This window comes from Schistocerca americana, chromosome 7, assembly GCF_021461395.2.
Source record: "Schistocerca americana isolate TAMUIC-IGC-003095 chromosome 7, iqSchAmer2.1, whole genome shotgun sequence".
NCBI lineage: Eukaryota > Metazoa > Arthropoda > Insecta > Orthoptera > Acrididae > Schistocerca > Schistocerca americana.
The window spans coordinates 54,492,697-54,564,785 of NC_060125.1; the positions used below are offsets into that span (position 1 = coordinate 54,492,697).

The 72,089-nt window shown below is 39.4% G+C and overlaps 1 protein-coding gene and 1 non-coding gene across 3 annotated transcripts; both read left to right on the forward strand.

Moving 5' to 3' along the window:
• Positions 1–13,752: 13,752 nt before the first annotated feature.
• Positions 13,753–46,004, forward strand: LOC124622250 (nuclear transcription factor Y subunit alpha). Of its 2 annotated transcripts, none has more exons than XM_047147907.1 (8): positions 13,753–13,874; positions 14,379–14,493; positions 14,581–14,739; positions 15,635–15,767; positions 20,410–20,594; positions 32,859–33,035; positions 37,737–37,828; positions 40,600–46,004. In XM_047147907.1, exons 2-8 carry the CDS (start codon positions 14,416–14,418, stop codon positions 40,778–40,780), a joined length of 1,005 nt encoding a protein of 334 aa, XP_047003863.1. In that variant the 5' UTR covers positions 13,753–13,874; positions 14,379–14,415; the 3' UTR covers positions 40,781–46,004. The 2 variants fall into 2 exon arrangements, with proteins under 2 accessions (XP_047003863.1, XP_047003864.1); XM_047147908.1 differs by lacking the exon at positions 13,753–13,874 and adding an exon at positions 13,915–14,257.
• Positions 36,375–36,447, forward strand: Trnak-uuu. Its single transcript has one exon. It is a non-coding gene; the product is annotated as a tRNA-Lys (tRNA).
• Positions 46,005–72,089: the final 26,085 nt, after the last annotated feature.

A 72,089-nucleotide genomic window follows, 5' to 3' on the forward strand; every position in this document is an offset into this window, starting at 1 on the left:
TATTGGACAAAGAAATTTGATAGTGTAATACCGGCCTTAGTGATAACTGTTCAGCGTGACTTTCGTACTAGGTATGGTGTGGATCCTCCTACAACACAGAGCATTAGACGTTGGCATGAACAATTCCGAGAAAAAGGTTGTTTGTGTAAAGGCATATCGCCGGCCTGTCCCCGAGTGTGTGACACAGACGTCGAAAGCATTCGCCATAGTTTGACGAGTCCTCAGTAATCCGTTCGCTGTGCAGTTCGAAGCTCAACATGCCCTCGATGTCCGTCTGGCGTGTGTTGCATCGACGTTTGCATATGAAACCATATAAAATTCAGCTGCTGCAAGCTCTTCGTGAAAGTGACGAACAACAATGTGCGGAGTTACGTAATTTCGTTCTTAGCAAGATGGAGGATAACAGTTTTCTTCCACGCATAGTGTTTATTGACGAGGTAACATTCCATTTAAATGGAAAGATGAACCGTCATAATGTGAGAATATGTTGTATGGAACAACCACATGAAGTTGTACGAGATGAGAGGGACTCTCCAAAATTTAGTGTGTTGTGTGCAGTTTCAAGGGAAGAGGTGTACGGTCCATTTTTCTTTGCCAAGAACACTATTACAGGAAGCACATATCTCGATATGTTTGAGAACCTTCTTTCCCACCAGTTGGAGCTTACATTTGTCCTCTAGCCATCCTTGCTTAGCCATTTTGCACTTCTTGTCGATCTCATTTTTGAGACGTTTGTATTCCCTTACGCCTGCTTCATTTACTGCGTTTTTATATTTTCTCCTTTCATCAATTAAATTCAATATTTCTTCTGTTACCCAAGGATTTCTACTATCCCTTGTCTTTTTACCTACTTGGTCCTCTGCTGCCTTCACTATTTCATCTCTCAGAGCTACCCATTCTTCTTCAACTGTATTTCTTTCCCCCGTTCTTGTCAATCGCCCCTAATGCTCTCTCTGAAACTCTCTACAACCTCTGGTTCTTTCAGTTTATCCAGGTCCTATCTCCTTAAATTCCCACCTTTTTGCAGTTTCTTCAGTTTTCATCTACAGTTCATAACCAACAGATTGTGGTCAGAGCCCACATCTGGCCCTGGAAATGTCTTACGATTTAAAACCTGGTTCCTAAATCTCTGTCTTACCATTATATAATCTATCTGAAATCTTCCAGTGTTTCCAGGCCTCTTCCACATATACGACCTTCTTTCGTGATTCTTAAACCAAGTGTTAGCTATGATTAAGTTATGCTCTGCGCAAAATTTTATCAGGCGGCTTCCTCTTTCATTCCTTCCCCCAGTCCATATTCACCTACTACTTTTCCTGCTCTTTCTTACCCTACTATCAAATTCCAGTCCCACCATGACTATTAAATTTTCGTCTCCCTTAACGATCTGAATAATTTCTTGTATCGCATCACATATTTCTTCAGTCTCTTCTGTGGAACTAGTTGGCATATAAACTTGTACTTCTGTGGTAGGCGGGGGCTTCGTGTCTTGGCTACAATAATGCGTTCACTATACTGTTCGTAGTAGTTTATCCGCGCTCCTATTTTTATTCATTATTAAACTTACTCTTGCATTACCACTATCTGATTTTGTATGTATAACCCTGTATTCACCTAACCAAAAGTCTTGTTCCTCCTCCCACCGAACTTAACTAAGTCCCACTATGTCTAACTTTAACCTATCCATTTCCCTTTTTAAATTTTCTACCTTCCCGATTAAGGGATCTGACATTCCACGCTCCGATCCGTAGAACGACAGTTTTCTCTCTCCAGATAACGACGCCCTCCTGAGTAGTCCCCGCCCGGAGGCCCGTATGAGGGACTATTTTACCTCCGGAATATCTTTCCCAAGAGGACGGCATCATCATTTAACCATACAGTAAATTTGCATACTCTCGGCAAAAATCTCGGCTGCAGTTTCCCCTTGCTGTCAGGCGTTCGCAGTACTAGCACAGCAAGGCCGTTTTGGTTAATGTTACAGGGCCAGATCAATCACCCAGACTGTTGCCCCTGCAACAGCTCAAAAGGCTGCTGCCCCTCTTCCGGAACCACACGTTTGTCTGGCATCTCAACAGATACCCCTCCGTTGTGGTTTCACCTACGTACGGCTATCTGTATCGCTGAGGCACGCAAGCCTTCCCACCAATGGCAAGGTGTGAAATTTCACACTGACCACCGTGAACAACGACATGGGGGGAAAGGTGATTTAAACCAGCAAACCGCCCACAAGAGCGTTGTTTCACCATGTGTCAGCTTTATCCTTAATTTAAGAGCATGAGTGTGTAAGTAGGCTGTTTAGGTTTTTATGTTGATAACATAAAAAGGAACAGAAATAACAATAAAGTTTAAAATGTTTCATTTCCCCTAAGTGCGACTGTCAACATGTGCATAGGTTTGATACATTCTGTGAAGAAAGTGTGGCGGGGGGGGGGGGGGGGGGCGTAGTGTTAAAAGGTAAATAATATAACATGCCAGTTCATTTAAAATAACAAAGCTGACCACCATATCTCCTCTATCTGCCTTCAAGTTAAGCGGCTTTTGTTTGAAAGATTTCTTCTATCGCTAAAAGTGGCTGAGTTATTTAGGTAGCCTGTCTTGATACCTCACCCTGTGTACGAGCAGGATGCAGTACAGTTGCTCCACTAATGGTGAAATTTCACACTTACCACCGTGAACAACGACAAACTAAGGTGTTCGTTACGAAGCTAAGAAGTTATCATATCACTCGTAGGAAAAATCAGACATTTTAAGCAAATCGAGTGAGAAATGTTGCAGCGTGGCAATGGTGCGACCTGAAAAGGCGAAATTTATTTTTCTCCATACGAAATTTAATGCAGGTATAAAAAAAAGTAACTCTAATGACAGATTTAGCAGACAGCAATTTAAAAAAAATGTATTATGTAGAGGAAAGTTGCTACTCACCATATAGCAGAGATGCTGAATCGCAGATAGGCACAACAAAACGACTGTCACAAATATAGCTTTCGGCCGTTAAGGCCTTCGTCAAATTAGACGACAAACACACACATACGAACTCACGCATACGCAACTCACACACACGATTGCAGTCTCAGGCAACTGGGGCCTCGGGTGCCTGGGACTGCAGTCATGTATGAGTGAGTTGCGTTAGAGTGTTTTTGTATGTGTGTGTTTGTCATCTAATTCTGACGAAGGTCTTGCTGACCGAAAGCTATATTTGTGACAGTCTTTTTGTTGTACCTATCTGCGACTCAGCATTTCCGCTATATGGTGAGTAGCAACTTTCCGTTTCACATTTTTACATTCCATCCTGGATTTTTCATTGTTTAATTTAGAAAACAAATATTTTTACGGTAATGAAATCGGACAAGGGGCATAGGAGTTGTGGACGACCAACAGTAACCATCGCCCATGGCACAGAGCTGTTTGTGCTACGACAGAAATGGTAGAACGTGAAAAAGGCCTAGGCATATCGAAGAGAGAGTTTCGGGTTAGCGTGAATATTTAGCAGTGAAGACGACCTTTTCCCGACTGAAACAACACACTTTGACGAAGCTCGAAAACAGGCTTCTGTAAGGAAATTCTTAAAAAAGTAGACCAAGGATATGGAGACTCCGTGTACAAGATCGTAGCAGAAGATAAGTCTTTTGATACATTATGCACGGACCGGAAACTAAGTAATAGTTAACTGTTTGAGGGTTCCACGATAGGGTTGCCCCATCTAGCTGGGGCCTCGTCGGGACGCTCTGAGATGGGGGTGTAGAAATGAAGTAAAAAAAAAATGGTTCAAATGGCTTTGAGCACTATGGGACTTAACATCTATGGTCATCAGTCCCCTAGGACTTAGAACTACTTAAACCTAACTAACCTAAGGACATCACACACATCCATGCCCGAGGCAGGATTCGAACCTGCGACCGTAGCAGTCGCGCGGCTCCGGACTGAGCGCCTAGAACCGCTAGACCACCGCGGCCGGCCCAGTAAAAATGTAAATAATATAATTACATTTTATTTAGAATGCGATTACATGGAACTTGCTGCGTCAGAAGTAGTCGGTACACCATGTTTTTCAGAAGAGTTCACCTTTTTCCAAAAGTTTTTTCCCCTTTTATGTGTTACAAAAGTCCATGAAAGTCAGCTTCCAGTTAAACTGGCACCGTAAGATTGATTTCACAGTCCCTGACAGTAGTCGATTTCTTTCATCAGTCCACTGGGCTGACATCAGCGAAAATACTCTTTCCGCAGTGGCGTTGTGTGCGCGATTAGGAAAAAAAATCCGCGTAAGTTTAGCAGTTGGCATTTGCGTTCAAGATTTTCAGTTTCCTTAGGAAATTAAATCCACCAGTCTTCCATGGAATATTTAGACCTCCATTCCTCGAGTCACGATCAGGTTCTAAGAAGTTCTTCAGATACCTATATTCCTGAAAACAACTGTCGTCTGAAACCTGAGCACAATTTTTATCCAAGTATGTAATAATGTTTTCAATTATCACCCACTCTGGAGTTTCAGATAGCGTCATCCAACAAATACCTGATATTTATTAAAAGGAACAGTCCATTTCTGTAACTAGTCAAATGCTATGGTATGGAAAGCCATTGACTTTTCCTCAAATTTCGAAATCAAATTAATTATTTCTTGGTTAGGCTTCCCATCCTTTAGTTTGCTCAAATGCATCTTCCTTTCATTCAGACATCTTTTATTGTCGATTAATATATCTCTTATTTCAATTTCGAGACTTTATTCTTCCCCACGCTTTATATATGTAACAGAGCCAAGTTTTACTGCAGAAACATGAAATAAATTTCACTAATCAGACTACTGAAAAAATCCGAAATTATTTTAGGTGACCTACCTTCGGTATCGAAAAATTGTTTTAATGGAATCCAGAGCTTAAGAACTGTCTCAGTTACCGGCATTAACAACAGCCATCTTGTTTTTGAGTGAGATAGAAGAGTCTGATAATTGACATCAACGTATGAACAGAACTCTTTCAGATTCTTTGTCCTTAACCTAATGTAGAAATAGGCTTTGACGTCGGTGCTATCGCGAATCTACACTATGTGATCAAAATTATCCGGCCACCTGTCTGAAAATGACTTACAAGTTCGTGGCGCCCTCCATCGGTAATGCTGGAATTCAGTATGGTGTGGGCTCACCCTTAGACTTGATGACAGCTTCCACTCTCACAGGCATACGTTCAATCAGGTGCTGGATGGTTCCTAGGGGAATGGCAGCCAATTCGTCACGATGTGCTGCACTGAGGAGAGGTATCGATGTCGGTAGTTGAGGCCTGGCACGAAGTCGGCGTTCCAAAACGTCCCAAAGGTGTTCTGTAGGATTCAGGTCAGGACTCTGTGCAGGCCAGTCCATTACAGGGATGTTATTGTGTAACCACTCCGCCACAGGCCGTGCATTATGAACAGATGCTCGATCATGTTAAAAGATGCAATCGCAATCCCCGAATTGCTCTTCAACAGTGGAAAGCAAGAAGGTGCTTAAAACGTCAGTGTAGGCCTGTGCTGTGATAGTGCCACGCAAAACAACAAGGGATGCAAGCTCCCTCCATGAAAAACACGACCGCACCATAATATCACCGCCTCCGAATTCTACTGTTGGCACTACACACGCCGACAGATGACAGTCACCGGACATTCGCCATACCCACATCCTGCCATCGGATCGACACGTTGTGTACCGTGATTCATCACTCCACACAACGTTTTCCCACTGTTTAATCGGTCAATGTTTACGCTCCTTAAACAAAGCGAGGAGTCGTTTGGCATTTACCGGCGTGATGTGTGGCTTATGGGCAGCCACTCGACAATGAAATCCAAGTTTTCTCATCTCCCGCCTAACTGTCATAATACTTGCAGTGGATCCTGATGTAGTTTGGAATTCCTGTTTGATGGTCTTGATAGACTTCTGCCTATTACACATTACGACCCTCTTCAACTGTCGGCGCTCTCTGTCAGTCAACAGACGAGGTCTGCCTGTACGCTTTAGTACTGTAAGTGTCCCTTCACGTTTCCACTCCACTATCACATCGGAAACAGTGGACCTAGGGACGTTTAGGAGTGTGGAAAGCTCGCGTACGGACGTATGACATAAGTGACACCCAATCACCTGACCACGTTCGATGTCCGTGAGTTCCGCGGAGCGCCTCATTCTGCTCTCTCACGATGTCTAATGACTACTGAGGTCGCTGACATGGAGTACCTGGCAGTAGGTGGCAGCACAATGCACCTAACATGAAAACATATTTTTTGAGGCTGTCCGGATACTTTTGATCACATAGTGTGTTCGTGGAAATGTGATGCATCTCATCTGCCTTACTTCCGTGAGTTACTGAGATGAGATGAGACACCTACAAGTCTCACACTACGTTTCCTTATTCGTACGATCTTTCTTGACAAAATAACACTCTTTTGTGAAATCATACGAAAAGAGACATTTTCTCTTTCTATCCTCAGGTATTTTCACATGATACGTTTTTTAAACGAGAATAACACTTTAGTCATCGAAGTACACGTTACTATGCACTTCAAGCCGAGTACAGCCGCAGTAAACACTTTCTGGAGAAGTCGAGTATTTTCTCGAATGATGGCTCTATATGTAGGACGTGCTTTCATCGTCGATACAGGATACGCAGCATGCAACGCCATCTGTGAGATGACTTTTTCAACATAAACTTGTTGACATAAATTAAACAAACTAGGCTGCATTTACTTGTTGCGCTAACAGATGGCGTTATTTCAGTACTTGAGACAAGCTTGCAACAGTATTTTGCAAAATCGGGACAAAATTGGGGTGTTATCGGGATGTCGGGACATGAAGGTCCATAACGATGACAGTCCCGATATATCGAGGTGGTTTGAAATCCTATTCCAAGAAAACGAACGCTTGTTTCTTTGATTACCGGTACACTGAAAAGTTAGTGACCCTTGCTTTTGAGGATTGAAGAATATTTGATACTAAATATCACATAAATGATACACAACAGAGTATTTCGATCAAGGAAAAACAGTCGAAAACATCGCATCATTCTTCATCATTAGAATGCCAATTTATCATTTGAGGGACCTTACATGGAACTAATGTCTCATTTCTCATATTCTCCTGACTCGTCTACCGCCAAACGACTGCTTTTTATCCCCTTATTTTAAATAAACACACCGATTTTCATCAACCCACAAAGCTTTTGGATACTTTCAAACCTATGTTTTTGAGGTATCGACACTAGAATTGAAAATAAAATGTTATCAGTTTTGGTTCTAACGCAAATAAAAGGCATCAGTTTTAAAGGCGAATACTTTGAAAGCCAATAAAATAAGTTATATAACGGAAATGCTTTTAATTCGTTTTTTTTTTTTTTTTTTTTACTAAAACTCTAAAATGCATTCTGCAGAACAACTTTACATTCGGATCTGTTGTACTTCTGAACTGGTACCCTAGTGTTGCTGACAAATAGCCCAGAACACCAGCAAAGTACCCAACGAACATTGAAAGTCGTCTCAGGTACCACTCAGCGATCAAATTTGTGATTAAGTCCAACCATCATCCCCTTATGGATGCCGACAAAAGCCTCCTTTGCGGTTCGGAACATCTTCCGAAAGTCCCGCTGAATCTCGCTCTCGCAGTTAATCAAACATAAATTGTAGTCTCCGCATTGAAATCGGAATCGAATAATTACCCCTGCTACAACCCACCTTTCTTTCTTTCACTTACGCCATAGTCCCGCAGCGGTCGCAAGGTCGGCGTTGTTACAACGGATTTGGCAATGTTAGTGTTATGGATGGCCAGATGCCCTTCCTGCCGCCACCCCATACCCCCCAGGACGGAATCAGTGTACCCCAACTGTTTGCATCGAGTGTAAATCGTGAAATAGTGCGGACGTGTTTCAAATGTCTGCGACGCGTGTAACTGAGGCGGAACGTGGGGACCAGCCTGGTATTTACCTAGCGGGATGTGGAAAACCGCCTAAAAACCACATCTAGGCTGGCTGACACACCGGCCCACGTCGTTAATCCGCTGGGCGGATTCGATCCGGGGCCGGCTCGCCTACGCGAGTCCAAGAAGTAGCGCGTTAGCGCTTTTTTTTCTTTTTTTTTCGTTGAATTTGTTTGTGGCGGACGTCCGATGACACCTATTCAGATTGATCGTTGATTCGTTCACTCAGTTTTTTTGTTACAGAGGGTAACTAAACCCATTGACCGAACACGCTGAGCTACCGTGCCGGCAAACTTTTTACTCGAGGGAAGACTTGAACCAAGGACCTCTCGTTCCGCAGCTGCTCGCGGGACCACGGTGCTCTTGTCGGCTACCCTGGCGGGTCACAACCCACCTCTAGCAACTTAAGTAATTTAATGCGGAGAGTACCGCGCGCACTCGTGCTGCTACACTGCCACCCTCCCCTTGATAGTTGGCCAGAAATAGTCAACCTGTTTCGCACTTGTCCAGCTTCCGGGCAAAAACGGTTGTCAGGAGACGTTTCATACTTGCCCGGCAGCTGCAATGGGAAGCCGACAGTCCCCACTGCGTAATCGGCTGCCGGTGACGGCAGATCGAGGCGATTAATGGAATAGTAGCTGCGGGGCATTGTTGGGGTTCACATCTGACGGTATTAGATGTTTTTATCTGTAGTCTCCAATGCATCCGTGTTTTTCTTGTCAAATTATGCGTCTTGTTGTTACCTGTTTTGATCATGTTGGATGCTAAAACGTTTTTAATTCCAACATTATTTAAAACGAAACTAATCGAACCGGATCCAGTTGAACAAGAACTAATTGGTCCCTTGAAGCAAAAGCCAGATCGACATACCTAGCTTTGCAGAGGGATAATTCCGTCCTTACGGCACTTTTGATTACGATGAAGTAATGAAATTCCAGCTGACAGTTTTACAATTCGTTTATGAAATTAAAAAAAAGAAAAGCGCAGTAAATGCAAGAGTGGCTACTTGTCCTAGCACGTCCGATGGACACCATTCAGCACAGGGTAGCCACTACCACACATTACAGTCACCAAGATTTCATAGTGACATTTTGCACGTCTCCCGCTGTCTCAAACCACTCCAAAACCTCATTACTAAATTTATTCGATTTATAAACTAGATATTAAAAGCTTTTTTAACCATTGTTTTTCATTTAATATTTTTGTCTATTAAATTATAATACACTACTGGCCATTAAAACAGCTACACCAAGAAAAAATGCAGATAATCAACGGGTATTCATTGGACAAATATATTACACTAGAACTGACAAGTGATTACATTCTCACACAATTTGGGTGCATAGATCCTGAGAAATCAGTACCCAGAACAACCACCTCTGGCCGTGATAACGGCCTTGATACGCCTGGGCATTGAGTCAAACAGATGGCGTGTACAGGTACAGCTGCCCATGCAGCTTCAACACGATACCACAGTTCATCAAGAGTAGTGACTGTTGTATTGTGAGGAGCCCGTTGCTCGACCACCGTTGACCAGACGTTTTCAGTTGGTGAGAGACCTGGAGAATGTGCTGGCCAGGGCAGCAGTCGAACATTTTCTGTATCCAGAAAGGCCCGTACAGGACCTGCAACATGCGGTCGTGCATTATCCTGCTAAAATGTAGGGTTTCGCAGGGATCGAATGAAGAGTAGAGCCACGGGTCGTAACACACCTGAAATGTAACGTCCACTGTTCAAAGTGAGAACAAGAGGTGACCGACACGTGTAACCAGTGGCAACCCATACCATCACACCGGGTGATCGCCAGCCAGTATGGCGATGACGAATAGACGCTTACAATATGCGCTCACCGCGATGTCGCCAAACACGGATGCGACCATCATGATGCTATAAATAGAACCTGGATTCATCCGAAAAAGACATTTTGCCATTTGTGCACCCAGGTTCGTGGTTGAGTACACCATCGCAGGCGCTCCTGTCTGTGATGCAGCATCAAGGGTAACCACAGCCATGGTCTCCGAGCTGATAGTCCATTCTGCTGCAAACGTCATCGAACTGTTCGTGCAGATGGTTGTTGTCTTGCAAACATCCCCATCTGTTGTCTCAGGGATCGAGACTGGTTGCACAATCTGTTACAGCCATGCGGATATGATGCCTGTCATCTCGACTGCTAGTGATACGAGGCCATTGGGATCCAGCACGGCGTTCCATATTACCCTCCTGAACCCACCGATTCCATATTCTGCTAACAGTCATTGGATCTCAACCAACACGAGCAGCAATGTCGCCATACGATAAACCGCAATCGCGACCTTTATCAAAGTCGGAAACGTGATGGTACGCATTTCACCTCCTTACACGAGGCATCACAACAACGTTTCACCAGGTAACGCCGGTCAACTGCTGTTTGTGTATGAGAAATGGGTTGGAAACTTTCCTAATGTCAGCACGTTGTAGGTGTCGCCACCGGTGCCAACCTTGTGTAAATGCTCTGAAAAGCTAATCATTTGCATATCACAACATCTTCTTCCTGTCGGTTAAATTTCGTGTCTGTAGCACGTCATCTTCATGGTGTAGCAATTTTAATGGCCAGTAGTGTACATACGTCTTAGTTGTTAAGTAACTTTCAAAGACATAATACAACATAATATTAAAGTTACTTGAAAAAGGAACAGAAATAACAATAAAGTTTAAAATGTTTCATTTCCCCTGAGTGCGACTGTCAACATGTGCATAGGTTTGATACATTCTGTGAAGAAAGTGTGGCGGCTTTTGATTGAATATTCTTATTCGTACGCACAGTTCGTCAAACGTTTGTATATTCGTCCTGAAATAGTTGAAAAATTGATCACAATTATTTCTCAAGTGCTCAAAAAAGTGTAAAGAATGTCCCAAGATAGCATCTACTCATGTTGACTGGACGACGACACTGCATCCTATTCTTTCTTTTCTTCAGGCGACAATACAAGAACGCTCATGCATATAATTTACTACGAATCATTTGTACGGGCGGCATCCGTGTTGACGTGATAAGCGCACAAGTGTCAAACGACCCAAAGGCAGTGGCTAAGAGAACAGTGGGGTAACGCGTCACTCCTATTACTATTACGATTAACACAACTAATAGTAATCAGTATGCATAGACAAAAGTAGTTCTCCAGACATCACTTGTTGATGATAATTTTTCTCTGCTTATAGCATGATAACAGTTCCTTGGAAGAATTAACAGAGAGGGGAATTTCCCATATGTTGCCCTTCCATGGGAGGGCTCACTGTTTGTTAACCGAACAGTCCTTACGTTAGATATTAAGTTTTAGCTGTGGTCTTACTTGAGGTAAGGAAATATGACTCTTTGAGGTAACAAACATTGTTAGAGCTAAGTTGCGAGTTTTATGATTCTTCGTCCTTACCTCTTTCAACGGCAACGGCAGTAAATTGATGTAGGAACTCAGTTAAATGAAAATTATCAGCGTTTCTCTGTATCTTTCAAATTCAAAAGCAAATTGACATGTCGTTTATATAACACCCAGTATTCAATTTCTTATGGTTTTATTTCTAGGCGCTACAGTCTGGAACCGCGCGACCGCCACGGTCGCAGGTTCGAATCCTGCCTCGGGCATGGATGTGTGTGATGTCCTTAGGTTAGTTAGGTTTAATTAGTTCTAAGTTCTAGGGGACTGATGACCTCAGAAGTTAAGTCCCATAGTGCTCAGAGCCATTTGAACAATTTTTTTTATTTCTGAAATGATACTTCGGTGCTGTCAAACTCCACAGCGAGAGTCTTAGCGAAAACAGTTGCTAAAATGAGCTTCGAATGACGAGTATTGCTTGGAATCGGAGTTACACGACTGAAAATACAGAGGATTCTTATCGTTTGGTTCTTCAGCTGGGTTTAGTATGGCACCAGTGCAGATCTAGAGCATTGCTGTTATTGATGTCTCTTTCATTTCTTGGTCTAAAACGATTTTACCGCCCGGCGTCACCCAGCAAAATAATAGGAAGTCAGTTCTGTTCAGGAAAGCCACAAGAGTTACAAAAATTGTGGTTGAAACGTTACGAAACTACACAGTCATTACCGAGCGATGTGGCGCAGTGGTTAGCACACTGGACTCGCATTCCGGAAGACGACGGTTCACTCCCGTCTCCAGCCATCCTGATTTAGGTTTTCCGTTATTTATCTAAATCGTTTCAGGCAAATGCCGGGATGGTTCCTTTGAAAGGGCACGGCCGATTTCCTTCCCTAGCCCGAGCTTGCGCTCCGTCTCTAATGAGCTCGTTGTCAAAATGGTTCAAATGGCTCTGAGCACTATGGGACTTAACATCTGTGGTCATCAGTCCCCTAGAACTTAGAACTACCTAAACCTAACTAACCTAAGGACATCACACACATCCATGCCCGTGGCAGGATTCGAACCTGCGACCGTAGCAGTCACGCGGCTCCGGACGGAGCGCCTAGAACCGCGAGACCACCGCGGCCGGCACCTCGTTGTCGATGGGACGTTAAACACTAACCACCACCTACACAATCATTGTTCAAGAATGTTGTAGGCGCCGGCGATGACAGTTGTCTGAGACAGCCTGCAGTTTAATATAAGACATTCATGCTCAATGGTAGCAAATAGATGACGTGCGGTAGATGTGAACATCGGTCCTCTCTGTCGGCCTTCGCGGAAGCCATTGAGGAATCTGCCATTAGGACTGCCATTCATGGAATTCCTATTCAGTCACTGCCACTTAACATGTTTCATAACAAGATTACATGTTCATGCTCTTCTTAAGTCACTTCAATTGCGTTTTAGATCCCACACAAAACGCAAAGTACAACGCACCTTCATATAGTATAAGAAAAGTACAAATATTGGTTTTCTGGGGACTTCAAGTTTTAATACACACATTCACCTAATCTCTGCTACGGCCGCAGCTGCTCATTTCGATGTGTTTATTCGGTGTAAGAAAGGTTTTAATGTACCAGGTCAGGTGCGAAATGCTATCAAATTTTGTCCATGTCCCTCGAGTTTAATTCAAGAAAAGAATATTTTGATTGTTACAAAGGTTCAGGTACATGACTAATTTCATAAAGTACTAGAAAGATGCTTAGGTCGTCGCTTCATCACCATTAGCACGACGTATGTTTGAAAAAAAAAAAAATACGTGAAGCTAGACGTAGTTCTTTTACTACGAACACAAGCAATATATCAATTACTCAGAAAAAATATTGATAACGAAGCAACCAATCACAAAAGCTTAAATCTATGTACGCTGGCTAACAATTTTCAATACCCTACTTGTATGATCAGTCAATAGGACTACCGCTGAGAACACCTTCTTTACTTGTAAATGTGACAGTGGATCTGATCTTCGCCATCAAAGAATAAATTACAGGTAGATGCTCAATGTTTATCTCCTAATAGGCATGAAAATACTATAGATGACAGTGATAACATACGACGTGAGCGGAACATGATCAATCTTTCATTCATTCTTTTCATTTATTTTATTTTTCATTTATTGGTTTCAAACATCATTTGCTTAACACTATGCAAGATGAGAGGACAGATCACACTTTGCCTTTAGAAATACACAAGTGGTCTAAAACGAACAATGTACAGTGTACGTTTACGTGTGCTTTCTTATCAAATATCGATCGTCGCCATTTTTCATTACGCAACAACTTTTTCTAAAGTTTTGGTGCGTCATAAGCTTTATTACGGCAAATAAATCAGAAATTTCATTGCAAAAGGTATTCAATTTTGTCGCATCCTGTGAGCAGGGCATCGACCGCGTTGGCGCGTCGGTAGCTGGGCAGGGAGTGGTAGTTGGGTGGTCGACAGCACCAATACACAGCTTAGCTCGCTGTTGTGTGGCCGGGACTGGCTGGTGATTCGCCGTCTATTGGTGTACAATTTGCCGACCAATCATTGGGAAAGTGCTGTCGAAAATATCCAATGTAAGTTCACAAATTATCTGAGTTCTCTGGTGAAGCTGTGTACGTAGAGGTGTCGCCGAAATTTGATTTTTCTGTGGATTTTTGCGTGGAATTTGGTCATACATGGCCCCGTTTGCATGAAACAAGATGGGAGGCCATATTTGTTATGTGTAATTTTGCTCAGGATGCGCGTTTTAATTCATGTTCTACATTATGGAATATTTTTGTGTTGAGTGCAATTTTGGTATTTTTTTAAATTTTGCTGTGTGCAATATGATGGCGCGATCATTATACCAAAGTCGGAATTACGGCTGTGGTGAAATTCGTAGCGTAAGGCGCTTCTCGCCTTTATGCCCGAGTCCTGGAAAAGTAAAACGCTACTACGAACTTTCCGAATGTTTGAGGTAATTTAATCTATAACTGCTTAGTTGTCACCAGTGATGATTATTTTAATTACATAATCTATTTAAAAGAACTTTTATGAGAGATGACATAACCTCACTTTTTTACTGCATTTTGTTGCAGATAGCGACGTCGTTAATATTGCAGCTGAAAGCTTGCAATGGAACAACAGCTAGGAGATGGCCAAGTTACTGTTATGCAGGCCGTGCCTGCAGGTGCAGCGGGACAACAAGTTCAGGTATTAGTTTTGTGTTGAAGATTCTTTGTTTTGATGTATTTGTAGATTTCCGTCATATAGCTTACAAATCGTCTTATCTTTTTAAAGGTTGTACAGGTTAACCAAGCAGGACAAGTAATACAAGGTTCTAATGGGCAACAGATTATGGTTCATGCTGTTCCACAGAGCCCACAAACCATTCAAGTGGCAACACAGGGTGGACAGACATTGCAGCCAATTCAAGTTTTACCAGTTTCCAGCTTACAGGTAATATTCCCATTTTTAGTTCACAAATATGTTTCACATTCTGAAGAACTTTTATTAGTCTATGTTACCAGTAACATGTGGTAATGGATACATTTTGCTTTTGGGGTAGCTGTCAAAAATCATTAAGACATAAAAGTGGAACATTTCTTGAATATTTTGGTGTATAGTTGCTAGTCTTCAGTCTGATGTAGTAGTGAACATGGTATGTAAACAAATAAATGGAATTAATTAGAAAACTTTTTTTTATGATTGAGACTATTCCACACACCTGTATAAGCTTATAAATTATGCAGAGGAGTTTTGTAATTTAGTCTAGATGATCCAACTCATTGGATTTCCTTATTTTTTGCCACAGGATATGGCCCTCATGTGCATATTTTTTATAGTTGGCCTAATTTCCATTCATAGCTGCTGTTTTAAAAGGATATTGTTAAGGACATCCTCTTTCTGTTGATCATAATTCTATCCATTTCCTAAGTTTTTCTTACAGTGTGTCTTTTTGCCAAATAGCTTATACCTCTTGTTGATTAAAAGTTAGCATTTTGCACAGCAACACACAATCTGTAGTCTATTTTAAAGCTGAGGAATAGTGAGATAATGATAGTTCTTTAAATTGTTGAACAAGACACTGATCTGCTTTACAAATAGGTTTATCCTTTTTTACTAGTGGAACTGTGTAATGTTGCCTCCAGTCGTATAATTCAATTTTCGTTAAGTAGCACTTTTTAAATATTGTCTTAATAAATGCTGTTGACATGAAGAAAGTTATACTTTGATGTACAAATTGTGTACTTCATATATCTTAACTTTCCCAAGCACCTGAAATACTTTTACACCTTTACTTATTCCATTTTTTCAAATATTGTTTTTATGCATGTATGTTTGAAATTTGTAGGGTGGTGCAGGACAACAAATTGTCATTCAGCAGCCACAACAGGCACAAATCATTCAGACTTCAGATGGACAAACTTTTATTTATCAACCAGTGCAGATTGATGGTGGCGTTCAGCAAACAACTCAGCCAACTGGTGAGTTTAAGTTAAATGTCAATTGAAACGACACTTCAACCTGTCAGTAGTATACTATGGCAATTTTATCACTTTATCAATGTGTGAGTCTGTTGTAAATAAATTAGGTATTGCAATGGCTATTAAATACTACATGTCATCCAGTAGTATGATTTATTGAACATACTGTCATCACTTTGAGTCATGGGTATGAATTTATAGAAGTTGATAAAACTTTGGGGCAATAGAAATTGAGGTCTTAATTACTTCTGCGTGTCACTTCTACTTTTGTAGTTATTTGGTACAACCACATGTGGTATCAACACTGTGTGTAGAAGGCAGTTCACTCTGTGTACTGCACATCTGCCTATGGTGGCCCATGTGCAGGGAGAAGTTTGCTTTGTCAGCTCCGTGTACTCCTTTCTGATAGCAGAGTTCTTAAAAAAATTTAACACCTGTGCTCCCTCAGTGAATTCCGAAAGAGGTAGTGTGTGCTTGCATTGGATTTTTTTTATGTCCATTGACCAGTGAGAGAACATGTTAGATGTGAACTGATTCCTCCTGTTCGTGGCTAATGATAAGTAATGTCTTACGTCAATGAGCATGAGTACGTAGTAAAGAGGCTGTAGCCTTGAAACTAGTTGTGACTAAATAAATAGTTATACAAAAGTTTTGGAAGAGTTATTTCGTAAAATATTATCAGCTGTAGTCATGTAACAAGCTTCTTATGAAGAAAAAAAAAAAGCCTACTTAATGTTATTTAGTTTGTTTAGTGTCCATGAACTGCTTAAGGTAAATTCTGGGATAATACCTTTGAAAAGGAATGGATCACTTTCCATCCATATTACATCTGACAGCTTTGATATTTATAGGATGTTAAACCATAATCTTCTTTTCCGTAAGCAAATTGAAATTAGCAAGATTTTGTTCTCATAAGAACTGTTTCTTGTATTGGGATAGACTGATTTTATATCTCCATTCAGCCTTTGATATGTAGGTTGTTGTGCTTCACAAACATGCTCAAGACATATGCATTAATGGTTCCATTTGGAAAGGCTGAATTCTGAAGACGTACAGAAGTAATGTAACTTGCCCACAAGATATAAGTACTGTTGATCTTTCTGTTGCAATTCATCAAATACTAGTACTTTTGTGTATAGGTGCCCACCTATTAGCTGTCTTGTTTCATGTTTTGTGTATATGTAATACTTTGGGATCAGGAGGAATGCTCAACAAGAGTCAGCTTTGGCCAGTGATGTAATTTTAATGTCTGGTCCCACATCACCTTTCTGATAGCAATGGCAACAAGGGGGGAGGGGGAGGGGACTGGTTGTGGTGACAGATTAATGTGTAGCTTTGCCCAAGGTCAAGGTTAAGTTGGGAAGTGACAGTTTGGTTGTGAGTTGGAGAAGACAATAAATGTGATACTAAAATCATGGTTGAGGTGGCACTCATCTGTAGCTTATCCCGTTAGGAAAAAAAAAAATCGCCAATAACATCATATTATTTGCCATATTGTTTACGGTGTTAGTCAGTGGTCAAATCCGATGACTCATACCAAACTTTCCTCAGAATCTATGTACTGCACAACTAAACTGCAAGACGGGGTAATCACTAAGTTCATGGAAGGAACATCACCAACTTTATTTTAACCAGTCTGTTGCTCACAAGGGAATGTTCAAAGCCTCCATTTCTTTTCAGGCAAACACAATTCTGTGTAGTGAAATGTGTCTTCCATTTTATAGTCTGAGTCTGCTGTTTGTAGGAAACATGCTCCCAAACTGCCTATTGGCTTCTGTCTCGGGTTCTTCGGCCGACATTCATCTAATGATTTTTCTGACGTTTCGCCAGAACGAGTGGCTGGCATTGTCAAAGCTTCACCCTCCATTGCCGGCAATGGAGGGTGAAGCTTTGACAATGCCAGCCACTCGTTCTGGCGAAACATCAGAAAAATCATTAGATGAACATCGGCCGAAGAACCCAAGACAGAAGCCAATAGGCAGTTTGTCAACAATTGGCCACGAAAGCCTTAACAATTTTGTGAAACATGCTCCCGATTAAATTTTTTGTTTAACTCTTTGCTGAAAGATCTGTTAGATTTTGTTATAGAGTGATTCTTTATTTGTAAATCACTATGGATAGCAGCATTGTGCAGGTGAATACTTGCAGGTTGACTGCATTAGAGTAGGTGTCACACAAGTTTTCGTCGATAAATGTCTAAAATGTGTTCTCTCTCCACACATTTGATCAGCACACAAGTATTATGGAAATGCTTCTGATGCTCTTTCTGTAAGTCACTATTGTGGAAAATTACAGAAATTGTATTTGAGGCTGTCTGCAAATAGATTCTACTGCCACATTTAGTGTAAGAACCATGAAGGTAAGGTGAGAGAATGCAGAGTTTTTATCGATGTTTATAGGTGGTTGTTTTTCCTTCAGTAGGTCTGTTAGTGGAACAGAAAAGGAAATGCTACTGGTACCCCCCGCTATCCGCTCGTCATGCACTGTAAGGTTCTTGCGGAGTATGTACATAGATGCAGTGCGCTTAACTATGAATTGCAGTACCACCTTTACTCAGCATTATTCTAAAACATTGCACATATTGGTTGACACTTTTCGCTAGCGTCTCATTACAGTTGGGAAGGAAATTTAAAATTTCGGAAGTACACTAATTATCAATGACAAATATACCCGAAGAAAGGGTGATGTTTGCATTCTGGTTATTAGCATCTAGGAGCTAGTCACATTAATGATTGTTTCGCATTTAAATAGCTGCTACATGTTGGGTAGTTTCTGATGTCTGCAGTGACACATGAGGCATTTCAAGGATTTTGTTTAAGTACGTAGAAGATCGGTGGCACAAGTCTACGACGGGGCAGTTGACCAGGCTACGGGTAGTTCGTTGCCGTATTATAGGAGGCGGAGGGTAGTGGGCCGATAAGCCCTGCCACCTTTTTTGCCTGAGATAAATTCCTGGTACAAGGAACAATAATGGTTAATGAAATTACGTATTACCTGTCACATGGGCTAGTTGATAAAATCTGCAGGTCAACAGAAGTGTCAGATTCCATCCGTCTGCTTTGACCCATGGTGTAAGGGTGTTATGGTGTGTGATGTCATTAAGGTGTGGAGTTTGAGTTGGTTGTGTTTGTAGATGTCTTGTTGTGTTTGATGGCACTGTGTGTGTGGTGTTGTGGTTTTGGTTTTGTTTTTCATATTGTAGGTGTTGGTTCCTTCGTATCAATAGCTGTGGTTGAGCTGTATTGGTCAAGGGAAGTGTCAGATTCCAGTAGATTTTATTTTTTTGCTTTTTCTTTTTTTTTTCTTTGTGTGTTTTGGGTCATGATGTGTTCTTTTTACTGTTATATTTAGCTTGTCCCCTCCCTGAAACCCCCCAGTTCCTGCGGTCGTCCCGTTAGTTTGATTGTATTTTAGGAGGGAGATGTTATTGTCTTATTTATACGTATTGTCGTGTTAGTTGCCATGTGTATATAGTGACGTCATTAGCACCATATTAGAGATGCTTCCGTAATCCCAAATCTGCTTATGTAGCTTGTTAGAGGAAAGATAGCATTGTCCCAGGTAAATTATTTTTATGTATTGTCAAAAGTTTGTAACATAGCAGTGATAACATCAGGCACGTAATTAGAGCTATCATGATTATAATCAATGAAAGTAATAGTCTTGCATATATTTTTAATTTTAATCATCTTAAATACATACACTTGAATATGTATTAAAATTGTTGTAAATAGTTTTGGTATAAGAGAGATAACTCAGCAGATAGCAAAGATGTTGCGTCCTCAAGAGAGACAGGTACAGGAGAATGAAAACATTATATTTATGTTTGCCTGTTGGAACTCAGTGCCTCTGCCAGTCATATTCACACTTGTTTACTTTCAATAAAACTGTCATTGTCTTTAATTTTTTAATGAAAATAAACACAGAGCTCTTGATTACTTGCTCAGTTCTCACCCGATGTGATCATGTAATGAGTTTATCTTTCTCATGGTCCCAGTTAGATCTTTGAGTGCTTTCGCAATTTTCTACTAATCCTATTTCTTTCTCTTTGACATTTACGCCATGGATCTCTTGGATCCCAGAAGCACCGTTGATATTTATATTCTTCAGCCAGCATAACTACATTCTCTTCAGAAATCTCCATTGTTCACCCAACTCGGTGTCCAACAGCAGAAGTAAAAAAGATGGCAGACAAAATCTTTCTGTACTACTAGTGCCGAAGCAGAGAGGATATGAACTTCCTTTGATGATTCGCTAAAAAGCCAACCTCCAACGGAACACTAGCAGATGTGAACTGAACACAACTGAATCCAAGATTGCATGCATTTATCTACTGCTTAAACCAGAGAGTTCTCATTCACGTGTGTTCACTCCTGTGTACATCAGACTTTAAATTACTGTAGACTGTTAGTTCCTTATTTCTAGAATCGTCGTGAATTTTTGCCACTATTGTCCACTGAATTCTTTGCCAGACATGTGCTAAAACTTACTAACAGTTGGTATTACCATTTCAGTTATGTAATTATTGGCTGGTCTTGAATGTATGTTTCATTTCATCTCATCTCAAGGTAAACAGGGGAAGTGTTAGTCACAGTTTGCTTTCATTTCTGTTAGGAATGAAATATTGTAAATATGCCAACAGTGATCAACTTGAATGGAAATCTGGTGCAGCTGGCAGCAGGCACAGGCCCTGCTGCTGTAACAGCAGCAGCTCCAGCTCCGGTTGTCACAGCAGCAACGCAACAGCAGATCAACACCACAAGTGCCAGCCCTGCTGCCACAGCTGTTCCCCAGGCTGTGGGTGTCAATGGGAGTAATATTGTAATGGTCAGTATCACTTCATTTTCTTGTATGTTAACTTTGGAGTGTGTAGAAGCTTTTTGTTGTGACTTGGCAAGGCAGCCAAGCCACTATGAGGTAGCCGAAAGGCACGCGTTTAAGCTCATGCAGGCTGGCGTGAGGTCTGGAACAGTTAAAGGAGTTGAGTCTAGTAAAAAAAGTACGTAGCTTCTGGAATACTTAACTTTAATCCATAATTGAAGAACGTCGGTCTGACGGTAAATGCATCACAAGATATATAGCAATTGATAATGGCGCCTTGCTAGGTCGTAGCAAATGACGTAGCTGAAGGCTATGCTAACTATCGTCTCGGCAAATGAGAGCGTAATTTGTCAGTGAACCATCGCTAGCAAAGTCAGATGTACAACTGGGCGAGTGTTAGGAAGTCTCTCTAGACCTGCCGTGTGGCGGCGCTCGGTCTGCAATCACTGACAGTGGCGACATGCGGGTCCGACATATACTTACGGACCGCGACCGATTTAAAGGCTACCACCTAGCAAGTGTGGTGTCTGGCGGTGACACCACACTTTTGGTATTAAACGCTCTTACTTACAGAAAGTGATGTATCTGGAGAGGTGATGGCAGAAATGGAAAGGGGCAAAGGCAGATTAGAGCATAGAAAAGCTTAAGAGTAGGTGAACAAATTTCATTGAGATTTTGAGATGGCTAAGCTTAAGGGAACAATGCCAAGGAGAATTCATGATATAGGAAACATGTATGATTGGTAAAAGTCTAGAATGGGACTAGTGGTGTGCTTAAGTGTTCTGTACAGGAATGTTGCCATGAGGTATGATGGGAACAGAAGAAAGAGTTTCAGCCGTTCCGTTACGCAGCCAATGGGAGAGCAGCAGGCAGGTATGTTCAAAGTATTGCACTCGGAGAAAGGGTGAAGCATTGCTGTAAATGAAGATTATAAATTGAATTGCTCCTTGGTAGAGTTGCATCTATTTAAACTGTGCTAGTAACTACAAACCAAAGTCGATGTCGCCACTTCTGATATATTTGAAAAGGCACTAAAATTTTTCTCTGTTCCGCGTTTGTGTGCTGTCGATCTGCAAAAGCACAGTTAGTGGATCATTATTTTTTAATTTAATCGTGGAAGAAGGTATGTGGATCAATGTTTATTAATAAAAGGAATGTCCAACTCTATTATGAATGAACATTGATCCACCTACTTCCTACCATGATTGAATTGAAAAACATTGATCCACTTAAAGTGGCAGCTTTCGTTTCACTTCCAGAGGATTCCATCCACACAGGCCTTTGATTCTCATTTCACCATCACATTTGATAAATTTTCATGCCTCTGCAATTCATCCATGAGACATGCACCGACAGACGACATCGCAGTGCAGAACTAACCACTTAAATCAGTCCACTTTACGGCAACTGCTGCTGTAATCACAAAGTATTTCTCTAAAAACTCACTTATACACCCAAAAATAGCAGACAAAACAGTGGCTTCAATTTTGGCACTAGAAATACATTGCTTCTGTTCTCTCCTCTCATTGATTATGTTGGAGATTCGTCGTATTCCTACACAAAGCTGATGCACTGCCAACCTATGAGCAATAGGGATAAGCACCACTGTGAATGCCGCTGGCTCTGGTGTAGACTGCAGTTTGTTTGATTAAACGTTAGATGTATTACACAAGGAGCAAAAAGCCCAAACGTGTATCTAAACGAAGAAGTTATATAGAGGCAGTAAAATAAACAAATGAAGTAATGCCAGATATAACTTGAGTGGGAGAAGTGATGAGAGTAAGGGGAATTCTAGACTGTGTATTGTGGGCAAAGAATGTGAGGAAATGACGAAGGCTGGTGTCAGGTTTTGTGAAATATATGAAGATTTTTGGGATGATTTTGCACTGGGAAATATGCTCAAAAGGGATTGGATAAAATTACACACATTTGATAAGGGAGAGCTGTGTGCAAGAAGATACATATAGTGTGTAACTGTTTTGGGTGAATATTGACATACTAATTGTGACTGTAAAGGGGGGGATTGCGAGGTGGCTGTGTGAACTACTTTGTTGCTGTCCGTGATACAGTTCTCGGGATGTGCTTTTTCTTCCCAAGGGTGCAGATTTATTGTGGGTGCTTGCATAAGGAAGTTGTTTTATTACACAATTTCACTTTTCCTTCCAAAATGTCTGTTTTGAGAATTTCCTTCATCGGCTCTCATTGGGTGTGATGCTCAGGTATCTTAAGTATTGCACACTTGTTTCTGTAGTTCTTTTTATTTAGGTCTACCATAATGAGTGAAAGAGAGCGCAGAATACAAGCTTTAAATCAGTATAAATATGAGAACAAGAATCTATCATGTGGTGGTGTGGAAAATAGTATTAACTCGACCCTGTTGTGCATGTATGACCACTACTGAGTAAATTGTTAAAACTGTTAATCATTTATGGTTACGTATTTGTAGTAAGTGGAAGATTTAAAACTAATTATGATTTTCTTGGCTCATTAAATGCCACTTTTTGTCTTTGGTCACGGCATGGACCTGGTCTGGGTTCAGTTCGCAGTCCAACCCTTACTTTGAATGTAAGGAAGTACTAATCAGTTAACATACACCTTTGGAGAGTGGGCTTCATTCGACTGAAGAATCACTGCCAAGAATTTGTCAGTCAAAACATCGAAAATTTCCTTATGCTTTGTCATTCAGCCTGTGGTGCTGTGCTGGTGGACCAACTTGACACGCATAACAGTACCTCAGTGGTAAAAAAAAAGAGGCCTGACAGTTTATGTAGGCATGGGTGGTTGCTCCGCATGTCCACAGAAACTAATTGTGTGAAGTTCAGTCGTAATTTCTTTAACTTGCCAGGTGCCTGAATGAGGGGTTCTCAGAGCAGATAAATGAATGGTATAGCCCCCACAGCACCAGCAAGTCTTCGTCAATCAGAACTTAAGGCTGTTTACTTCATTGTACAAATATTTAGTGAACTGTTTCCTCTTACAGGTTACACATTTAATTTTTAAGACATTGCTACAAGTGCACATAACTGTTTGCTCTAGCAGTGGGAGGCCCCTTTAGTGTAATCTATTGTCCCTTTTATACCAAAACAACGAATTCGTATCATACTAGTTTTAAGATATAGGTAATTAAATGTTTCACAGAGTCGTCAAAATCAACTGTAGTAATTTAGGAATTTAATTTCCATGTACTATATTGTTAGGATATGAGGTTCATAATCATACACGCATAATCGTAGCTGCACATTTGTTGTTCTAGTATTACCAAGAAGTACTGTATTTTTGCATACATACATGAAAGTAAATCACATGTATCTGGTGCCAGTTCTAATTTTATTGTTTTGGAATAAACAAGTTTACCAGCTGCTATCACAAGCTTTTCCATGTATACCTTGGGAATAGATAAATTTTAGGGTTATTTCACTAAAGACTCCTTCAAATTCTGTCTTATAGGACACTGAAAAATTTGGTTTCTTTCATAGTGGAGTAGACAAGCACTGTATGTTGTGATTTTAGGGATGTCTTTGTGGTCAATTTTGAAGCTTAGAAAATAGGTTTACATCATATTGTGGATGATGAAAGACAAGCATCCCTCCTGCAACTATCAATGATTAGTGCCCATTATTTAGGTGGACTACTGGCACATATTGACATTTCTTCTCTACCTTGGAATGAATAAGAGTCGGATTCCATTTCCATGTGGTCAATTTTTTTTTTTTTTTTTTAAATGAGTGATCAGCTGACCTTAAGTTTATGATCAGTTGACTGTAAGTTCAGGTAGACCTAGTGATACATATGAACAAAAACATTAAGAGTTCTTCTGCTGATCTTCACATCCATTTGCCATCATCTTCAGTTGTGTAATTTGTGTTAGCGCCATGATATTATCATAGACAGGTGACAATGTCAAGTGATTCTCATTCCACAAATAAGTGCCGTCTTGATTTCCTAGATTGTATATGTTGTTGTTGTTGTTGTTGTTGTTGTTGTGGTCTTCAGTCCTGAGACTGGTTTGATGCGGCTCTCCATGCTACTCTATCCTGTGCAAGCTTCCTCTCCCAGTACCTACTGCAGCCTACATCCTTCTGAATCTGCTTAGTGTATTCATCTCTTGGTCTCCCTCTACGATTTTTACCCTCCACGCTGCCCTCCAACACCAAATTGGTGATACCTTGATGTCTCAGAACATGTCCTACCAACTGATCCCTTCTTCTAGTCAAGTTGTGCCACAAGCTCCTCTTTTCCCCAATTCTATTCAATACCTCCTCATTAGTTATGTGATCTACCCATCTAATCTTCAGCATTCTTCTGTAGCACCACATTTCGAAAGCTTCAATTCTCTTCTTGTCTAAACTATTTATCGTCCACGTTTCACTTCCATACATGGCTACACTCCAAACAAATACTTTCAGAAAAGACTTCCTGACATTTAAATCTGTACTCGATGTTAACAAATTTTTCTTTTTCAGAAACGCTTTCCTTGCCATTGCCAGTCTACATTTTATATCCTCTCTACTTTGACCATCATCAGTTATTTTGCTCCCCAAATAGCAAAACTCCTTCACTACTTTAAGTCTCTCATTTCCTAATCTTAATTAGCTCAGCGTCACCCGACTAAATTTGATTACATTTCATTATCCTCGTTTTGCTTTTGTTGTTGTTCATCTTACACCCTCCTTTCAAGACACTGTCCATTCCGTTCAACTGCTCTTCCAAGTCGTTTGCTGTCTCTGACAGAATTACAATGTCATCGGCGAACCTCAAAGTTTTTATTTCTTCTCCATGGATTTTAATATCTACTCCGAACTTTTCCTTTGTTTCCTTTATTGCTTGCTCAATATACAGATTGAATAACATCGGGGACAGGCAACAACCCTGTCTCACTCCCTTCCCAACCGCTGCTTCCCTTTCATGCCCCTCGACTCTTATAACTGCCATCTGGTTTCTGTACAAATTGTAAATAGCCTTTTGCTCCCTGTATTTTACCCCTGCCACCTTCAGAATTTGAAAGAGAGTATTCCAGTCAACATTGTCAAATGCTTTCTCTAAGTCTACAAATGCTAGAAACGTAGGTTTGCCTTTCCTTAATCTTTCTTCTAAGATAAGTCGTAAGGTCAGTATTGCCTCACGTGTTCCAGTGTTTCTACGGAATCCAAACTGATCTTCCCCGAGGTTGGCTTCTACTAGTTTTTCCATTCGTCTGTAAAGAATTCCCATTAGTATTTTGCAGCTGTGACTTACTAAACTGATAGTTCAGTAATTTTCACATCTGTCAACACCTGCTTTCTTTGGGATTGGAATTATTATATTCTTCTTTAAGTCTGAGGGAATTTCGCCTGTCTCATACTCTTGCTCACCAGATGGTAGAGTTTTGTCAGGACCGGCTCTCCCAAGGGTGTCAGTAGTTCTAATGGAACGTTGTGTACTACGGGGGCCTTGTTTCGACTCAGGTCTTTCAGTGCTCTGTCAAACTCTTCACACAGTATCATATCTCGCATTTCGTCTTCATCTACATCCTCTTCCATTTCCATAATATTGTCTTCAAGTACATCGCCCTTGTATAGACCATCTATATACTCCTTCCACCTTTCTGCTTTCCCTTCTTTGCTTAGAACTGGGTTTCCATCACTTTATATTCATGCAAGTGGTTCTCCTGTCTCCAAAGGTCTCTTTAATTTTCCTGTAGGCAGTATTGATCTTACCCCTAGTGAGATAAGCCTCTACATCCTTACATTTGTCCTCAAACCATGCCTGCTTAGCTATTTTTCACATTTGTATTCCTTTTTGCCTGCTTCATTTACTGCATTTTAATATTTTCTCCTTTCATGAATTAAATTCAATATTTCTTCTGTTACCCAAGGGTTTCTACTAGCCCTCGTCTTTTTACCTATTTGATCCTCTGCTGCCTTCACTATTTCATCCCTCAAAGCTACCCGTTCTTCTTCTACTGTATTTTTTTCCCCCATTCCTGTCAATTGTTCCCTTATGTTCTCCCTGAAACTCTGTACAACCTCTGGTTCTTTCAGTTTATCCAGGTCCCATCTCCTTAAATTCCCACCTTTTTGCAGTTTCTTCAGTTTTAATTTACAGCTCATAACCAATAGATTGTGGTCAGAGACCACATCTACCCCTGGAAATGTCTTACAATTTAAAACCTGGTTCCTAAATCTGTCTTACCATTATATAATCTATCTGATACCTTTTAGTATCTCCAGGGTTCTTCCATGTATACAACCTTCTTTCATGATTCTTGAAGCAAGTGTTAGCTATGATCAAGTTATGCTCTGCGCAAAATTCTACCAGGCGGCTTCCTCTTTCATTTCTTAGCCCCAATCCATATTCACCTACTATGTTTCCTTCTCTCCCTTTTTGTACTCTCGAATTCGTCACCCTTGACTATTAAATTTCGTCTCCCTTCATTACTTGAATAATTTCTTTTATCTCAATCATACATTTCATCAATTTCTTCATCTGCAGAGCTAGTTGGCATATAAACTTGTGCTACTGTAGTAGTCGTGGGCTTCGTGTCTATCTTGGCCACAATAATGCGTTCACTGTACTGTTTGTAGTAGCTTACCCGTACTCCTATTTTTTTATTCGTTATTAAACCTACTCCTGCATTACCCCTATTTGATTTTGTATTTATAACTCTGTACTCACGTGACCAAAAGTCTTGTTCCTCCTGCCACTGAACTTTGCTAATTCCCTCTATATCTAACATTAACCTATCCATTTCCCTTTTTAAATTTTCCAACCTACCTGTCCGATTAAGGGATCTGACATTCCACGCTCCGATTCATAGAACGCCAGTTTTCTTTCTCCTGATAACGACGTCCGCTTGAGTAGTCCCCGACCGGAGATCCGAATGGGGGACTATTTTACCTCCAGAAGATTTTACCCAAGAGGACGCCATCATCATTTAATCATACAGTAAAGCTGCATGCCCTCGGGAAAAATTACGGCTGTAGTTTCCCCTTGCTTTCAGTCGTTCGCAGTACCAGAACAGCAAGGCCATTTTGGTTAGTGTTAAAAGGCCCGATCAGTCAGTCATCCAGACTGTTGCGCCTGCAGCTACTGAAAAGGCTGCTGCCCCTCTTCAGGAATCACACGTTATATGGTATATGTATGGTATTGTATATGGTCAAATTATATATTGCAAGTTTCCTGAGGTATCATATTTGGCTACACATTCCATTAGAATGCAGATCAAAATATATAGCCACATCATTTGCTTTGTTGTGCTAGCAACTTCTGTGCAAATGTTTGTCATGATGTTACTTAAACAGCTTCTTGTTCTCAGTCAGCAAATTAAATGCCTTACATTTGCAACACAGATGTTTCTTTGGTCTCAAGAATACGAAATTGTGCTTTTGGAATATTTGATATTTTGGAAGAGAGACTGGCTTGCAATTATACTCTTCAAATTTGCTTTATGGTCTGTATATCTTCACATAATATTCTGTGCTGAATCAGTGTATTTTCTTGAAGGCTTCCATTTACAGTAGTGCAGCAGTGGAAAAATACTCAAGATGTTTCACATTTGAGTAAATGACGAAATATGATTCTTTTGATGAATGTATTCATGTGCTTTGTAATTATCAGTGTTTCCTTATACCTATTGGGAGGTGAAAATGATTAAAACATTCCAGTCATTCCTTGTAATGATATTGCACCTTTTGTATTTGAGCTCCTACTTTGCAAAGTGTTAGAATCATTTTGTTTTCTTTATAGGCAATCCTGAGTATTCTTCTTTCAGTCATTTGCGTTTTTCAAAGTAACTACTCATCAAGATGGCAGCAAATAATGTGCTGTCTTATTCCTGGCTGCATTGTCAAAATACATTTTTGTCCAGCAATAATGCTGCGTATAGTGAACGGAGCTCTTAATTGTAATTTATGATAAAATATTTGACTAGAAGAAAATTAGTGAGGATACGTAATAAAATATGAGGGTTGGAACTTAAATAGTATCAACTATTTATTCATAACTGATACAAAAGAGTTAATTGTTTGCACCTGTTACTGTCCTTCAAAGTAGTTACCAGCATTGTGTTGAACCCATTACCAACTATGTGGAAGGCATAGTATACCATTAGCAGAGCCTGTTCTGTTGATGGTGCGAATGGAGAGGTCTACTGCCTGTCGAATCTCTGGAACAGTTCTGAAGCGAAAGCCATGAAGTGGTTCCTTCATCTTCGGAATCAAATCAAAGTCACAAGGACTTAAGTCAGGGGAATATGGTGGATGGTACAGTACTTCGCAGTCCTGTCGACCGAACAGAGCAGCCACAGCTTGTATTGTAAGAGCCTGCACATTGTTGTGAAAAATGATGGGTGGATTGTGCAGAAAGTGTCGCCGCTTCTTTCACAAAGCCGGTCACAGGTGATGCTCCAAAAACAAACAGTAATACTGTGCATTGACAGTCTGCCGTGGAGGAACATTATGCATTAGGGTAACACCATCACAGTAGTACACAAGAATCACCATAACTTTAGACCACTCCATTCGCACCAAATTCATAGTTTTTGTGTAAGAGGGGCAATATAAAATACACTTAAGACAATGCCTTTACTACTCAGAGGGGAAAAATACCTTGCCTAAGATTTCATTCTACAGGAAACAGTTAAATCTCAATAATGAACTGGTGTTGCTATCCTGGGGGTAGTCACTTCTAAAACGGAGACTTCTCAGAAACTCAAGTTTAACATCATTTGGGTGCAGGAATAGTCATCATTGAAAACACAGCATGGGTGTTTGAGAAGTTCAGATAACTGTAGATACTGTGTGACAGTACATCACTCTCCCCCATTCTTCCCCCCCCCCCTTCCCCCCCCCCCCCCACACACACACACACACACATATATATTATCTTAACCCTTTGGTGGATGTGGGTGTGAGCAACTGTGTGGTGGTATTTACACCACAATTCAGTCTTCACATAATTATCATTTTTAGACAAGTGAGATGGTAAAAACTGAAACTAAACAGCTTGTCATTGCGTTAATTATTTATTTGAAATAAAAATAGTAAAAAAAGTTAAATAAAATAATTCATGTATATAACATCTTCAATCAGAACAAATTTTCATCTACTGATCATCAGCGTCACAGGAGAAACACACAATTCTGAAGAGAGTGTTTCTTGGCAGATGTTGTTTCCACATCTGTTGCACAATGTCTTTGTCCTGACATTTCTGAATTTTCTGCATATGTGACATGTTCCAGGTTTAGGTTCATCATAGACTAGCTCCCCTTTTCTGAACTTTTCTAGAAATATTTGTGTATCTCATGTAAGTTTCCGTAGTTTCAATATTTGTTCCAGATGAGCTACATAGGACTGCTCAGTAGCTTTTTGGAAACATCTGTCATCTATTTTTATTTGGATTTTTGTGGCTAAAGATGGTATTCAAACCGAGTCGTGTGATATCAGGACGTTGATAGAATAATGTGAGTGGCACCTCTGATCCACAGTATCCATCTCTCCCTTGATTCTGTTATAGTCCAAAGTTACTACAAACTTCACATTTTCAATGTCATTCCACATTTCCCCCCCCCCCCCCCCCCCCCCAAAGTACTGATGGTTGTCAACTATTTCTCTGGTAGATTCTGATCTAGTCCATAGATGGTGTAATAGTTGTCAGTCGTGATATTCCTATTTGTGCTCTCAATAGGATTTATGTCTTTTGATAACATCTTGAGGTTTATTTGATTTTAGGTGTGTCCCAGCTAACTGCTTGCCACAATATACTTCAAAATTTAGGGTGTAACATGTTTTTGCTTTGCTAATGGTGTATATTTTAAGACCACACATCGCAAACTTATTTGGAATGTATTGTACAAACCCACAAAAGGCCAAAAAAGCATGCAGTATTTCATCAATCGCAACCAATTCGCTGTCATGATAGTGAGTAGTATGGTTCTATATTGTGAAATAAATGCTCTGAGAAGAAAATGCAAACGTTTGTAACTGTAGTAAGATAGTTATACCAGTGCTGTTGGATGCCCGCAGTTCACTGCAGTGTGCATGATTTCCTTTTTTGTGCCAGTTAAAAACAATGCCCCAAATAGAGCATGAATTTCTTATACTGTCGTATTTGTACATCATCAAGCTCGAAAATAGCTACTTTTTCAAATCCATCTGTTGGTATGAGCTACTATGTCTTCTATCATGTTTTCAGTGATAAACAGATAAAATGCATTTAATGTGCACGTGCATTCTTGGCAGTCCTGTTTGGCCTATGTAAAATGCTGATAAAGTTTGACACTTGTTTTCTGGTAGTTAGGGGTTGGCTAATTCAAATAGTTTCATTGTCTTTTCCAGTATAAAATGTTCAGGTACTTGCGGTGACATCTTGTACAGGAGTTTCCTGACCATCATCTCTCACTTGCAATTGTTAATATTCACTTTCAATAATTTCCTCTTCTATATCAGAGTAGTCATTAGATTCCCACATCAACTCATTTTCCGAAATTGCTGGTAGTGTTTATAGGATTTCTTCAGGATCCGTTACAATATCACTCTCCCTGGAAATAAATCTATTCATAAAACAAAAATTTCAAACTGAAAATAAGAATAAATATTGAGAATATGTGTAAGAAATCATAAGCATATAAAATTGAACAAAACTTATATGCCTAGGTGCACGGTGGCACTCAAATTGCAGAGACTGAACTGAAGTTAACAAAACTGTTGCAAATAAACGGTTGCTAGGTCTGATTTCAAATGAAAGCACAAACACTCTATGATGGAGAGTGAATCCTAAATTCCATGGAAACAGGCAACTAGCACCAGCCACTGGACACTCAGATAACTAAAATTTGCAGTTCATATGCTGCGGTACACCCACCACATGGTCAAGGACAAGGATTCCTTTTCAACACTCTTGTGTTAAAGCGTTTTAGTTAGCACAGTAATTAACACTAAGATATCAGTGGATTGAACAGTTGGTTAATTGAACAGGAAACTGCCAGCAGTGATAATTCCAGGTATTTGTAGTGATAATGATGGTGAACGACATTCTTTTAAGAGGAATGGAACTGTACAAAAACTAGTAGTGTGACATTAACCTATGATATGCAAATGAAAAAACAAGTAAGCCTTATCTTATATGGCAGTGACGAGAGGGACATGTAGTCTTTAGCTAAGTAGGAATTTAAATTATAATTTAGTAATATGTGATAATTAAATAATGTGAAAAAGTTGCAAATCTTGGTGCTAGTGGAGGGTCAGTTACAGATATTTTAGAAGTAAATATTTACATACATTAATTAACTGTTAAGAAGCATAGCCAAATTCCAGAATGAGATTTTCACTCTGCAGCAGAGTGTGCGCTGATATGAAACTTCCTGGCAGATTAAAACTGTGTGCCGGACCGAGACTCAAACTCAGGACCTGCTAGGTTCGCAAGAGAGCTACTGTAAAGTTTGGAAAGTAGGAGACGAGGTACTGGCAGAGGTAAAGCTGTGAGGACGAGGCGTGAATCGTGCTTGGGTAGCTCAGTTGGTAGAGCACTTGCCCGTGAAGGGCATAGGTCCCGAGTTCGAGTCTCGGTCCAGCACACAGTTTTAATCTGCCAGGAAGTTTCATAGCCAAATTGTTCATGCATTTGCAAATGACGTATGACAATTTCATTAAAATGATTTAAGAAAATGTAATACAGTAGTTAACTTACGAAACCAAGTGTGTTTAATGACACACAAAAACAAACTTTAATGTTAAAAGTAGTAGCAGTTCTGCAAAAATGCCTGAAAGTACAAGGGATAAGAACTCGGTATACAGAAGAAACATAGGTATGATAGGATTGTCAGCTGTTGTCCCACTGCACAGGCAGGCCATCAGCAAGCGTTAGTCATAGAACAGGAAATGTTACAGGCCGTTCATAAGTTTCCATTGTACTGGAAGCTACCAGCTCATGTTGATATCAGTTGGTTGTGTGCATGTCATAACTAGCAAGCATCTCATACAATAAGGAAGCAGGATTATGAGAAACTGGTCATCTGTCCAACTGAAATAAATCTGTACAATGATTTGAATTTTGTGATTTATTTAGATATTGAAGTGAGTAATCTTCTCCAAAGATCAAAGCGACCGCATTTTATATCTATGTAGCCCTAGCTTTCTGTTTATTACCTGTGACCAACAATTTCTAAATTATGTTAAGGCAATATTTTTGAATTTATAAAATGCAAATAAAACTGGGGATGCTATAGAAACATATTAATTTGTGAATTTATAAATCATTAAATATTATTTTGGTTTCTGTTCTGTCTCCAAACAGATGGTGCCGGGTGCAAGTGGTGTGCACCAGTTTCAACGAGTGCCCCTTCCAGGTGGTGCAGAATTTCTGGAAGAAGAACCTTTGTATGTAAATGCAAAGCAGTATAGACGTATACTGAAACGCCGTCAAGCCCGAGCAAAATTAGAAGCAGAAGGAAGAATACCAAAAGAGCGACCTGTAAGTAGAATTGATATTGGTTATTCTCATTGTTGTGCTGTTAATGTGTCGTGAGGGAACATAAAATGTAGCAGATATTTTTGGTAAAATGTGCATTTATTTGTGACAAATTTCTCATACATTTTGCAAAATTTTAAGGTGTTTTCTACTCATTCTTTATCTTTTCCCACTTTACTAAATCTGTAGTATATTAATTTATACATTTCATGGGCATTCATAGCCGTGACAAGGTGATTAGTGTAGAATTAGAACCGAAAGTAATAAAATTCGAACGCTAGGGGAGACACATTTTGTTTTCCTATCACTATAACACAGAGTGCGGACACTACGGAGTTGCAGCTGGCCCCGAGTGTAGACAAACTAGAATTTTGACCACCTGAGGGGAGAGGAGTGGCGCAGGGAAACAAGCCCCATCTCCTTCTCTTAAGGCAGAAACCTAAACCTATATTTTGTGAAAGTGTAACTGACAGATTGTCACAGGGATTGCCAGTATCTTCTGGTGTTGTAAGGGTTGTAATAGAAACACTTAATGAACCAGGATTAATTGCTTCACTCATTTCAAATAAGAAAAGAAAATGAGCAATGCACAAGGCATTTGGGAACGGCTAGTGCGCAATTGCTTGTTGAGGTTAGCAGCATATTGTTAACAAGATAGTTCAGGCCCGACCTCTAGCAGTATTAGACATAACTGCCTTTCAGAACATCCACATTATGCAACTTTCGAACTTCAGCTAACAAACAACATATGCGTTTCTTTCTTATAAAATGCTATGTCCCAAGGCTGGGTACCACATTGCATTACTCAGTTTCTACCTTAAATAGACCACTTAACTGCCCACAACTGGCATGGCACCAGAGCATAGAATGCATTGGTACATCGTCGCGTTCATGTGCTTTTTATTTTGCACACAGGTTTGATGCACATTATCTTTCCAAATTGACTTTGCCAGATGATGTACAATACTAGTAACTGAAAATGGGTTACGTTTTTTTATATTAATATGCCAGAAGCAAAACTGTTTCAAATTATTGCTGATAACGTATTTCCTCTGAACACAATTTGCTGCGAAATAGTGTCTGTTAGGTAATTTCATGGTTTTTTATTTTTAGGGAGAATTTGCATCCATTTCGCATTATCACAAAATGCGAATTTTTCTGGTCCCTAGTTATGAGAAATTACAATTATGGTCTGCTACAAACAGTAAAAGTGCTTTGCCTTCATTGCAGCTTCTGAGAAAAACTCTGAAAGACTAAAATTAATGCTCACATACTCACGGGCCTGTTAAATATCTAATTATTTTACGAATGGTTGGCTGTTATATAAGCTACATTTATCAAGTAAGAGTATATAATGTCCCCAAACTGTGATCGGTTAAATCACTTGATTGTATGATCACATACCTATGTATTTCGGAAGAAAGGCTATCAGCCTGTATACCAAATCAAAATGGGAACACATACAAATCATTGCCAGTCCAGTTATATAAACTTCACTGCAATATCAGTGGATTACAGGAGTGGCATACATAATTTAAAACTGCCTATACAACTTTATTGTGTAATTGTGTATCATGCCTGCAGATGCAGACATTCCTTGCAATTACTGAAATTAGAATACTTGAATCATTTGCTCAATAATTTAGACAGAACATTCGTAATATGATGAAAAGTAGTTTTTCTGTGTCTTTGAAATGACGTAAGACATAGACACTGCAGCACACTGATGTTTATGTAGACAAATTTATTTTTTGATGAATTAATCAGAATAGAAAAATAAGACTTACACTACTTATCAAAAAACAAAAATTGAAACATCACTGAAGTATAGCACACCAAATCAACAACACACAATAATATAAAGTATAAACAATTTTATTTCAACATGTTAGTACCAGCACTCAAATTAAATTAGTTCCTTTCAAATAAGAGAATTGTAGACTGAAGGCCTGTTACTCTGCAAACTCGTTGTTAGGTTAGATTTACTTATAAATATTTGAAAGAAACATCATTTCATGTAACTATACTAAATTCTGTTTCATATTTATGATACTTGGTCATGCCAATAAGAATCTATCCCACATAATGATGGCAGATCAATAATGTATTCTACTACACACAGTCTACACCGATGACAAACACTATATAGTATTACATGGAAATTAACTGTTTTCCAGGGTCACTGTGATTTGCAATTTAAATTACTTTTTCACTCTTAGCATCAATATTACAGCCTTGTGATTCTGGAGGCATCAAACATTGTCATCTTATGGAGGGTTTGCTCAGCGACAGCAAAGTTACTTTTTATTTAAAAACTTACAAATATTCTACAACTTGAACTGCGTTTTTTGAGGCAACTCATTGATACCCAAAGAATTTTTGACTAAATTGGTCTTAATTCAAAATGCACAGGAAGTCATGAGTAAGTGTTGATGTAAAACTGTGTTGGAGTGTTTCAGTTCAAGTTGTAAAATATTTATAACTTTTTAATGAAAAAAGTAACTTCAATGACATCAAACAATGATTTGAGGGGGGGGGGGGGGGGGGGGGGAGAATGGTGACCTACAGCAGGCTGTTTTTGTAAGTTAGAAATATGTTCTGAATTGTTGTTGTTCTGAACAATTATACAATTCAAATAGCATTTTTGGTCAATATTCTCACAAAGTATTTTCATGTAACTAAAGCTTAAAAATCATTAAAAGATTTGGGCATGTGGTCAGAAACACTGGCTGAAGCTCTTGTGACATCACTGGCTAGAAGTATGGTGAAGCTAACATGTGTTACAGGAATGTTAGCTTAAGTTACTGGTGTTTTTCCATAATTTTTCTGCAAACAGTTTAGTTATTTGGCAATGGAAAATGCAGTTATCGATGGCAAATGCATTTATAGTCTCCTCATTTTCGGAAACGACCCAAATTTTTGTTCCAGAAATAAGAAACATGAAAACTGCATTGTAACTAAAATATAACGTACTTAAGTTTTAAAGCTAATTATTGCTAGAGATACTTTTCACACAATTTAAGATCAGGATTGCCACGTGGATTTAGTTGTCTTTTTCTACCAAGTATGTTCTTAGGGTGTCCAGTCAGTAGTAGTTACTGTACTGCAAACTACCTGCCACAACTTTTGCACTAGTGTCTTATGTAAAATCATGAAAAAGTTTGGCTGGCAGAGCATCATCAAGCATGGGACATGGGTCTGTTTTCAGCCATTGCCACTTCTGCTATAAGTATAGATTAGTCAGTGGTGCGGGTCTCCCACATCATCCCCTACGCTCCTCAGAGTACGGGACCTCATCATCGTAGACTAGCTGTATGTACTCACAGTAATTGCTGTCGGTGTGCCTGGCTAGCTCAGTCGGTTGAGCATGAGACTTTTAATCTCAGGGTTGAAGGTTCGAGACCCTTGTTGGGTGGATTTTTATTTATTTGGGGTGACCTCAACATCAGTGCAAAATACACTGTTTTTTCATAGGTTAACCCTTTAACTGCTCTGGACGTGTAGACCAGGTAGAAGGGCTGGTGGAGTGCGTAAACACGTTAAGAGCACACAGGGACAGGTACAAAGGCGCACTCGTAATCACGTCCAGAGCAGTTAATGGGTTAAATGTGAAGAATGTGCATACATTTCTATTAGAAAATCAATGTCAAAACTAGTGATGGGAACAGTCAAATGAAAAGAATAGATTCAGTTGGTTGTTGGAAAACAATCGCCCGGCTGAAAACAGTCGATGCAGTCAGAGTATTTTGGTGCATCTTATGTCCATATATCATACATAAAGTACAAAAAATGTTTCACTTTCAAATGATAATTATGATGGTCATTGTCATCAGTGGTCTGGTCTAACACTTCAAATGATGTTAAATGTCAACATATTTCTCTTTTTTCAGATGAGATTTTCTTGCTATTTCCAGTCTAAAATTTATATCTTTATCATGGACATAGGCATTCATTTTGTGTCTCAAATAGCAAAACTCATTGACTGCATTATCTCATTTCTTAATCTAAAGCCACAGTACCACCTGACAACACTACTGTTCTTTATCATTGTGTGACTTTTATTCATGTTCATCTTATAACCAGTTTTCAAGAAGCTCTAAATTTCACTCAGCTTATTTAACATGTCCTTTAAAATTTGACAGAATTGCAAAGTCCTTGGTAAACCTAAAAGTTTCTGTTTTCTCCCTTAAAGTTTCCTTTCATGCCTGCTCTGTACATATCTAACTACATGGAGGGTAGGACACCACCCTGTCTCACTCTGTTCTCAATTGCACTTCCTTCAGTGCACCAATAAATGTGAGTTCATATTTAAAATCTCATCAGCTTGTGATTGCAGGAGTGTACATTTGTGTGTGTAAGTGGGGGCCGGTGGGGGGTGGGGGGGACTTTTATTAGAAAAAGAGCAAGGGTTCAAAACTTAGAGCAAATGCCTGTTTTCTGTTAAAAATTATCTATGCTCCTCAGTATGCTGTAGGTGAATGGTAGCCTTTTCCTTATTTTACATATTATTCCACCCAGGAATTACCATTCTGGTTGTAATGTTTACAATCTGATAGTTACCAACTTGCCTGCAAAATACTTCTGCTTATCTTCAAAAGTGTTGGGGTTGTTCTACTAACATTAACAATTCACTGCTGCCAAGCAACAATTTCTTTATGTGACAAAATAATCCTTACTAAAACTCTGTTGTAATTTCTCTTACAGAAATACCTACATGAATCAAGGCATCGTCACGCAATGAACCGCATCAGAGGAGAAGGGGGCAGGTTTCATTCAGGCTCAGTGAAGAAGAAACTGTAAGTTGTGCATTCTTCTTCTTCTTCTTCTACTACTACTACTACTACTACTACTTATTATTATTATTATCATTATTATTATTATTATTATTATTATTATTATTAGTAGGACACTTTTGTAGTCATCAAAAATAAGAAGCAGTGCTGTTCTAAATTGCTATCAGCAAAAAGCTTCTTATTTTTGTGTGTTATTGTTGCAGGGGATGGAAAGTTGTTGTCCCACCCCCCCTCCCCCATTAAGGTTGTCACACGTATTATAATACATGGATGTAGTGGGTGTGTCTATTTGGATCCATTTTCACCAAATGCATTACCTACAGAGGATGTCGAGGTCATACATATTGCACATCAGTTTAAAAAATTTGGTATGAGAAAGTGACTTAACTGATAAATCATATTAACATTAATATCGGTTTCAACAGACTATTTTCTAAGTGTTTATCTAAACGTGTAATGTTCAATGGAGACTGGCAGTCATCATCTTCAGAGTTCCAGCCCAAAATTATGGACTCTATACATTTTAGTTGTGTAAATGTTACCCTGTTAATACTGAGTCTTAATTAAAAAGGTTTCAAAAATTCAAACTTTGCTATTCGATGTGATGCTTACTAGGCGTGATGTTGGAGGTGCCCTTGCCTTCTCCTGACATGTGAACTCCAACTAGTTATCAGGGTGTCAACAGATTTACATGCGATCTGAACTATGTTGCGCAGTGGCATGGGAATTGAGCCACAAATCTGTTCAGTTGTTTTTCTGATGCCCTCTCAGCTGCTGTGACTGAGTCTGATTTTGTTATTGTAATAAATTCCAGAAGTGAGGAAAAGTTCCAGCTGTTCTAACAACAATCTTCTGCAGTTTGATCTCCCCCCCCCCCCCTCTCTCTCTCTCTCTCTCTCTCTCTCTCTCTCTCTCTCTCTCTCTCTCTCTCTCTCTCTCTCTCTCTCTCTCTCTCACACACACACACACACACACACACACACACACACACACACAGACTAATGTCAGAAGTAGTACTGGAGGAAACTGACACCATTAATCTTACAAATCTGTCATAATTCCATAAGAGTACAAGGGGGTGGAGATCTCTTCTGAAGAGGAAGTTGCAACTCAGAAGAGTGTTCTCTGGAGTCACTCTGTTGTAATCCTGGACATGTGAGTGTCGAATTGTCCTGCTGGAATTGCCCAGGTCTGTCGGAATGCACAATGGACATGAATGGAAACAGGTGATGAGACAAGATACTTACGTATTTGTCGCCTGTCAGAATTGTATCTAGACGTATTGCGGGGTCCCATATCACCCCAACTGCGCACGCCCCACACCATTACAGAGCCTCCACCAGCTTGAACAGTCCCCTGCTGTCATGCAGGGTCCATGGATTCATGAGGTTGTCTCTGTACCTGTACACATCCGTCCTCTTGATACAATCGTCCCACCAGGCAACGTGTTCCTATCATCGACAGTCCAATGTCAGTGTTGACGGGCCTAGGAGAGGCGTAAAGCTGTGTGTCGTGCAGTCATCGAGGGTATACGAGTGGGCCTTTGGCTCCGAAAGCCCATATCTATGATGAAGATTCGTTGAATGGTTCGCATGCTGACACTTGCCAATTGCCCAGCATTGAAATATGCAGCAGTTTGCGGAAGGGTTGCTTTTCTGTCACGTTGGAGAATTCCCTTCAGTCATCGTCGGTCCCGTTCTTGCAGGGTCTTTTTCCTGCCACAGCGATGTCGCTTCACTCCACCCTCCAACGAACTCTTATTTGACGCCACTGAAGACCCAAACGGTGGTTTAGCGTCAGTGGAATGTGTGCTACCGAGTCTCTGGCTCGGACTTGTCCTTGAATTAATTAATTTGTAACAGTTTTTGTGCTACTGTGATATCAACTGCCGCTCAAATTGTTGTTCCAAATGCAATTTGATTCACCACAGCCATTTGCCGCACGTGACGGTCTTCCCCCTCGGTAGCGTCACGTTGCCGTCCAGAGCCCAGTCTTATTGTGACCGTATCTTCCTATGACCAACACTGCCAGCAATCGTGTTCAGTGGCTACATTCCTGCCAAGTCTTTCTGCAATATTGTGGAAGGAACATCCAGCTTCTCGTAGCCCCATTATAATACCTCGTTCAAACACAGTGAACTGTTGATTATGGCATCTTTGTCATATTGAAGTCATTCTTAACTAACATCGTCTCTATGTCCAATCTCAGGATTAACTAACACTTATGACCATTACAGTATGTATTTAAAGCAGACCTGATTTGCATCTTCATAGTGGCACTGCAAGTGATGCTAAATTTAAATACACGTCATCTTTAAGATTTAGGATCGCACCTACTAACTTTTATCTATCTCGCACTACTCCTCCTTGGTGTAGGGATTTTTTTTTTTTTTTTTTTCCACCAGTGTATTTATTTTGTGGTGCTGTCGAGGGCTTCATCCTACGTAAGAGGAAACATCTGTTTTCCCCGTATTTGACTTTGATTTTTCATTGTATTTGGCAGTGAAATTATTTCATTTGTCATAAATTAATGGGTGTAGTCATCCTGAGAACAAATAATGAAAAATTAACTGTTTTGTTATGTTTGTAACCTAATGAAAGTTTATCTGGTGTCACATAATGGATCCATTGTTTTATTGTAACATTTCACGTGTGTTTGCTCACTTTTCCCAATGTTTTTAGCCTCTCCTCTGATAGTGCTTGTCATATCTTTTTACATAATCATCTCTGTAGATATACGTTTCAAGCTATTTAACAAACATTAATATTTTGTAGGGAACTTCAACAGAATAACAACCTGCAAGTGGAAGCAAGAACAAACATCAGCAGTGTTCCTGTAACATCAACTAGTTCACAAGTGGATGCAGATAACCTGGGATCAACACTTGTCATTGAGGTGAGGCCATCAGACTGTCAGAAGGCAGGTGGTGAATGGAATATGTTTGACTTGTCATAGGGCTACTAATGTTGCACAAGATGTGTGAAGGCGAATGCACTCATCGTAATGCGTGTCTTCGTGTGTGTGAAATTTTGTGCAACAATGAAATTAAGATTTGTGAAATTTTTGTTAGCTCAGTGATCACAACTGAGATGTAAAGGCAGTGGTATTCTTAAACAGTGTTTGAGTTGTGTGGTGTCTCACAGGTGAGATGCAGCTATTTATGACAATCTGGTAAATTCAGTGACAACTTGTTTTTTTTTATAATATGATTGTTCAAGAGGGAGCAGTGAATACTGCAGCCTGTATCCACAGAGAATGATTAATATTAATCATGTCTATCAAAGAAACCTCTTTGTAAATAATGGCAGTGGCTGGCTGGGTTTATTATGTCATCTTTACCTTTGCAGGACAGTTTTTAGACGCTCTTAGTCTTCCCTTTATTTGAGAAGACTACAAATGACAGTGACTCTCTCTGCTGCTTCGGCAGTTTAACAGTATTTATGCATATTTTGTGTAGTTTTTATTCTTGGTTTACAAGACTGTTAAAAATTTGTTATGTCATGTGTGTTAAATGAATCCTCCAAAATGTGTAGAACAATTTCAAGAGAGTGAATTGTATTCGCATAATTTTGGAGGAGTGGACTAAATGTTTAGCATTCAGCAGTTCATTGCTGTATGCTAGAGTAAATGTAAATATTTGTACTTGTAACATGTGTAATTTAGCTTGTAGAATCATTTTTATAGTATTTCATTGATTAATTTAAATATGTGTGATTGGGAAGTGTGCACATGGAGTCTCTGGAAATAGACCACATAAAAAAATTAAACTTTTTTGTTGTTGTAATCGGATAAGTCCTCACTGGGTGAAAACACACAATTATTGTCTAAAAGTGTTGACAAGTGCTCATCATTGTATTTTTTCCATTTTATTATATTCTGGAATGTCTACATCCAAGATAATTCTTGCCTTTTTATTTTGAAAATGTGAAATCAATGATGGGTTATGTGTTACTGGTCAGGTAGCTTTTCTTTCATGAAACTAAAGACAATAAGTTAAAACAATGGCAGTCACATTGTGAAACACTCTTGCCATGCCAGCATTTCGTCACATGTCGTATCCCTGTGACTCAAAATTCAATATTAGCACACCCTTTCCACTGTCAGTTGTTGCTAAACACTGCAATAGAACCAATTATCTGTGAACCAACTGAGGATACTGTTTCAGGTTCTTTGTTTAAATGTACTCATGCATGCCCATTGTAATTAAAAGGTCTATGCAATTATTTGCACAAATAAAACTTGTAATTAATTAGCAGTCACTGTTGATCAAAAGTTATTGCTTCCAGCAGTTACATGGTCTGCTTAGCCAAACTAAAACTGTTTTAACTGATACATAATTGGGACAGATCTCTTGTCCATCTTATGTGCATTTCGTATATGGAATGAAAAGAAACACTGATTGGCCACATATAGAGTGAGGGCAGACATTCAAAACCAGAGTTCGAAGATTTGCTTTTTCTGATCACACGAATAATCGCCACCATTTAAATGACTGTTGTTAACTGCACATACCTGGAGAGATGTTCAACTTGGCAAGTACTTCAAAATTTCTGCTTATCAGTTATGTACTCCAGTTTCTGATACCCAGGGCTTATCAGAAGAGTGAAACTACTATAAATGAGAGAGATGACCAAGAATGTAATGAGTTACGGGATTGCACAGATTTGCAGAGACTGATAGGTGCCCTGCTTGTACTGCACTGTATTTGATGGGAAAAGTGATGGTATATTGTGATCACAGTATGAAAGCTGAGAAGCTCAATTTCTTTTTAAATGAGGAATTATTTTTAGGCAACAATCTGTTGTCTTTAATGTTCCAACCTGCCACATGTCAGCTGTGAATCATTGGCATTGCAATGAATTGACTAATTGTTTCCTTGTTGAAGGTTGGCAGTGGTGTCATTTGAGCTATCTGTGAAACTAATATTTAATCATGAATTTACATTGTGAAATTATCTTCTATAAGAAGCTGTTAGACTTGTGACTATGTCCTTGTCATGTAGTAGCAGTTATTTGAAGTTTGAGAGTACATAATGTATTAATTGTGGCACTATGGAACATTGTTGAGTAATGTAGAATGCCTGTTTTTTCTCGTTGTACTGTTTGGTGTACATAAGGTTTTATGAAAAATATGTTTTGTAATGTGTATAAAATCTTTATTCCTGTAATTATAGTAAAAAGTTTTTATAATTGCTGTTACAAGTAGTCTATGTTACTTTTGTTAAGATCAAAATGTTAAAGGAATAGTATGAAAACAGCATAGAAAGAAATTTCAAAAGCAGTGAACAAAATGAAAATGATTTTATCCAGTAATTTATGTAAACAATATTTAAATTTTAACTGTTTTTTTTTTCTACTATTTGCAACAGTGGAATCATATTTATAAATATCATTGTCTTGGGATTTCAGCTTTCACAAGTCAGTTGCTTATCTGTAAAGAAAAAAAATTACATTGCAAATTGTTCTATGAAGTTGTTAGTGATTTAATTTCCAGTAGTTTATTTCAGCGATTTCATTTACTGAATAACCCATCTGTGCTGGTATAGGTTTTCCTCAAGATTAAAGTTTTATATATGTGGATAAAAGTATTTTCCAGATATTTCTTCCAAGAAGTTGCAATAAACATAAAAGTTGGTATCCGTATTGACCATTAAATGTAGAGTAGTTTTGAGAAGTGCTGCAAAAAGTGAGTGTTACAGAATGTTGAATCATCATTGCTCAGCCAAATTGCTGAAGTTGTTCACCACTCAAAAGAACTGTCTGTGAAACTAATAGCATCTCCAAAGGAGTGTCATTTGTCTCTGCCTGCTAAGTGTTGGACTTTTGTTTTTACCACTGCCTTCCAACAGAGATGTTTCAATTTTGAAAGTACAAATGTATATTTGTTACTTGATGTAATTAGCATATACCACAGTCTGTGACTGTGAGAAAAAAAATGACGGTGTACTTAATAGTTTTATACATGAGTTTTTAAATGTACATATTTTAAATGTTCCTTTACATCAACTTTGAAGTGTCAGCAGTAATCAGTTGTAACAAAATTCATCCACAGAAAAATGATTTATTTATAATTTGTAAAAAAAAGAAAAAAATGGTAAAATATTAAGACATTCTTCCTACTTCAGGAAGGCACGATAGCTTTGTGCCTTACAGAAGAGGTTGTAAATAATGATCAGTGCAGAAAGTTAAAAGCTTCCTTTTTAATTTAATTTATATAATGAGCATTTCTGGGAATGTGACCACACTAAACATTTTGTGTGTGGGTGGCAGTCATAGAGAGCAGTTGGGCTTGATCAAAGATAATGTAGCAGTGTGGCTAGAACATCAATTTCTGAGCTAGTAGTTGCCTATAGGCAGAATGGAAAGTGCCAGTGAGGGTCAGAAGCAAAGCCAATATCAACATTGGTTAATGAAATAAAATTGATGTAAGGCTGTGAAGATAGAAACAGAATTTAACTGAGAAGTAAATGATGTGACTGTAAGGACAGGTGAACACGAATAAAAATAAAATCAGGTGTAATAAGAGTATGACATTTTCTATGAATAAATTTTGTTTGAAAGCTTGAGATACATTGTTGGTCTTACATGTCTGTTTATCGATAGCGCTTTGTAACAATTTTCTTGGTCACTTTCTTTGATGGTAATGATTAAAACTCACACTACCTCTAGCTTTCTTCGCAATGTAGTAAATTGAAACACCTTATGGAAGGTAATAGGACACATGTGGAATGAATCGAAAACACAGAAGTTGTGTGGATTCCTTGGAATAATATGCAACTTAAGGAAATTGCTGAATACTGTTCCGAATCTGAGTGTTGAAATGTGGACACTAGTTTTTCATTCTTGATGAAGAGGAAATTAAATCTTTGAATAAGAAAGATGTTAGCATATCAGGCTGATTTGTTGAGAAGATAGTTGTATATTGTCTGAACGGAATACTTGGGAAATCAGTTACAATGTCCAGTCAATTATGTTTGGTGAGATGAAATTGCTAACAAGTTTTCAAGAAGCACAAGTTGATCATACTGCCACCCTGAAAGGAAAGCCACCCTTGTTGTCAGCTTTTGTATTTGTCTCCTGTGAGATTTTCTGTATTTGATTAGTGGAGTAATTACCTATGCTTTCCTCATTCTATAATCTTACCCATTATGTACTAAGTGCACTTGAATTTTTACGTAAGTGACAACTGCTTATTCATTTTTGTAAAGTTTTCCTCTCTCCCTCCCTCCTCAAGCCAGTTATTCATGAGTCTTTCTTTCACTATGTGAAACTAACTCTGCATCCAGGACTCTAAATAGTTGTGAGCTTTTGCTGAGAAGGTGGCAAGTTGAAGAATTGTGGTTACTTTGCAGAAAACACCACATCCCAGTGATTTGGCATCATTGTTTTGGTAAATTATCTTATCTAACAGTCATGATTGGTAATATATTATGTTGAATATTTATGAAGCATTATGAAACTCTCTCTGTGTCGAGTCTACGGAATGGTATCTTACTGTCACATTGTGGACTAAGGAAATTCTGACGTGAGACATAAGTATTTTAAATTCTGTATAATTTGTTTTACACGTCTTCCCTGTTACCGATCTTGTACATTGCCTTCAAGAATTACGTATATTTTTTGTAAGTTTTGTTGGAAATGAGCAAACTAGTGACATTCCAAATACCTGCACGGCGATGTATTTGGAGTATAACGAAGATACTGTTCATTAGCAAAACTAATTTACATACAAATAACAGAACATCAATATTTTGTTTTGCAAAATAATGACATTAAACAACTTTGTTGATGTTGCTGCTGAAATTGCATTTCCTTGAACCAAATTTGTAATAACATCGCTTTGTTTAAACTATTTTGAAATTTTTGGTATACGATATGTTTGTTCCATACGTTGAAATAGACTTAAAACTTGTCTGTTGAGAGGGAATGCGATTCTTTATGCACTGTCATGAATTTGTCACTGATATTTTTAAGTATCCAAATGGGTGTGATGACTTATATTATACATTATGTTAATTTTAACCTATCCTTTTCATGGACAATTACTCTAAGCTGACAGTTCGGCACTGTATTTGGTATATGATTTTCACAAAGTTGTTCCCTTTACCACCAATATGAAAATTGCAGCTGTTTGTGCTACTGACATTGGATGTGTTTTGTGTATTTAGCACTGTGAAATACAGAACTGATTAATTGTAAGTTAAAATTGTCTTTTTACACTGTTTACTTAGCCCACCACAACCCCTCAACAACCATTTCTCTTCAAAGTAAACTATGGCTTGTGAAGTGTGTGGTAGCCATGAATTTTCTTGCTTTTGTTCCTAATTGACATGAAAGTTGGAACTATAAAGCATATTGTGATGTCACTCTGCTTCCTTTTGATATTTAGTACTTTGCTAGGGAACAAAATTTAGAGTGGTAAATTTCTTACTCAGTTGAAAAAAACAAACTCTACAAATGTAACATTTCTACATCAGAAAATGTTTAGGCGGTACACCTCAAGGCAGTGATACTGTTAGAAGCTAATGCTCATTCCAAGTTTAGTGCAAAATATGTTTTTGCTCATATACTGTACAAGAAAAGAAAAATACGGTTGCACTGCAAGAGAACACAGCAAAGGGGAGGTCTAGTACAGATACTTTGATATACATGTTACTGTATTGAAGAAGATTGTTTTGTTTGAGATTTACTGTGTTCTGTTTTGCAGACGTGCTTAGAGGCCTGGAAGAGTCAAACATTGTGCTAGTATTTGGCTTTACAAATATCAAATTTAACATTTCTAATGTAATTGGATAGATAAAAAGCTACTCACCAAGAGGTGGCAGAACACACACACAAATGGAGGTTATAATTGGGCAAGCTTTCAGAGCCAGTGGTTCCTTCTTCAGGTGAAGGGTTGAAGGGGAAGAAGGGTTGAAAGGGAAGAAGGGTGAAGGAAAAAGACTGGAGAGGTCTAGGAAAAGGAGTAGATTTCGGAAAAGTCGTCCAGACACATGGGTTATGGGAGACTTGGAAGACAGGTTCTGGTTACTTTTCTGAAAGCAATTCCTTTTCCTAGATGTGTGCAGTCTTTCCCCTTCCTCTTCAACCCTTCTGCGTGAAGGAGCAGCCGCTGGCCTCGAAAGCTTGCCCAATTATAACCTTATTTTATGTAGTAGATTTTTTAGTTATCCAATTAAATTTTATTGTCAAAAATTGATTGTTTTTGTTGTTAAATTTAACACACCAGTTCACTACTTTAATTCTTTAGTACACATGTCACTCAGGTAATGTATACATTTCTGATCAAGGGTTGTTTTTACTACTGGATGTAGTGTTGCATATTATACTAAATCATACCAAAGTGATTGACTGCTTGTTGTTCATGGGAGCATGGATAGCTTTTGCAGTCACAATTGTACAGCATGCATTGGTAATGGGGACTGATACCACTATCCTCTTCCTTACTCAACTGTGCAAGCCCAACAGTCAATGTTATTTTAATCTGAGTGCAGATCTTGCACTTGCTGGATTTTAGAGCATCATCATATTTGTAATGTGGTTCACTCAAGAACTCTTTGCATGATGTGACTTCTAAAGACAGTCCATTCTTGGATTTCAGGTTTGTTAGTTGCAGTTTTCTCAAAAACTATTCCAACAACCCGAAGGATAGTGTGCAAAATGTGGAAATTTAATTCCATTGAACTTTGTATACCAGCATTCATTCGTAAAATATTACAGTGATTGTTTCAACTAGCTGGCTTCTTACTTCACACAACTCCAAATCTCGCCAATCCATTTACTAATTTGCTTAATTTTAGCCTACGTTATTTTTCTTTTCAGCTCTTTCCATGTGTGTGTCTTTCCTGTTCAGACCATACAATATAGTAACATTTTCCACTGTCAAAACACATAGCCATAGAGGTTAAAGGGAAAACTAGACAGTTATAAAAATTGCGCCATCCGAGAAAATGAATTGTATACTTTAATTGATGAAAGGAGAAAATACAAAAATGCAGTAAATGAACCAGGCAAAAAGGAATAAAAATGTCTCAAAAATAACATCAACAGGAAGTGCAAAATGGCTAAGCAGGGATGGCTAGAGGACAAATGTAAGGATGTAGAGGCTTCTCACGAGGGCTAAGGTAGATACTGCCTACAGGAAAATTAAAGATACCTTTGGAGAAAAGAGAACCACTTGTATGAATATCAAGAGCTCAGATGGGAACCCAGTTCTAAACAAAGAAGGGAAAGCAGAAAGGTGCAAGGAGTATATAGAGGGTCTATACAGAGGCGACGTTCTTGAGGACAATATTATGGAACTGGAAGAGGATGTAGATGAAATGGGAGATACAATACTGCGTGAAGAGTTCAACAGAGCACTGAAAGACCCGAGTCGAAACAAGGCACCGGGTGTAGACAACATTCTACTAGAACTACTGACACCCTTGGGAGAGCCAGTCCTAACAAAACTCTACCATCTGGTGAGACAGATGTATGAGACAGGCGAAATTCCCTCAGACTTCAAGAAGAATATAATAATTCCAATCCCAAAGAAAGCAGGTGTTGACAGATGTGAAAATTACCGAACTATCAGTTTAATAAATCACAGCTGCAAAAAACTTAACGCAAATTCTTTACAGCCGAATGGAAAAACTGGTAGAAGCCGACCTCAGGGAAGATCAGTTTGTATTCCGTAGAAATGTTGGAACACGTGAGGCAATACTGACCCTACGACTTATCTTAGAAGAAAGATTAAGGAAAGGCAAACCTACGTTTCTAGCATTTGTAGACTTAGAGAAAGCATTTGACAATGTTGACTGGAATACTCTCTTTCAAATTCTGAAGGTGGCAGGGGTAAAATACAGGGAGCGAAAGGCTATTTACAATTTGTACAGAAACCAGATGGCAGTTACAACAGTTGAGGGGTATGAAAGGGAAGCAGTGGTTGGGAAGGGAGTGAGACACGGTTTTAGCCTATCCCCGATGTTATTCAATCTGTATATTGAGTAAGCAATAAAGGAAACAAAAGAAAAGTTCAGAATAGGTATTAAAATCCACGGAGAAGAAATAAAAACTTTGAGGTTCGCCGATGACATTGCAATTCTGTCAGAGACAGCAAAGGACTTGGAAGAGCAGTTGAACGGAATGGACAGTGTCTTGAAAGGAGGGTATAAGATGAACATCAACAAAAGCAAAACAAGGATAATGGAATGTAGTCGAATTAAGTTGAGTGATGCTGAGGGAATTAGATTAGGAAATGAGACACTTAAAGTAGTAAATGAGTTTTGCTATTTGGGGAGCAAAATAACTGATGATGGTCGAAGTAGAGAGGATATAAAATGTAGACTGGCAATGGCAAGGAAAGCGTTCCTGAAGAAGAGAAATTTGTTAACATCGAGTATAGATTTAAGTGTCAGGAAGTCGTTTCTGAAAGTATTTGTATGGAGAGTAGCCATGTATTGAAGTGAAACATGGACGATAAATAGTTTAGACAGAAGAGAATAGAAGCTTTCGAAATGTGCTACAGAAGAATGCTAAAGATTAGATGGGTAGATCACATAGCTAATGAGAGGTATTGAATAGAATCGGGGAGAAGAAGAGTTTGTGGCACAACTTGACTATAAGAAGGGATCGGTTGGTAGGACATGTTCTGAGGCATCAAGGGATCACCAATTTAGTACTGGAGGGCAGCGTGGAGGGTAAAAATCGTAGAGGGGGACCAAGAGGTGAATACACTAAGCAGATTCAGAAGGATGTAGGCTGTAGTAGGTTCTGGGAGATGATGCTTTCACAGGATAGAGTAGCATGGACAGCTGCATCAAACCAGTCTCAGGACTGAAGACGACGACAACAACAACAACAATTGCTGTAGGGCAAGACTTAAAACTCGCTCATTTTGAGCACTCGCACAGACTCGGGTTTCTGTTGACAAGGAGGCCAGTAGCAGTATGGGAGGACTGAAGGCACTGTGCACACATCATGTTCTTGTGACAACACTGGAGAACTGCCAACTGTGAAATGTGGAGGGTCAGTTTTGACAGTTTTGCTTTTTAGTAGCAATGGTGAGTTGGCATTAACACCAAGTCTTTGCATTTCAATTCATAGTGCGAACAATCTTACCTTTTTAAACAGAAAGGATTTGCAGAAGTTTAGTGTATCGTAAGAGGCTGAATAATTGCAGAAGTTCACAATTACAATCAAATGAGTGTGCAGTTCAGATGAGTTACAAACTTTCACTACTTCAGCAAAGCCCTTATTCCCTTTTGTGGTCTTTGTATTTGAAACTGAATGCATTATGCCTTTTTATCAGAAAATCGTGCTTTTACACATGTTCTGGGAGGTGACATTGTCAGCTTGCAAAATCTTTGTTAGGAGCTTGTTGCCTATCATTGAGCACTCTAAATGTGTAGATATCACAGCCACAAAGCTGCATGTGAGGTTCTTAGCAGTGATGAAGAAAATATGTATACTATAGGTTTTTCATGAAATTGATTAGTTTGTGTCTAGAGATAGAGCACGAATCGTATTGAGTAGCAAATCAGAATTTGTAACACAAATAAATGAGAGAATGAAAAATCTCCCAGTTCCCAGGTTGTGCTGATTTGCAGTGTGACAGATAATACGAAGACAGTCTGGATTTCTCCAGGCATTTCCCTCAGGATCGATTTCCTCATTTTTACAAGTCTCCATGTGCTTCCCCACCAATTCTGCGAGGTGGTGGTGGTGGTACAGTACTTGCTGCTCGCAGAGCACGTTTGCTGTGAATCTCCACTCTGAAGACATGTCTTTTTGATCTCTGAACACACATACTATTACTGTAGTGTCAAATTAACATTAAAAAAAACTGCATGTCAGTTGCCTGTTGCAAGTGTACTCAGCAAGATGTGTTTCTACGGCTTCAAAGGCTTGTGTTAGGAGAACTTAGGAACCTTTTATATTATCTATACTTGTGGGCATCCACAGGAATTTTTCCAAGAGGGAGCAAGGGTCAAAACTTGACAGTGTTCGTATAACTGATTTGGTTAGTTTGAAAATGGGGTCATGCTGTAAGAACCAAATTTGATAAGAAGTGTGGATAGTATGTCAAGAATGATCATCATCTACTTGTGGTATGTGTTACTTTGGTACCAAAAATGGCCTTTTTATGTCCATAATATGAATATGGATGCCACCTTTTGATATTATGATCTTAATTGTATGATTAATCAAGGGTATCCAATGATTTACTAAATAAAGCTAGGAAATATTCACAAAAATAATTTCTTCATACTCTCATAACATTGGGTTGAAACTGAAATTTAGAGTTTTGAGTTACGAAAAAAAGGTCTGACTGATAAAGTATTGGAAGATATCAGTTAAAATCTCCCAGTAATACCCCTTGAAGTGGAGAAACAGGGAATAAACTTTAAAAAAGCATTATTTACTTTTTATGCCAACTATAACAGGACCTAACATTTGTGCATGCTAACGGATTCATTGCCGTTGTTTCATCATTTCTATTTGTGTAGTGCCATGCGCCATAACCGAAGTTTTAACACACTGTGGATTGAAAGCTACATATTCTTGGGTTGGTTACACAGGGCAGTGGCCAGTACCTTCAAATTGGCCAGTAGAATCAACTTTGAACAGCTCAAGACTGCATCAAGGCAATTGTGTAAGTTTGTCAAATTGGTGTGCAGCTGTACAAACTGGAGTGCAGAAATGATAGTTCTGTGAGAGCATGTAGTGCTGTGTTGCTCTCCATAGACTTCCAGGTCTTAATCCTGTAGAGCACATTTTTTTCAACCGTGAAATTAACTCAGGGGAGAGCATTGTGGAAATCTTGGAAGACCAGAATTGCCGCTTTCTTGGAGATAGCTGTGCCGCCTTCTTGGAGATAGCTGTGCCGCATTCTTGGAGATAGCTGGAATTTATTCCCTGGCATTCTTGGAGATACCCAAACTTCCAGATGTCAGACACTCAGATCTGTACCAAACGTTGCATTCCGATAGAGTATCAACCAAAACTCCGATTTAGTTTGTACAAATGGAGGTTGTGTTTGCTGGAATAATGTGAATGGTGATTTTTGTCTTCTGGTACATTATTTTGCACATGCACACCACAAAGAATACTAGCGTCTTTGTGGAGCCTGTAAGGATCCATTATTAGCAGAAGTTTCTCTCCACTGATCTGTTCCACTGCCACTTCATGTAGAAATGTCCTAAACAGTTCTTTGGTCATTTTGCCGGAGTAGTGAGAGTAGACTACTAAATTTGGTGCTGGAAACATGCACTGACGTGTATGACTACTCAAAGAAAGAGGCTCTTGAAGGACAACAGCTTTGGAGCAAGTTTGCCTTTCTATGAAAGCAATGGAATAACTGTGTACATATGGATTCTTGCATGAACGGACTGTACAACCCCTAGAATATCCTTAGAACCTCAAGTTGTAAGAGTGTAGCCCACAGACTCTCCTTGTTGAATCCACCTTCGTCGGTTTGTAGATATTTGCATCTGGGTAGGCTGTCATGAGCGCAGGAGTAGCTTGTTGCTAGTCCTCTACCATTTTGTGGATGTCGTTTCTGTTGTGGTATATTTTCACTGTAACAAAAGAATGACTTTATGGCTTACAATATTGTTTTTACAGTTATAGTGCAAGGCCAAACTGTCACTGGTGTCAAATCTTGGGAAACTTAACTTCCTCATGTCTGTTTTCGCCCACAATTTGATGCCTACATTGTTAACATATTGACCTTCCTGATGGTGGTGTTTGAAGGTCTCCATCACATGTGTTGTAATGTGCTTGTACTTCTCCTTCACAGACATTAACTTTTCACTCTTCCACTGCCATTTCTGTTCATACAACAAACACTGTGCAGGACATCTAGAGGGAAATCTGTTTTTCATTGTAGACATAGTGTGATGTGCAAATGTCTGGGTTGGCTTCGGCTGCTTTTTGACATTAAGTTAATATTTGAGCAGTTCCATGAAATTTTGGGTGTGCAGCTGCATAAATTCAGTTTCTTCTTCTAATATTTCAGCTGAATACCATCCAGCCATCTTCAGAGTGAGCCGAGGTGATATACACTCCAGCACTTGCTCCGTCCTTTTAAATTTGAGGACCGAACCACTGCAGATGTGGCCAAAGATACACAAGGTGCCAGAGATGTTGATAGGCGGCAAAGAGGTGTAACATATGCATGGAAATTAAATATATGGCTGCGCAGTTGATCCACACGGTGATATCGATGTGTCACAGAGAGCTGTACCATCACAATGTCTTTTGTGATTTAATTACAGAAATTGCCGGATTCCATGATTTGTCCAGGCTGAAGCTGCTATCTCTATTAATTAAATTCATCGCCAACTGAATTTCAATTGCTTCTTTCGTTACTGAGTCCCACAAAGATAAAGTCGAGGATAAAATTATTGTACACCATAGAGTGCCCTGTGTCAACACAGTGCTCTGCCACCGCAGATTTATTAGGTTGTAAGAGACAGGTGTACCTGCGGTGCTCTGTGCATCTCTCTTGGACTATACATGTCGTCTGTCCGTTGTATGAATGGCGGCACTCACAGGGGATCTCATATACCCCAGGCTTCCGAAGAACCAAATCATCTTTTAATGGAACCCAGGAGTGCTGCAGCCTTGGTGGAGGGCGAAAAATCACTTTCACTTTGTGTTTCCTGAGGATCCAACCTATTTTTGATGAAAGGCTTCCCACGTATAGTAGGAAAGCCATGGATTTAAAACTTTCCGTGTCTTCTTCCGCTTTTCTTGTGCCCACTGTTAATTTCATTTGTAGTGCCTTACATATCTGCTGTGAAGACTACCCGTTGGTTTCAAAACTCTTCTCAGGTTTAGAAGCTCGTCCTCCAGACTGCTCATGTCAGCAATGACGTGTGCTCTGTGTACTAGAGTTCTGAGTGCACTCATCGTCTGCGAAGGATGGTGGCAACTATTTGCACGTAAATATAAATCCATATGGGTCAGTTTTTGATACACTGCATGTCCCAAACCGCCATCATCTTTGCGCCGTACCAACACATCTAAAAATGGAAGGCATCCATCTTTTTCAATTTCCATCCTGAACTGAATTTGTCTGTGGATAGAATTCAGATGATTTAAAAATTCTTGTAGCTTGTCTTCACCATGGGACCACACTACAAATGTGTCATCAACATACCTCCAAAACACTGTGGTTTTCAAGCTAGCGTATTCCAGCACTTCCTCATAGAAGTTCTCCATAAAAAAATTGGCCACCAAGGCAATAAAGGACTAGCCATGGCGACACCGTCAGTCTGTTCATAAAATTCATTATTGAATAAAAAATATGTTGCGGTCAAAACAAAGGCTGAAATCTTTTTGTCGAAAGTCTTTCCAATGAGGGACAATGATTCCGAAAGAGGAACTGTTGTGAACAACAACACTACATCGAAACTCACTAACATAGCAGAATTTTTCAGTACGAGTGATTTCAGTTTGCCAATGAAGTCCACAGAGTTACGTATGTGATGAGCACATTTTCCCCCCAGAAGCCTTAATAATGATGCTAAGTGTTTGGCACACTCATAGGTTGGAGAGCCTATGTTACTCACTATCAGACGTAGAGGAACACCATTCTTGTGGATCTTTGGGAGTCCATAAAGCCTTGGAGGAACGGCACCACTTGATTTCAATCTTCACACAACTTCTGGTGCGAGGGGGGGAGGCATTCAGAAGCGAAGCAGTCTTCCTTACCACCTGGTTGTTGGGTATTTACTGATCTTCCGGTATGTGCTGTCACTGAGTAAACTGTTCATTTTTTCATGACAGTCGTCACAAGACATTAAGACACTAGCATTACCTTTATCAGCTGGAAGAACGACCGTCTTAGAACCCCGGCGAAGCTTACGTAGTGCAGCCCTCTCTGCCACAAATATGTTACTCCTTTGTGGGCGAGCTTCATAACTGCTCGACAAGTTTTGCGTCTTACTACTTCTGCTGATTCCACAAAAAGAGGACGAACAGCTTCTTCAATGGCACTGATGAAAACTGGTTTTGGTAAAACCTTTGGTGTAGGTGCAAAGTTCAGTCTTTTACTTAAAACCATCATCGTAGCGTCATCCAAATCTTTATACATCATATTAATAATGGAGCGTCAAATAACAGTTTCTTGCTGCGAAGATGTCTCAAGCCAGCTAAACTTTGTTGTCTGTCTTGATGAGGCTACCTCATGAACCCAATCTGACTTGGCCCACATTATACCATCAACCCAGTTCCATGAATTGTAGGGTAACACCACAGATATCTTGAGATGTAGGTGATAAAGTTACTCCGAAACCAGGTCCAATTTTCAGCGGATAAAACGGATTCTCTCCTGAACAATAGCAGCACCAGCTTTCCTTAAAAAACTTATTCACGGCAGTCGACTTTACAAAATGTACTAACCTGGCAAACTTTGGCACTATGCCATGGTCACGACATCTTAATAAAAAGCTCAAAGAGCTCAGTAACCTCACTCTCAGGTGTCTTAACTTGTCCAAGCGGTGAAAATTTAAAACCATCTCCTCCCCGAAGAGGTACTTGATGTGCATCTTCATGTATTCACGGCGTAAAGACTGTTCCATAAAATTTCGGGCATGCAGCCACATAAATTCAGTTTCTTCTTCTAATATTTTGGCTGAACACCGTCCAGCCACCTTCAGAGCCGAGGTGACTAACACTCCAGCACTTGCTCTGTCCTTTTAAACTCGAGGACCGAACCACTGTGGATGTGGTCAAAAATACACAAGGCGCCAGAGATGCTGATAGGTGGTAAAGACGTGTAACATCATGGAAATTAATGGACACCAGTAGTAATGCCAATATTGTATTAGGGTACCGAAAGCTGGTTGAAACCAGACAGAAATAGCAGTGAAATTTTGAGCTCAGATTGGACAATGTTTAGGAAGGATAGGACTGATATGGGAGGTGGTGCGTTCATTGCAGTTAAAACTTGCTTAAACACAGTTTGAATAAAGCTGTCAATCAGACAAGGAGTGACCACTGTATTAGGATGTTTTTATAGACCACCAGCATCCGCAACAAACTTCGCAGAACGTTTCAGGGAAAGTCTCGAGTAAATAGGAAATAAATGTCCAAATTATCCATTAGTTATAGGTGGAGACTTTAATCTGGCATACATTGACTGGGGAAATTACAAGTTTATCACAGGGGGTCGTTTCAGGGAAAGTCTCGAGTAAATAGGAAATAAATGTCCAAATTATCCATTAGTTATAGGTGGAGACTTTAATCTGGCATACATTGACTGGGGAAATTACAAGTTTATCACAGGGGGTAGAAGCAAAGACTCACGTGAAGTTATTCTAGGAGCACTCTCAACATACAACCTTGAGCAATTGGATAGAAAACCAACTCGAGATAAAAACAGTGCAGAGTTTTATTGCTTGGGAAAGCAAATAAAAGTGTCATTAATGAATATCTTCATAGTCAGCTCCAAGCATTCACTGCGGGACACTCAGATATTGAGCATTTTTGGTCAGAATTTAAAGGTATTGTCCACCAAGTGCTAGAGAAATATGAGCCTAGCAAAAATATAGGGGAGGGAAAGGATCCACCCCGGTTCGACAAACATATGAGGAAGTTGCTGAGAAAGCAGAGAATTTTCACAGTTGTTTGAAATATAGTCACTGCCCCGCTGACAAACAGAAATTATGCAAAATGAAAGCAGCTGTCGAAAGGTCAATGAGAGATTCTTTTAACGAATTTGAAAGCAATATTTTATCTGTAGATTCAAAAAACCCCCAAAAATTTTGGTCGTACGTAAAATCTATGAACGCTACAAATAATTCAATATCTTCTCTTGCTGACAGTACAGGTAATGTAACGGATGATGATAAACAGAAAGCTGAAATTCTAAACCTAGCTTTCAAAAACACCTTTACGGTAGAGAACTGCAGCACTGTTCCCCCTTTCAATTATCGAACAAATGCAAGGATGGCTGACATAATGTGATTGTAAAACAGTTAAGCTCCTTAGACACCAGGAAGGCATCTGGCCCAGATGGTATCCCCGTAAGATTTTATGTTGACTATGCTATAAATATAGCACGATGCTTATCCATCGTCTATCAGAGATCATTGGAACAGTGGAAAGTTCCACGGGACTGGAAGAAGGCCCATGTCATAGCAATTCTCTGCATATATTTACCAGCCAATTTCACTGACATCGATCTGTTGTAGATTCATGGGACATATTTTGTGTTCAGACATAATGGCCTTTCTAGACCCTGACCAGCTCATCTGCAGAAACCAGTACGGTTTTAGAAAACAGCGGCCATGCAAGACACAGGTGACCCTCTTTGTGGATGATATACAACAGGCTCTAGATACTGGTTCTTAGGTTGATGCCATATTCCTCGACTATTGAAAGGCATTTGACTCAGTTCCGCACTGTTACTTGCTCCAAAAAGTGCGCACTTACGGTCTATCCGATGACATATGCAGTTGGATAGAAAGTTTTCTAACACATAGAGAGCAGTATGTCGTCCTGAATGGGGAGACTTCAACAGAAACAAGAATAACATCAGGTGTGCCCCAGGGCAGCGTAATAGATCCACTGCTTTTTAAGATTTACATAAACGATCTGGTTGATGGTATTGACAGCGGCATTAGACTGTTTATCGATGATGCTGTAGTCTACAGGAAAGTAGTATCATATGAAAGTTGTGAACACATCGATGAGGATTTGCAGAAAATAAATGTGTGGTGTAATGACTGGCAGTTATCTCTCAATATTAGTAAGTGTATAACAAAGCGAAAATCCCCATTAATGTACAAATACAAAATAAATGCCCAGTCTTTGGAAGTGGTAACATCCGTCAAGTATCTGGGTGTGACTATTCGTAATGATCTCAAATGGAATGATCAGATTACACAAGTAATGGGTAAGGCGAACTCTATATTGTGGTTTATTGGTAGTATCCTGAAGCAATGCAGTCCTTTAACAAAGGAAATTGCTTACAATACTTTAGTTCGTCCAGTCTTAGAGTATTGTTCATTTGCATGGGCCCCTTACCAGTTGGTTCTGATTCAAGAGATTGAGAAGGTCCAAAGAAGAGTGGCAAGATTCGTGACTGGTACATTTAGTCATCGTGAGAGTATTACAAATCTCATAGAAAGTCTGAAGTAGGACACACTCGCAGATAGACAACATGCTAAACGTAAGGGGCTGCTCACTAAATTCCAAAATCCGATCTTCGCCAAGGATGTAGAGCATATATTATTACTACCAACTTTCATATCGCGCAACGATCCCCATTCAAAGATAAGGGAAATTAGGGCTTGTACTGAGCTGTTTAAACAGTCATTTTTCCCTCGCGCGACACGTGAGTGAAACAGAGGGGAGGAAATATTACTTTGGCGCAAATAGTGCCCTCCACCAACCACTGCTTGGTGGTTGGCAGAGTATATATGTAGATGTAGATGTAGAAATACATGAAAGGAATGGATCGGGCAGACCAATATTTGAGTTATTACCCTACATATAGAGAAACTATAAAATAGTCAAAAAAGGTTTACATGTACCTCTTTAACTGCACATTATTTAATACATTCCGTACATGTAAATATTTCAATACAGAAGACAAGAGTCTCCGATTTCATGATTTTTTATTGAAAGTGTCCGATTCGTGGATAAAAGACCATGTACCTGCTTCTGAGCAAAACTTGGGAGGTTGCCACTACGCGTACGACTCATCATGATCTGGTTGACAGACTGTCCAGTCACATAAAAGCAACACCAATTGATACTTATTTCCAAAATGAATAAACAAAAATGAAGAAACTGCCATGTATGTTCCAAAAACATAAAAAGAACAACAAACTTCATGTGCAAGTCTTGTGGTTTTGTGTTACATCTTGGAGACTGTTTTGCTGCACATCATATGAAAGAGTAATACTAAGTACCAAAGACAATGCAACTAAACAAATGTATGAAACAAACACATTTTGTATTTATTTACATATGTATATCTTCGAAATTTCATGGATGTAGGAGAACAGGGTTGAGAACTTATGAGAATTAACGATGAGATCAGTAAAACTTAACACTTTATAATTCCCCGATAATGTCAAGAACGCCAGGCGACAAGCCAATAACCCGAATTAGTGCTGCTGGCACCAAGCGAATACATTTGTATGAGATGTGCGGACGGCAAAGTGTTAAACCTATAACGGTAAATGGATTTCCCATTTCCCTTTCATGAGCTGTTATGTGTCGCCATTATTTGTAAAAAATAATGAAAAGTGTTTTCTGTTTTGCTTTATTTAAAAATGTTTGTTATAAGTTTACTTACCACAATGTGAAAACAATCCTAGAAACTTTACAACACAATAAGATATGAGCTGATAAAGGTCACTATGATGTATATTGCAGAAGCGAAGCAACGTGTTCTGACAACAGCAGTGACCCCACAACAAAAAGAAACTTGACAGTTGTGGCAGTTTTCATACACGAAGTGGAGTGTACTGCCACAAGATGTCAGGTATAGGCAAAGTTGTGAAGATGTATTTCCAAAAGTTTGGGATATCCCTAAGTTGGTGGTACATATGCTCCCCAAGAACCACAAATGACAGATTAATTTTGTGGCAAGTATACTTCTCAAGCCCCTTCCAGTAACTACTTTGATGGTAACCATACTTCCCAAGAAGAACTAAAATTTTGTTGTTAGTTGGGATATGTACTTCCCACAGTCGTGAAGTCTCTACTTCACAACAAACAAAACTACAGCTGGTGCAGCAGACTGCCACTAGGTGCCAGGAGCATATAGAATTGGTAACACATATTTCCTTAAACACTGTAAAGAAATACATTTAGTGGGAAGGACATACCCCATGGCCCACAGAGGGGTTTCACAAATGTGGTGTATGGTATGTATTTCCACTTTTATGTGCTTTAGGTTATCTGAGTATCTTATGCTACATTTTATGCTTGTCTTTCACTCATGTGCTAAATGACAGTCATTGAAGGTTAATTGCTGTACGTCTGCACTGCTTTAAATAAATATAGTGAAACAGAGTATTTATAACTTGCTTTTCAAGGTCACCAGGAGTTATTTATTTATTTATTTATTTATTTACGTCCTGAATCTTTGTGGTACATATACCATACCTTAGATGTTGGACAAAATATTACATTAATATACTGTTACATTGGTGTATAAATTACATTTATAAATTGTTACATTTTTATATTGCTATGTTGTTACATTACATTTTTATACTGTGACAACCAACTTATTTTTCAAGATACTGTGTAACTGAGTAAAAACAGTTTTCCAAGAGATATGATGTTACAGATTTTTTAAAGCTATGGATTTTGTTTATGGCCTTTAGATTACTTGGCAGCTTATTAAACAAATGTGAACCTGAGTGATATACACCTTTCTTGCACAGTGTGGTATAACAATGATGTCTGTGTATGTCACTGTTTGCCCTTGTATGGTGTTCGTGTACAGATTTATTTTGAATAAATACATTTCCATTTTTTAGCATGCTCTTTTTTAGGAACATTACAACTTCTAGTATATAGATACATGGTAGGGGTAGAATCCCCAGTTCTTTAAAGAATGGTTTGCATGATTTTCGGCTGTTGGCATTTTTCATTACCCTCACAATCTTTTTTTGTTTCCGGAATGTGGTTATGCAATGAGGAGAATTTCCCCAGAATATGATGCCATATCTTAATAGGGAGTGTATGCAAGCGTAATACACTGCTCTAACTGTTTCAGGACTTGTGTTGTTCCATATAATCCTCATCGCATAAGTCATTTTGGATAGTTTAGAATTTAATGAAGTGATGTGGGAATTCCATTTAAGATTGTCTTGTAAGTGGATGCCAAGAAATTTTGCTTCAGTGACACTGTTAATTCGTTGGTTTTCTATTGACATGTTTGGTTTTAAAGGGTTTTTATTTTGTTGTGTATGGAAGTGTAAGACGACTGTTTTTTGAGGGTTTATCAGTAATTTATTCCTCATAAACCACTCTGAGACATTATCACTTGTGACTTTAGCATTTAAACTTAGAGCCATTTCGTTTTCACCTTCAATTAATATGCTTGTGTCATCTGCAAATAGCACTGGTTCGGAGTGTTGAACGTGTAGGGGGAAGTCGTTTATGAAAATTAGGAAGAGAAAGGGACCTAAAATTGAGCCTTGTGGTACACCGTGGGTTAATGTGGAAGGTTTCGATTGATAAGCTTGGAGTTCGTTTTTTCCCATGTGTTTTACCTCTGTTACCTGAGAGCGATTTTCTAGGTAGGATTTCAGCCACTCGTGTGGCAGGCCTCTTACACCATACCACTCTAACTTTCTTAGGAGAATTTCATGGTCTATTAGATCAAATGCTTTTGTTAAATCCAGGAAAATCCCCGAAACATTTTTGTGATTATCCACTGAATTTAAAATACGATTTATGAGGCTAAAAGTGGCTGTTTCAGTACTGCACTGAGGCCTGAAGCCATGCTGACATCCTGAAATCATATTTTTTTTGTTAAAGAAATCAGTTAGTTGTAGCAGAACTAGTTTTTCAATGATTTTTGAAAAACCTGATAGGAGTGACACGGGCCTATAGTTGACCATCTGCTGCCGATCGCCCTTTTTGTAAAGGGGTACAACTTTTGCAGTTTTTAACTGTTGTGGGAAAATGCCACTTGATAGTGAAGAATTGCATATATCTAGCAGTGGTGCGAGTATCTGTTCAGCTGATACTTTTATAATATAGTCTGGCACATCGTCGACACCGGCTGAATATTTATTTTTTAATGACTTTATACTGTTTAACAGTTCTTCCCTACTTATTGGACGGAGGAACATGGATGTATTTGTTACACTATTTCCAGAAATTTCCTGTAATATTTTGTTTGATGTTTTTCCCATTTGTTCCTTCGCTAACTCACGAGCAATATTGGTGTAGTAAGAATTGAAGTGGTTAGCAATTAATTTTGGATCAGTGATCTTGCTGCTCGCCTGTGACAATACAATATTTTTGTGTGTTTCCACCTTACCAGTAAGTCTCTGTACCGTATTCCACATTGTCTTAGCTTTGTTTGATGATTCCATAATAAGTTTGTCATTATCCCTTAATTTTGCTTCCCTTATTACACGACTCAGAGTTAACTTGTATTTTTTGAAGTGGTGAGCAAATTCAGGGCTGCTATCTGTTTTTGATAGTGCAAAAAGTTCCCTTTTTCTTCTACATGATACTTTGATCCCTGATGTAATCCAAGTTTTGGGTTTGCTGGGGCCTCTACAAATTATTTTCTTTTTTGGAAATGCAATTTCGAAACAATGTCTGTAAATTTCCATGAAATTATCCAGCTTTTCATCTGTGCTGTAACTGTTGTAGATTTTATTCCACGAGTGGGTACTTAGCATATGTTTGAAGTGCTCAATATTTTGCATGCTGAATTTTCTCTTGTAGATAACACTTCCATTCCTAGACAAATCAACACTTCCGCATATGGCAAGTAGCTGTGCATTGTGGTCACTGTAGCCGGTGTTAAAGTTTTCTGAGGTGTGCATGTCAGTGTTTACAAAGATTGGATCAATAAGTGTAGCACTAGTTTTTGTTACATGTGAAGGGGAGTTTATTTTTAGTGCACAGGTTATATTCTTGAATAATATTAAGGAATTTTTCTCTTTGGTGGCTGTGTGTTAAGAGGTCAATATTAAAATCGCCACACAGAACTATAGTTTTGCAAGTATTTTTAAGTTTCCCTAGTGCAAGGTCAAGTTTTTTAAAGAAAATGTTTACATTGCTGTTGGGTGATCTGTAAACACACATTATTAAAGTTTTTCCTGATGTTATTTCAATAGCTGAGGCTTCAAAGTGTTTTTCGCTTCCTACGTGATGTACACAGTCTATTATCTTATAGTCTATGTTTTCTTTTACATAAATGCAGCTTCCTCCAAGCTTTGATATTGATCTGCAAAAGTAGTTTGCCAGAGTGAAACCGGTTATGTTTGAACACTGTAAATGGTCCTTCTCTAGCCAGTGCTCACAAAAACATAAAACTGATACCTCCTTCCACTCATTCCTAAGAAGTACATTTATTTCATCAAGTTTGTTTGGTAGAGACTGTACATTTTGGTGAACGACTTTTAGAGTGTATGTATAAGTTTGTTCTGCAACATATTCCCCTGTGGCACCCTCAGCTACTCTAAAAAACCTCTACCTGTCCCTTGGAGTGTGTTTCTTCCCAACCATTTATCTAGTGTGTTTTGGCCCATTTTTGTGCTATTTGTTCTTTCCTTGGGTTCCACACTTCCTTGTGAATCAATTTGGACTCCTTTAACATTTTCTGCTTTGTTTTTTGAGCTTTCATTGCCTGTTATGAGCCAATTATACAATGTACTGGTAAGTTTTCTAGTGTAATGCTTTACAAAATTATATATTTTCTCTGTTAGGTATTGTTTACCAGCATAATTTAGATGAAGTCCGTGTCTGGTGTGCATGGATTTTTCAAGAGTGCTTACATCTATTACATTTGCATGCTCAAATTTTCCACAAACATCCTTTATGTCAGAGTTTATCTTAGTCACTAATTGATTCACACATGACCAGGAAGGTAGGTCATGCCTCTGTGGTTGGTTAATAACTAACACATTCGTGTGGATTGTCTGCTTCAGTACACATTTAAGAGCTATTTTTATTTCGTTGGCTTGATCCCTGGCAACATCGTTCGCTCCTCCAAAAATTACCACGTAGTCTGATGGTCCAAAGTTTTTACAAGAGTTTTCAATTGGTTTTGTTACTTCCGAAAAACAAGCTCCTGGTTTCACGAAACCCATGACATTGTAGCTTGGTAAAAGGCTAGACACTCTTTCTGCAATTTGACGACCGTGACTGTCGGCGAGTATAAGGACCTGTCGATCTTTTTTGCACAGTCTCAGCTGGTCGATATTGTTTTGTTTTGCGTTGTTTATCAGAGCGGTACCCGAAATGCATGTTTCTGTATATTTTTTATTGTTTGAAGCACATGGGCCTTTTTGGGTGATGCTATTTACTGGCATATCGCGATCTGGACAGTTTTCACTACACAACACTGACTGTTCTTTACTGCTTGAACAAAGCGAACGTTTTTTAGTTATAATATTTGCGGTCTTAGCTTGGGAAATATAGTTTTGTGCAAGACTTACGTGCAGGTTAGATTTTGAACTCGTTTTCCCTATGTGGACTCTGTTCTTCTGATCGTTGTTTACGTTGCAGTTGGCAGGTTGTTTGAGGTTATGGTCTTCACATGTACCATGGATGACTTCTTTCTCTCGCAGTTGACTTCTTAAGGCGGCGACTAACTTTTGTAGTTCGTTGATTTCACTGTTTTTCACCGTTAACATGCGGTGATAATCGACACATTGGTCGCAAGGATGGAATACTCGCGTGTTTGCATCTGTGACTGTTTTGCTTTTCGATTTCGACCTAGTTACGATTTCGTTGGCGTTTTTAACTTTCAAATAACAACGGCGGCACATTCCAGGATTCTCTAAACTAACTGTTACACATTCTTCACACGGAACATTTTCGTTATCGGCATAATTTACAGAGCGAAAATTTCGCGAACCTTTAATTTCCGCCATATTATCTTGGGTATGTAACATAACATTTCTCCAGTCATCTTATATATTCGTAAAACTTGTCTGGTTATTCTGATAATTGAGGGCAGACTGTATAGTATTCACCATGTTCTTTACAAGACAGGAAAGCTCATTCACATTAGGCATCTTGTTAATGTCAAAAGCCGCTGTGCAGCACTAATATACAAGCTCAGAAGCATCATGGTATCCACCCCAAGAGGTAAAAATCTAACCTACTTAATACATAGAATAGATTCTAACCTAACATAACATCACCTCCTTAATCCTGCCAAAGACTGACGAGGGAAATCAGACACACTATGACCAAGAATTTGGCCGATATTATCGGGTGACCTCTGGTGATGGTGTGTGACAACTGTTGTCAGTACTACTGTGAACACAGCCTAATGTTCTACCAACTCACCCAAGGAAGCTATACATATGATTTGCTCATATATATGCCCTTCCCAGGTTCTGGTAGTTCTGGAGCTACTTGTAACTAACATTTATGCCCATTCTGCTTGATGGCAACACATAATACAAACAGAATCAGAGTTTGGTTTATTCCCCATCAACATACGTTTGGTACAGATCTCAGTGTGTGACATTTGGATGTTTGGGTGTGAGAACCAATATTATGTGAAGAAGCTACATATCACATCTGCAGGGACCTTGAAGACAAAATTAGACTAATAGCAGCATGCTCAGGGCCATCCAACCAGACATTCTGCCCACACTCCATTCACAGTTGTAATGGGGAGAACCCTAATACTGTATGTTGTATCCTGCTAAGTAGCCTCTCCTGTTCTCTTCTCAAAGTTTTGCAGAGCATGGATGTAGCTATAGATTACTTCTTTTGACCAACCATCATGAAATTGATAAAATCATGGTCGCAAAAAAATCTTGCAGACCAACTTCAAACAGATTTTCTGAAGGTGATTTTATACCTAACCTTGAATAAATTAATCTGATGCATTGTTGTTGAGTTAGGACCTTATGAAAATCACAAAAATATCCATTAACTTAAGATGAAATTACCATTTTTGCATAACATTGCTTCCTTAAATGCTCCCATTTAGCAAACTATTCAGCCAGTTTCTAAGCTACCATTGGTAGCACCATTTAGTTAATGTTTGTAAAAATTTGTAAGTTCAAGCCTTTTAAAAGGAACGGGGGAGTTCCTATATAAAAAAATAAATGGAATAAAGTTTCAGGTCATAGACCTGTGTGAGTACTGCTTTGAACAGCTCTCTGAGTGCTGTATTTCATAAAGAAAATACAGAGGGTACTGACAACAATTAGCAGAAATGGCTGGAAATTGGTTGTCCGTCATTTCAGTACTGTTACTGATTTCATCTCATATACACTCCTGGAAATGGAAAAAAGAACACATTGACACCGGTGTGTCAGACCCACCATACTTGCTCCGGACACTGCGAGAGGGCTGTACAAGCAATGATCACACGCACGGCACAGCGGACACACCAGGAACCACGGTGTTGGCCGTCGAATGGCGCTAGCTGCGCAGCATTTGTGCACCGCCGCCGTCAGTGTCAGCCAGTTTGCCGTGGCATACGGAGCTCCATCGCAGTCTTCAACACTGGTAGCATGCCGCGACAGCGTGGACGTGAACCGTATGTGCAGTTGACGGACTTTGAGCGAGGGCGTATAGTGGGCATGCGGGAGGCCGGGTGGACGTACCGCCGAATTGCTCAACACGTGGGGCGTGAGGTCTCCACAGTACATTGATGTTGTCACCAGTGGTCGGCGGAAGGTGCACGTGCCCGTCGACCTGGGACCGGACCGCAGCGACGCACGGATGCACGCCAAGACCGTAGGATCCTACGCAGTGCCGTAGGGGACCGCACCGCCACTTCCCAGCAAATTAGGGACACTGTTGCTCCTGGGGTATCGGCGAGGACCATTCGCAACCGTCTCCATGAAGCTGGGCTACAGTCCCGCACACCGTTAGGCCGTCTTCCGCTCACGCCCCAACATTGTGCAGCCTGCCTCCAGTGGTGTCGCGACAGGCGTGAATGGAGGGACGAATGGAGACGTGTCGTCTTCAGCGATGAGAGTCGCTTCTGCCTTGGTGCCAATGATGGTCGTATGCGTGTTTGGCGCCGTGCAGGTGAGCGCCACAATCAGGACTGCATACGACCGAGGCACACAGGGCCAACACCCGGCATCATGGTGTGGGGAGCGATCTCCCACACTGGCCGTACACCACTGGTGATCGTCGAGGGGACACTGAATAGTGCACGGTACATCCAAACCGTCATCGAACCCATCGTTCTACCATTCCTAGACCGGCAAGGGAACTTGCTGTTCCAACAGGACAATGCACGTCCGCATGTATTCCGTGCCACCCAACGTGCTCTAGAAGGCGTAAGTCAACTACCCTGGCCAGCAAGATCTCCGGATCTGTCCCCCATTGAGCATGTTTGGGACTGGATGAAGCATCGTCTCACGCGGTCTGCACGTCCAGCACGAACGCTGGTCCAACTGAGGCACCAAGTGGAAATGGCATGGCAAGCCATTCCACAGGACTACATCCAGCATCTCTACGATCGTCTCCATGGGAGAATAGCAGCCTGCATTGCTGCGAAAGGTGGATATACACTGTACTAGTGCCGACATTGTGCATGCTCTGTTGCCTGTGTCTATGTGCCTGTGGTTCTGTCAGTGTGATCATGTGATGTATCTGACCCCAGGAATGTGTCAATAAAGTTTCCCCTTCCTGGGACAATGAATTCACGGTGTTCTTATTTCAATTTCCAGGAGTGTATTTCTGATTGAAGGCACGTGTTTATCTGTAAAGCCTAAGTCGATGTTAGCCTCCATCATAAATTGTGTGTATCTGATTATGATGATGAAATGGCAGCAAGGAAGCAAATACATCAATGAGGTTTAGTTAAGATGGGAAAATAGTACTATTTGATTACACTATTTAAATAGAATTTACAGGATGAACAGTGGGAGGAAGTTTACCAAGGACACAAAAGTGATAAATGTTATCGTGTTCAAAAATATTCTTATAGCACTATGATTCATATTGTTCTTTACAGTGGGCCACGAACAATGACTATAGATGTGAAGAGAAAGGGTGGCTAATCTTTGGGATCAATATGCCTTCTGCCAGGAAGAGAGAACTTTAATGCAGAGGAGTAGCTTCAATCAAGAGTCAAAGATGCACTGCAAGCAATATTGCAGAATACAAAATGTCATCAAAAAGACTGCCCCCCCCCCCCCCCCCCCAAAAAGTCTGTGAACAAAGTAATAGCAATTGGAATACTGGTTGTCATGAAATGAACAAACTCTGAAAGGAAAATGAAATTCATTGTTTTTTAAGTAATATTTCTTAGGTACTTGGAGGAATATAAACACATTAAAAACTGGAATACACTAGTAATGATGTTCCACAATAATATTTATTTTCTAGTTTGTTGTGAACAAGCTTTCAGCTTTTTAGGCCGTACTCAGACAACTTTGACTAAACTAAAAGTCCATACATTAACAAAAACTTTTAGCTAATATACTTATACCAAAAAACAAAAGCATTGAAATAGACAGAAAAGTCATCAACAAACAAACTTACATTACATCCAGAGATTAAAATGTAAGGATCTAAAGACCAAGACAGTACAGAAGTGACTACTATGTCATTTGGATTAAATTGCTGGGAGTGTGTTTCTGATTCTGATGAACTAGAAATATAGGGGTGTGGAATAGAGGAAAGGAAGGAGTCAATGGCATGTGGGTGGGGAACAGTTATTATTTACAACAAGCGTATTATCATATAGTGAGAAAAATATTAAGTGGCTGCAGTGACTTCAGCAAGGGTTAATAATGGGACTGTATTTAATTGTTAAGAGTTAAGTTAGAATTCTGTGATCGGTATTTCCTGATAGCCATAATTTCAAGTAATGTCAGTTTCCTGACTTTCTGTGCTCTATGGCGAACATCACATTTAATATCACAGGAAAGACATTCATTCAAAGCATGTTTAGCAGTCTCCAACTTCCTTCCTTCACAGTCTAGTAGTTATACCCTTCTACAGCCTCCAGTAGAGTATTATTGGTGTCAACACATTTCCTTTTATCTTTTATCACCAATACAAAGAGCTTGCATTAATTGTAGTTGATACGACTTTTACACTAAACATCATCTTAACACTCTCCAGATAGTTGTATAGGGAATTGCAAGTTTCATAATAATCATTGTGTACAATAATATGGTTGTTTCAGAGAGAGAGAGAGCTCCACTGCTACCACCTGTTGTTTTTTAAGTTGCTACAAAGCTGAGTTTTTAAAACTATTTCTAGTGCTATAACACAGGGTCTACAAGGAGTTCATCATGAGCTTTAATAAATCAAGTGATTAATTTTAGAAGACTATGTTTCTGTGTACCACAGCCTGTTTAGCTAGATGACACAAATATATCTGAAACCAATGTTGAATGTCATCTTCAATATTTGAGAAAGTACTGATCCTGCTACATGTATTACACACAAATACACCAAGAAAAATATTCTATCTCTTAAAAATATTTTTACTGTATCTGTCATGACAGTTAATGTTATATCAAAACAGGAAATCAATGCTTTATTAAGAAAATTAAGTTGCAGCAAAGTGAATAAAGGGATTATCTGATTCTATGTGCACTCCATTGTAACTGATATACAAATGTAAAATTGTTTCCATCAAAATGACTGCATGATTCACAAAATCCATAACACCAACAACTGCAATGAGTGGCACTATACAAAATTTCCTCCTGATTTTTGAAAGGACTATTACTTTTTCAGTTCTAAATACTGTAACATTAGCTTTTCCACCTTTGACAGTTTAACACCTGCAGTTCCTAGATGACTGTTTTGTAAAATAGCCAGGTCTATAGAATTGAGTGTTTAAGTTTGGAAGTTATTCCAGGCAGCAGTTGACTGTAGATAGTTGGTTGGGGTGTGTGTGGTGCTGAAAATGAAAAAAATCGAGTATCGTGCAGTGATTTAAATTCTTAATAAAACAAGATTCAACACTGATCGAAATTCATTTGTGGCTTTGTAAATGTGTACGGCAGCTCTTCACTTTCAGTTTCCACCATGAAGAAATGGGCAACCGAGTTTAAACATGGCTGTGAAAGCTCAACAATGATCCACCTGAAGGATGAACAACAAGTGCAAACACTCCGGAAGTTATCGACAGGTTGCATGGTACAATTAAGATTGGCATATAAAGGTGCGTGAAGTTGCTAACGCTCTAGGTATATCAAAGGGATGTGTTGGTCACATCTTGCACCAGGAATTGGACATTGTGCACGCACTCACTGTGAATGACAAATGCATTCGTATTTCCCAAAAAGTGCTTGGTTCATTTTTAGAAAAACAGATGTGACTTTTTGTGTTAATATGTAACTGTGGATGAAACATGGATTCACCACTGCACACCTAAATCCAAAACAACAGTCTATGCAGTGGATAGAAGATGGTTCTTCAGCTGCAAAGAAGCAAGGATGTTGTCATCGGTGGAAAGGGTGGGACATCGGTGTTTTAGGATGTGAAAGGAATTTTGTTGATTGCCTGTCCTGAAAAGGGCAAAAGCATAACTGGAGGGTACTACTTATATTTCTAATGTAGCTGGATGAAAGCAATCGTGAAAATGGACCCCACTTAAAGAAAGAAAAGACGTCTTCTATCAGAACAATGAACCTACGCACAAAAGTGTCTTGGTACTGGGGAAATTGAGGGATTTGTGTTATGAAGTACTGGAACATCCATCCTATTCCCCAGATTTGGCTCCCTCAGACCTCCATCTATTCTCAAAACTCAAGAAATTCCTCGCTGGTCAGCACTTTTTGTCCAGTCAAGAAACTATTGCAGCCCTAGATACTTACTTAGCACCACTTCTGGAGGAACACTACAAAAAGGGGGTAATGGTGTTGGAACACTTCTGGATGAAATTTATTAATATTAAAGGAGATTATGTTGAAAAATAAACCTTCTTTAAATCATTTTCTCTATTGGGTCAAGAATTTTTCAGACTGCCTTCGTACTCCGGTTTTTTTAAATGTATTTTCTTGACCTATGTTACATACAACTCACAAGGGGAGGCCGCCAATTGTGAAATTCATATTCGATTCCTTCTGCGCATAATAAAAGCTCATGGCCAGAGGTGTAATGTGGCAAAGCACCAAGATGCACTTCTCAGCCGTTGTCGAGAAAATCGACAGTTAAAAGAAACCGTTGCGGTGAAATACTCTCTACGATTAACGATTTTCTACAGCGTCATAGCGCAGCGGTAACCGCTGGGGTTCATACTCTGAAGGTCGCCGGAGCGAATCTCGCGCAATGCAATATTTTTTTATTATTAGTTTTTTGCAATTCAAATATATATATAACTATTAATGAATTGCTTATGCATGTTGGTGAAGGGGGCTCGCTCTCCAATTGTACCGCCTCCATTTTCATTTTTCCGTTTTTTTAACAGGGTGTACCAAAACTCTCCTGTCCGCACTGCTTTTCGACGATGTTATAAGTTGCGCTAGGGACCGCATCTACCTTCTTTCGAAGTTAGCAGGCAACTACGCTGTTATGCGGCGGCTCATTTCGGCCCATTCAACATCTGTCCTTCAAGTGTAACGAGCGAGTAACGGAGTTTATATTTCATACCTGCCACAGCGAATTTGTGTTCATGGGGTCTCATTTCTAATTCGAACGTTTGACTTACGTCATACGTATTCGTTTCGGAATATCGTTTCTACGTCTTCCGTTAACTATACGTGGTTAACATTATGAAGACAATTAATAACATTTGTGAAATACAACTCTGTTTGCGGAAAACATAATGATGTTTGAAGTCGCCAGTTTTTCCACGACAAACGACTTTCAACAACTTATTATATGCATAATTGTTGCAACTGATTGCCAGGAAATATATATATAAAAAAATACTAAAAAAAAAAAAAAGTTGTATGGTGCGAGATTCGATCCGGCGACCTTCGGATTACAAACCTGAGCACTTACCGCTGCGCCACGACGCTTTGGAAAATTAATAATCGTTGAGAGTATTTCACCGCAACTGTTTCTTTTAACTGTCGATTTTCTCGACAATGGCTGAGAAGTGCATCTTGGTGCTTTGCCACATTACACATCTGGCCATGAGCTTTTATTATGCGCAGTATGAAACGAATCTGAATTTCACAATTGGCGGCCTCCCCTTGTCAGTAGAGCTAATCAACATGGGTATATTCCTTTCTTACAAACTTCTTCCAATGAAACAAGAAAACACAATTAACAACAACAACAATTATTGTTAAAAAAAAGACACCATCTACACAGGAATGTGGAGCTCATCCATTCAACATCTTTGGTCTGTGTGGGAGGCATCAGAGCCAGTTTAGGCACACACTGCAACAAGGTACCAAGTTGTAGGGGCACTAGATGCCACAGCTGTAAAATATCTATTCAGGATGTATCACAACTTGTAGTGGCCTGTTGGAATGCCAAGCCATTAGGGGTGCCCAAGTGCGAAAACTGGCATGGGTGAAAGTGTATGAGTGAAAAAGAGTGAAGGTGCCAAATGGTAAGTTGTTTTTGAGGGAAAATGTCATCCAACCAGCCCTTGCAGGTGTAACAGTGGCCAGTCTACAATACACAGCAGACAAACTGTAGTCAACCGTACTGCTCGCGCG

What these genes read in the sequence shown, in the direction of transcription:
- LOC124622250 (XM_047147907.1), top strand. Translation starts at nt 14,416, where the DNA reads ATGGAACAACAGCTAGGAGATGGCCAAGTTACTGTTATGCAGGCCGTG. An exon ending in TACCAGTTTCCAGCTTACAG is followed by an intron (nt 14,740 to 15,634) that starts GTAATATTCCCA and finishes TGAAATTTGTAG; the next exon opens with GGTGGTGCAGGACAACAAAT. An exon ending in ATGGGAGTAATATTGTAATG is followed by an intron (nt 20,595 to 32,858) that starts GTCAGTATCACT and finishes GTCTCCAAACAG; the next exon opens with ATGGTGCCGGGTGCAAGTGG.